The sequence below is a fragment of the Cannabis sativa genome, chromosome 6 (genome assembly GCF_029168945.1).
Source record: "Cannabis sativa cultivar Pink pepper isolate KNU-18-1 chromosome 6, ASM2916894v1, whole genome shotgun sequence".
NCBI lineage: Eukaryota > Viridiplantae > Streptophyta > Magnoliopsida > Rosales > Cannabaceae > Cannabis > Cannabis sativa.
Genome location: NC_083606.1, coordinates 59,629,923 through 59,702,011, shown reverse-complemented (window position 1 = coordinate 59,702,011; position 72,089 = coordinate 59,629,923). Strand labels below are relative to the sequence as shown.

General features: G+C 33.6%; 3 protein-coding genes and 2 long non-coding RNA genes across 10 annotated transcripts; 3 read left to right on the top strand and 2 right to left on the bottom strand.

Moving 5' to 3' along the window:
• Positions 1 to 19,449: 19,449 nt before the first annotated feature.
• On the bottom strand, positions 19,450 to 19,911 carry LOC115695172 (uncharacterized). The gene has a single exon (XM_030622263.1). The coding sequence runs from the start codon at positions 19,909 to 19,911 to the stop codon at positions 19,450 to 19,452; it is 462 nt and encodes a 153-aa protein (XP_030478123.1).
• A 2,866-nt stretch (positions 19,912 to 22,777) lies between these two features.
• LOC115695171 (uncharacterized) lies at positions 22,778 to 23,338 on the bottom strand. The gene has a single exon (XM_030622262.1). The coding sequence runs from the start codon at positions 23,336 to 23,338 to the stop codon at positions 22,778 to 22,780; it is 561 nt and encodes a 186-aa protein (XP_030478122.1).
• An 18,115-nt stretch (positions 23,339 to 41,453) lies between these two features.
• LOC115695976 (uncharacterized) lies at positions 41,454 to 42,231 on the top strand. Its single transcript, XR_004007596.2, has 3 exons — positions 41,454 to 41,662; positions 41,778 to 41,844; positions 42,185 to 42,231. It is a non-coding gene; the product is annotated as an uncharacterized LOC115695976 (long non-coding RNA).
• An 832-nt stretch (positions 42,232 to 43,063) lies between these two features.
• Positions 43,064 to 46,752, top strand: LOC115725238 (putative disease resistance protein RGA3). The gene is made up of 2 exons (XM_030654685.2): positions 43,064 to 46,359; positions 46,584 to 46,752. The coding sequence occupies exon 1, from the start codon at positions 43,372 to 43,374 to the stop codon at positions 46,315 to 46,317; it is 2,946 nt and encodes a 981-aa protein (XP_030510545.1). The 5' UTR covers positions 43,064 to 43,371; the 3' UTR covers positions 46,318 to 46,359; positions 46,584 to 46,752.
• Positions 46,753 to 62,753: 16,001 nt separating this feature from the next.
• LOC115725239 (uncharacterized) lies at positions 62,754 to 66,962 on the top strand. 6 transcript variants are annotated; one of them, XR_009688443.1, is made up of 6 exons: positions 62,754 to 63,259; positions 63,796 to 63,915; positions 64,107 to 64,214; positions 64,381 to 65,559; positions 65,726 to 66,057; positions 66,144 to 66,962. It is a non-coding gene; the product is annotated as an uncharacterized LOC115725239 (long non-coding RNA). The 6 variants fall into 6 exon arrangements; XR_004013359.2 differs by having other exon boundaries at positions 62,754 to 63,004; positions 63,087 to 63,259; positions 63,796 to 65,559; XR_004013358.2 differs by having other exon boundaries at positions 62,754 to 63,004; positions 63,796 to 65,559; positions 66,144 to 66,961.
• Positions 66,963 to 72,089: the final 5,127 nt, after the last annotated feature.

The following is a 72,089-nucleotide window of genomic DNA, read 5'->3' as shown; positions in this document are numbered from 1 at the left end:
AGGTATATGTTGAAGATTATAGTGATTGAACATTTTGTTAATTAGTAAAATGGGCTTATTAAATAGTAAAATATATATATAATAATTTGTTTTTAAGAAATTGGAGACGAGAAAAATACAACCATATATAAATAATTAAAATTACTCAAATAATAAAGCGGAGATAATCTTTGTCATCCTAAAGTTACTGGTGGACTAGGCTTCAAAAAGGTTCATGAATGGAATAAAGCGGTTATTGAAAAATATATTTGGGCCATCTCAAACAAAGAAGACAGCTTATGGATGAAATGGGTCTATTGTGTATACATCCCAAATGAAGATTGATGTCATTACAAGTCTCCTGACCAAGGGAGGAGTTGGTATTGAAGGAGGCTTGTAACACTGAAAGAACAATTCAAAGGGCTGATTGCAGGTCAGGTAAATACTATTCAACCTTACTGTGTTGCTAAAGGTTACAAGTTGTTGTGGCCGAGCCAAGATAAGGTGAACTGGAGCCAACAAGTTTGGGAGCGATTGAACACCCCCAAACACAGTTTTATAACCTGGATTGTAATCCAAAACAGGCTAAAAACCAGAGATCAATTTCTTCGAATGGGAATTTCAGGGGAAGATCACTGTGTGCTATGCTATCAATACAAAGAAACCTGCTATCACTTATTTTTTGAGTGTCCAGTTGATGCTGGCTGCTTACAAGCCATAAAAGAATGGCTGCAATGGCATGCTGCAGCTACTTCTCCGCCTAGGCTCATAAGGTGGATAGGGAGAGCTAAAATGAGCAAGTTCAAGAAGCAAGTTCTTGCTGCCTCCATTGCTGGTTTGGTGTATACATTGTGGAGAGCTCGCAACTCCAAAATCTGGGAAGAAACTCAAGTGGATATTGATCGATTAATTCAACAAGCCAAGCTGACTGTCAAGCAACGAATCACACTTTGCTGGCCGAAGAAGGTTAAAGACATGGATAAAGAGTGGTTCCAAAAGTTGTAAAAGTTACAAATAAAAGTTTAAAGTGAATCTGTAACATGTAATTACTCAACATGAGATTGATGTATAGTCAGATATGGGCCTTTATTAGGTGCCTTTAGATTGTAAATATGTTTGTGAGCAATACAACCATCCTGATTCATAAAAAAAAATTACTCAAATAATAAATATATTATTTTTATGAGTAATAATATTTCATATCATATGTGCACACAAATACTAAATTCTACGCTTGTTATTTTTTATTTTTGCAGATTTAAAATAAAACAATATTAGAAAAATATCAGAGGAAAAAGATAAGAAAATAATATAAAAGATCACATAAAAGGATAAGAGTGCAGACAGAGCATGCCTTGCACGTGACGAAGCCTGCCTTGAAGATGTGGGAAAAGGCCACACGAGCCATGGCCCAGCAAGGAGGGTGTCGCGGCCCGCCCCCATCCTGCAGCCAAAAACTTATCTTTTCTCAACGTGGGCTTGTTGGCTTCCTAATTCAAAGTTGAATACGATTTTCAGCATGTGCGTCTTTCTATCTTTTTAGTCCCTCAATGGCTATATAAAGAGTAAACTTCAGTTGATTTCGTCAAGCAATTCAGAATGAAATAAACAGCAGAATACGGAGTACAAATTTTAGAGATCAACTGCAATATTGGAGGCATTCTTCAAAGGGTTTTCAACATTCTTTTCTTCTCTATTTTCTTCTTTTTTCTTAAGTTAATATGTGTTATTTTGCTTCCATAAACATGAGTAGCTAAACACTTGATTAGGATTTAGATGGATATTATTTAACATTGTTTTATAGTTTTAATATGATTTATTTTCCCTCAGTTCCTATATATTCTATTTCATTCGTACTTAATTACTTTTAATTGTTTGAGCACCAATTAACTGTCTATGATTTTGATGTGAGATCTGAGAAGTGAGTATCAATTATGCTATAGTGAAATAGAACTGAATTTCGATATAAGACAATATTGTTTAGATAGCTTATAGGGTTTCTATGTTTAATGCCTGTTGCATGCATGTTTAATTTATCACGATAGTAGAAAATTTGCATGTAATTGAGGTTTATATATCTGAGATGAAGACTATAAATTACCTTAGCAAACCTGCTATTGCATAGAAATTGGTAATTGGAAGATAATCATATTAGGCCATAATCAATAGATATAATTGACATCGAAAGCCCTAACTTTTATTCACTGTTAATCTCCTTTATTAGTTTAATTGCTTTTCCTTTCACTGTTTTTATTGTTTTCTAGTTTTAATCTCCTCTTAATCTTTATAGCCAAATAGAAGTAAAGATTTAATTTTAAAGTAAACTACAATCCTTGTGGGTTCAACCTCACTCCTGGTGAGTTTATTACTTGTTACGACACGTACACTCGTGTGTGTAAATAACCACAACAGTTTGTCCTGTACCTCGAGTACCACTAAGTGTTATACCACAAACACTCTGTACGTACATGCAGTACTATAGTGTTGGTAACACCGTGTCGTACTCTATAAACATCGTACGCTGTACCAATACACTCATTATCGCTACCGTACTAGTGTTGGTAGTGTAAGAATCACAATAAGCATGCATATGTATCACACATACACATAATCGCATATATAACATTTTCTATGATATTCTTACCTCGTTTTCGAATTCAAGTGAGTGCGCCGAGCTGAACGGAAAACTTCGTGCTAGATGGATGCCCTAGTCACATTACAATTATAGGTAAACAACACGCCAAAATCTTAATCCGGAAAACTCAAACTTCCAACTAAGGGTTCTGGTATTGGTAACTTATATAACAATACCCTAAGTATGAAGGAATTAACCAACCAAGGCTCTGAAAATAACACGAATCAACGAATCTAACGATACGGGGAGCCTGCCCCCGATTCGATTAATCGGTTTTACAAAACCTGTCAAACCGGTTTGCACCAGGTTTCCCCAAACAGTTTGAATCCTACCCAAATCGTGTCAAAGTCAAGCCAAACTTTCCAGAACACCTATAACAACATCCAATAACAGTTCCCGGGAAATAACAACAAGAAAAATGTTCTAAAACAAAAAGTTCTATAGATGAACCAAACTTGAGTTTTTAAACTCAAACTTGTTCATCATCCACCCAAATCAACACAACCAGCTACAAGTAATCACTTTTAACTTAAAATAAATTTAAAAGCTGAACCATTATCATTTCTAACCCTAACAGCCACTAACTCTCAAAATTGCAAGATAAAACCCAATTAAAAGCTTAAATAACAAAAAAGTTAGAGTTCTAGGGTTTACCTTCACTAATTATTCCTTGCATCTTTGCGTAATTTTCAGAAAATACTAAGGATGAAGGTTGGTTCCTTCTGGTTTAGGGGAGTCGAGTATAAAGAGAGAAAGAGGAATAGATTTTCTTTTGTTTTTTTCCCTAATAAGTAATTTCTAATTGATGTAAAAGGATAAACCATTCTAATTACTATTAATGGCCAAGTACCATTCAAGGGACAAGCCACCTAATTCCATTAAATAATATTCCCAAAATGCCTTTGACCTCTTAAGTTAAGTAATTTTAAACCTAGGGGTAAAATGGTAAAAAGCCATAATCCCACTCAAATTCGATATTCTAAATATCTCAAATATTTATCCCACTAAGAAATAGGTTTTAGACTTACCCATGTGACTCTAACGGTCATCCATCACATTTTCCATCGTCGTCGAGCAAAAATTATAAAAATTGCAAATTCATATTTAACTTAAATAATACTCTTAGAGTTTAATAAAATCTCTGAAATAGAGAAACTATAACTCTAATACCCATTTCTAATAATGGCACCCAAATCATAATAAAATCATGCATAATTATAAAAATATCAATAATTAATGTGAATTGTCTTTACTAATACATATTCTATAATGCACTCATTACAATAATATATATTAAGTATTTGATAAATAAATTGTGTAACATATGATTTATTTAACCTAAAATTGTAACGTACACTTTGTAACATGTAGAAGAGTTACAAGTTTAATTGCTTTTGTAACTTTTTTTTGTTGATCACATTTTAGTGTTATAAAAGAGATGTTACACACAATTGATGATATTATTCAAAGTTATGAAATATAGTTGTTACAAACTATATTAATAATCAGTTATACGAGAGAAATTAGGTATTGCGTATTTGAATTCTAAGTGTGATCACCTAAACATTATAAAAGGAGGTTTTTGGAGCTCATTTGAGATGAACCAAATTTTATATCAAAAAAATACATTGTTAGAAAATCTTAAGGCTTGATAATTCCCAAAGCTATTTCCACGAGAGTTCCCTTTTTTTTTTTTTTGAAAGAACTCGGAAAGTTCATTAATAGAGATAATTGGGTATCACATAAGGGGACCCCTCCCTTTGAAAACAACTAGCCAAATGGCCATTAATTCTTACATCTTTTGCCAACCTATCCGCATAGTAATTGTCATCACGCTTGATATAAAGGAACTTACAAGAATCAAAGCTACTAACAAGGACCCAAACCTCCAGAGTTAGCGGCCTCAACTCCCAGTAGTGGGAAACTTCTTCTTTTCCAATGCTTGCACAAGTAGTAAGGCATCAGAAATAATGGCCACTAAGGACAGATTTGAATCAATTCCCAGCCTTAGTGCCCAACTGATCGCCTGCAACTCACCTTCCTCCAGAGAACTAGCAGAGATTCGCCTTGCTTTCCAGGACCACCTTCCAGAATCCCTATCCAGCAATCCCACTGAAATACCTGCAACTCCATCTTTCCGAGATGCATCTGTGATGCAGACAGTCTTAGTAGACTCCGAGATCTTCTTCCTCAGGTACGCTCCTTGTCCCCACGTCTTATTGTCCACCAAGTCAAATTCTAAGGAAGAAACAAATTCTTGATATCTAAGAATAATTCTGCTCCTAGCCGCCCCAATGTCAACAGGTTTAGCTTTGAACATGACTTCATTCCTCGATCTCCAAATTTCCTCAAACAGAACAAAATTCGTTTCTAACCTCAGAATGGGTATGAAGGAGAATATTGTTGGGTTTTATGCCCTAAATAAAACTCTATTTCAATGTAATCCAGATTATTCAATATCAATAAAGTAACAGAAGTATTTTCATTCATTTGTGTATGTTTTGGTTCACTTAATCAATTATTTGTCTGTTTGATTTATAAATTCATCCAAACCCCTTTGACATACTTGATCATGTTTATTGTGTTGTCAACACAGTGGAAAGTAAACATGACTATGTGAATAAAGGATTCCTAGATTTATCAAAACACTGGGTTTTACTGATATGACAATCTACCACAGAGTTTACTTGCATTTAGAGAAATGCTATGTTCTTTCCAGAACATTGGTTAAAGTAAAGCTCAGGTTGGATGCATGGAGTATGCATTGGAATGGACCGATATTGAACTTTGAAATAGATTTATAAAACTTATCGTAAATATCTATTCAATTCAATATCACTAAGTTGATCCAAAATCACATGATCGAAATCCTGATATGGTTAGGCTTAATCTCAAGAATGTTATTCATGTTCTTTGATTTGTTAGTTAAGCCTACTTTTGGGTTAGGGTGATACGTACATTTTGGGAACACGGTAGTGCGGTTGAGTGGGAGCGCTAACATAAATATGGAATCTATAGCTTCTATCTGGCGAATAGTAAGCAAAGGGTGATTTCCTTCGAGCTTAACCAAACGAGATAAATGATGGAGTACTCATTTCACTTAGTTGAAATATCATTTATACAGGGTTAAGTGTTTTAAGGATAAAATACATTGTAGGGTGTTACGGTAATTAAGTCCCTTTACAGTGTAAATCATCCATATAGAGGATCATTGATCACATTAGGATTATAACAATGGATAACTAATGATGTGTCTATATGGTAGAACATATAGAGCATTCTATATACTGAGAGTGCAATTCTAAGTTCTATGCGTGGATTCAACGAAGAATTAATAAGTCAGTGAATTTAAGTAGTAAATTCTAGATCTGCTTATTGGAAGCTCGGATATATAGACCCATGGTCCCCCCACTAGTTGAGATAATATTACTTGTAAGACTCATTTAATTGATTTTAATTAATCAATTATAATTCTCAAGTTAGACTCTGTCTATTTGAGAATTTATCACTTATTAAGGGCAAAACAGTAAATAGAGATTTTGAAGGGCATATATATTAATTAGGAAACTTTAATTAGTTTTATTATTAATAAAATAAATGACAATAAATTATTTGATAATTAATTTTAATTATTAAATAATTAGATTTGACATTTATGTGGTTGAACAAAGGAATTGGCAGTTTTTGACAAAACAGGAAAGTATCAATGTAGGAAAAGGAAAGTTGGAAAAGTGGCAAACTTTGTTTCCACAATGCCTAAGGCCGGCCACTAAGCTTCCCTTTTCTCATTGATTTTTCAATTTTTAAATGTCAATTAATTCAACCATAGCCCTAGGTGGTCTTCTATAAATAGAAGGCAAAGGCTTCAGTTTTTGAACACACATTATTCTGACAGAATTTTCTCACTCAAAAACTCTCTGAGCCGCCACCCTCTCTCTCTCTCTCTATTCCTTCACTGTTTCAAAATCTATAAGTGGTAGAGTAGTGCCCACACATATCAAGTAATACCTCAATCATAGTGAGGAAGGCTGTGCAGAATTCAGAAAGAACAAAGAAGGACTATCGGGCTCAGAGCTTGATTATACTCTGCTACAGAAAGGAATCAAGGGTTAGAGATCTGAGTGGGAGGAGACATATATTCCGCTGCATTTAATGTAAGATTTCTGATACTTTTATGTGTTTAATTTTCCATCGTTTTAGAAGTTCATATTTAGGTTGTTAAATCAACATACTTGTGAGTAGATCTAAGTTCCTGGTAAAATAACTTCCAACAACTGGCACCAGAGCCATGGTAATTGATTTTCTTGCAAGTAATTTGGACTTAAAACGATTTGTTTGTATTTTGGATGGAATCATGTTGCTTTGTGTGTCATATTGATGTTTGATTGTTGTTTGTGAATTCTGGGAAAAATAGTTACTTTCCTGTCTCTATAATTATTTTTGTTGGATAGTTTGGAAAATTCTAAGCAATTTACTTTTTTTACAGAACTCGATTTCGATTTAATTTGAATTAGTTATGAAGTTTTGAAAATTAGAAAAATTGGGATGATGAACACCCTCATCACGCGCGCGGAATGGCTTCATGCAGCCTTCCTGCACCGTGAATCCTCGGCGTGCATCACCTGGGCGCGCGCGGATGGGCATGCCTGACATGCCATCCGTATTGTTCATCCAATTTTTCAATTTTTTCGATTTTTCATGCTATTTCATGGAATTAACTTCCGATTTTTTGTGTAGTTTTGTATATTGATTTTTATTTTTCAAATTTCAAATCTAATTATCAGACATAAACTAATTTGATTTTTCAAAATTAATTTTAGATATTAGTGTAATTTGATTTTTGAAAAAGGGAAAAATCAAGTTTTGCTTACCTCTTTTATTATTTTCTTTAAACTTTAATTATTTTATTTTTTTTAAGGTCAAAATATTAATTTTTTTGGTAACTTGACCTTAATTAGAATAAGATCAAAATAATCATGATATTTTAAAAGAGGAAATAAGGTATTTTTGTTAATTTTTTTTTAAATTTTGTTATTCTCACTTAAATTACATTGTAAAACAAGAAAAGGGTATGTATATACCATTTTCTATTTTATTATTTAATTTATTAAATAACATGAAATTTAAAAGGAAAGTTAGCAATTTATTTTGAAATGATATTTAGGTTACTTAAAACCTAATTTTTCAAAATTGTAGGTTTAATTTTTTTCTTAAAAATATTTTTTTTAAACCGAATTTTTTTTTTCTTCGAAATACATATTTAAAAATTAAATAAATCCTACATCCAACTATCCAAATCTAACTTGTTGCAGGAGTATGTGTTTTAGATTGTTTGTAAGTTTTCTAAAACCTATTATTGCTTGATCTAAATTGCCATGGTTAACTTATTGAAATATCTAATGATCTGATTTTAACCAATGGTTCAATTGATGATAGATCAAGCAAATAATTTGTAACAGGTAATTTTTACAATCTTCTTTCATTTGTGTATGACCTAGTAACATGATAGGATCCATCCAAATGTGTGTGCTTGTGTGAGCCTATATGTTTAATTTCTGTTATAGATACATATAGGTTGTTGTTGCTAAATAAAATATCATAACCTGATAGATTTTATTTAGGCTCATTTAGTAGTGAGCCTATTCAATTAATAACAGTTGTTCATTTTAAGATTAAATTCCTCTCTTTTGGGCCTTGTGTGACAGTTGGGAGCCTTAGAAGTGGGTACGACATACTGGACCCAGCCCCCCCTCACATGAACAACCCCAATTGTGAAGGCCCATTTGCCTGATTTGGATAACTGTGCTAGGTTAATTATATTAGTTTGACCTAATAAAATTGATTAGCAACATAATTAATTTCATTCTTCCTTGAAATTAATTTAAGAAAAACATAGTTTGAAGAATAATATTCTAGAAAAACTATATGTATTTTTCTTGTGTTTAATTAAATATGGAATTATAACCATGTAAATTCTTTCTGAATCTTAATTTTATAGTTTCATTAAATATTCCTATTTAAGTTGAGATTTAGTTATATCTAACAAATCAACTTAGATTTGAATATCTTTTGAATTTCCTATTATAAATTAAGTTGAGGAATTTTAGGAATTGGTTATTAAGATTCTTTGGATATTTTTTAAGTTGATATTTTATAAATATGGGAACTTAAAATGGAATATCTTCTAAATTAAGTGGTTACTACTTAATTGGTAATATTTAATTAAGTCATTGATTGAAGAATATTTAAGTTGGATATTTAGATTTTTTTTCTAAACAACTTAAATAAGATATTTTTCAAAATTATTCCATTTTTGAAATTTGATTAAAGTTTTTTTACTTTAATTTGTAATATTTCATTATTGAGATATGGAATATAAATGATTAAACAAAATACATATTTTAAATAATGAGCTTTAATCAAGAGAAATTCGATCTCCATTGTTGGTTTTACATAGCTATTGTTTTAGTGAGTAATCCTCCCTAATGGAGGAACGTTCATTAGCAAGTTAGCACCGTTTAATCTCGAAAGATAAGTATTCTTATAAGTTTTTTATATGGTTTATGACCACCCTAATGGTGGCGACTGTATAAGACTTACAAGAGTATGAAACAATGGTAGAAGCGCATAAGATAGAATTGCCTTGACTCTCGCCTAAACGGGACAACGCTGAATTCCAATCTTGATCGAATAAAAGGTTGCTAGAATGTTTGACATTTTAGATGAATTGAGAACTCTATTCAATGGATGATGTTTTGACTCTCGCCTAAACGGGACACTGTATCAGTTCGTTGGAAACCTTGGAAAATAAATTATGTTAGATTTAGTATTTTTATAACATATGTGATTATTTGTTATTTTCTGAACTTGTGTATGAATTTATAGAACCAAAACCTTACTTCTGTTTATTGATATGTTGTAGTGCCTGTTGGAATTATTTTACCAGGATCTTAGATCTACTCACAAGTATGTTTATTAACACCCTAAATATGAACTTTCTAAAACGATGAAATAAACACGTATAAAGTTTAAGAAACCTTACATTGGGTGCAGCGGAATTAAATGACTCCTTCCGTTCAGATCTCTAACCCTTGTATCCTTTCTGTAGCAGAGTATTATCAAGATCTGAACCTGGATCTCTTTCTCTGAATCTTTGATGCTGAAACTCCTTTGTTGATGATCTTTCTTCACAATCTTCCTCACTATGATTGAGGTATTGCTTGCTCTGTGTGGGCACTACTCTAATCACTAAGGGAATTTCGAAATATGAAGGAAGAACAGAGAGAGAGGGTGGCGGCCAAGGTAGAGAGAGAAAGGCTCAGGTTTTCTGATTCAGAAGTGTAATTTTCCTGAAGCCTTCACTACCTATTTATAGCAATCCACTAGGGTTAGGTTTGAATTATTTGGCATTAAAATAATGAAAATATCAGTTTAAAATGCCTACAAAAGTGGCCGGCCATGGCTTATTGGGTTTGGGCCTTGCTTTTTGCAATTTTGTAATTTTAACACTTTTGTATCTGATTTTCTCAAAAATGCCAATTTTCTAATTCAACCATTTAAATGCCAATTCTAACTATTTAATAACTATAAATAATTATTAAATAATATTGTCATTTATCATATTTATTAATTGAACCATACAAAGTATCATAATTAATAAATATGCCCCTAACAACTCTTTCTTTACAATTTCGCCCTTACTTAGTGAAAATTTCACAAATAGACATAGTCTAATTTGAGAATTATAATTGATTAATCAAAACCAATTACATGAGTCTTACAAACAATATTATCTCAACTAGTGCGGGGACCATGGGTCTATATAACCGAACTTCCAATAAGTAGATCAAGAATTTAGCACTAAAATTCACTAACTTATTAATTCTTCGTTGAATCCACGCATAGAACTTAGAATTGCTCTCTCACTATATATAATGCTCTATATGTTCCACCATATAGACGCATCATAAGTTATCCATTGTTATAATCCTAATTTGATCAATGATCCTCTATATGAATGATCTACACTGTAAAGGGATTAGATTACCGTAACACCCTACTATGTATTTTATCCTTAAAACACTTGACCCCGTATAAATGATATTTTAGCTTATGTGAAATGAGTACTCCACCATTTATGTTCGTTTGGTCAAGCTCGAAGGAGATCATCCTTTGCTTACTATTCGCCAGATAGAAGCTATAGATTCCATGTTTATGCTAGCGCTCCCACTCAATTACACTACCGTGTTCCCTTAATGTACGTATAACCCTGACCGAAAAGTAGGCTTAACTAACAAATCAAAGAACACGAATAGCCTTTCAAGATTGAGCCAAATCATAACAGGATTAAGAACATTTGATCTAGGATCAACTTGGCGATATTGACTTGAATAGATTTTACGGGAAGTTTAATTAAATCTAAGTCAAAGTTCAATATCGGTCCCTTCCGATGCATACTCCATGCATCCAACCTGAGCTTCACTTTAACCAATGTTCAGGAAAGTACAAAGCATTTCTCCAAATGCAACTAAACTCTTGTTGTAGATTATCATATCAGTAAAACCCTGTGTTTGATAAATCTAGGAAACTTTATTCACATAGTCATGTTTACTTTCCAATGTGATGACAACACAATAAACAGGATCAAGTATGTGAAAAGGGTTTAAGATGAATTTATAAATCAAATAGACAAGCAATTGATAAAGTGAACCAAAACATACACAAATGAATGAAAAATACTTCTGTTTCTTTATTGATTTTGAATAAAATAGATTACATTGAAATGGAGTTTTATTTAGGGCATAAAACCTAACAGTGCCAATATGAATAACCCTCATCCTGATCCACTCCTAGTTAGTATCTTTGCAAAAGAACTCAATAGTGTGAAAATGCATCCTGGTAGTTGCATTAACTCGCACCTATTATTGATGACTCTGAAATTCCAAAAGGTAAATCTACTAGGAATTGATTTATCAAAGGAACAATGGGTACGACTCATACTTAATAGTCTTCCTCAGGAGTGTGATAGTTTTGTTCTATATTACTTATTGAACAATCCTCACTCCTCCGACATGGACAAACTCGAGGCTGAGTTGAGAGCCCATGAGCGGAATTTGATTGTAATGGGACCTCCTAGTATTGCAAACTTTAATCAGAGGAAGAAGATTAAGCATGAGGTCTCTAACAAAGCTGCTTCTTCAAGTACAATTATCAGACATCATGTTCTATGTGCGAATTGTAATGGAAAGGGACATAAAGAAGAACAATGTCCCAAGCTTCCAGACAATTCAAACGAAGGTGATGCTTTTGTCTTTGAATCATGTATTTTAGAGAATGAAAAATCCACCTGGATTGTTGATTCTAGATCTACTAACCATGTATGTTCTTCATTGCAGCTGCTTGAAACTTGGGAGAATCTTCACCCAGATGAGTTAAAGCTTAAAGTTGGAAATGGCGAGTTGGTATCAGTTAAAGCAAGAGGAACAGCCCGAATCAAGTTTCATTCAAAGAAATTTTAACTTTTAGAGAATGTTTTATATATTCCCAATTTTAGTAGAAACTTGATAAGTGTTTCATGTTTACAAACACAATTTTATATATTGAATTTTTCGAGTTCAAATTGTTCAATTTCTCGTAATAAATTTCATATATGTGTTGCTAACATGGAACAAGGGCTTTATGTTTTAAGACCTGATACTCAAATCTCACTAAGTACTGAACTTTTCAATGTAGCTAAACCTAGGACCCTTAAGAGAAAAGAGATTGATAATGATGATCAAACTTATCTATGGCATTTACGTTTAGGTCATATAGGCTTTGATAGACTCAATAGGCTAACCAAAGACGGTCCATTGAAAAATGTCGTCTTAGGAGAATTGCCAGTATGCGAGTCTTGCCTAGAAGGAAAAATGACCAAACGTTCTTTCTCTGCAAAGGGAGAGCGTGCCAAACAGCCCCTAGGGTTAGTGCATTCAGATGTTTGCGGACCTTTGAATGTAAAAGCCCGAGGTGGTTATGAGTATTTCGTCACTTTCATTGACGACTTCTCTAGATACAGTTTTCTTTACCTAATGCAAAAGAAATCTGAAACGTTTGAAAAGTTTCAGGAATTTCATGCTTTGGCTCAAAACCAATTAGGTAAAACATTAAAGATCTTGCGAACTGATAGGGGTGGAGAATATATGGATATGCAGTTCAAAGATCATTTAACTGAACTTGGAATTGAATCCCAATATACTGCCCCAAGCACTCCACAGCAAAATGGAGTTGCAGAAAGAAGAAATCGCACTCCCTTAGAAATGGTTAGGTCTATGCTGAGTTATTCAACTCTGTCTACGTCCTTCTGGGGATATGCTATTCAAATGGCAAACGACATTTTAAATGTTGTACCATCTAAAGTAGTCCCTAAGACACCCGTCGAACTATGGAATGGTCGTACACCTAGTTTACGCCATTATAGAATTTGGGAGTGCCCTGCTCATGTCTTGAGAAAGAAAGAAGGCAAACTGGAATCACGAACTGAAGTTTGCATGTTTGTCGGAAATTCTAAAGAGACTAGGGGTGGACTATTTTATAGTCACAAGGATAACAAAGTATTTGTTTCTACAAATGCTACTTTCCTTGAAGATAACTATATGAAAGACAACAAACCGAAAAGTGAAATTGTATTAGAGGAAATGCTTACAGATACTGTTCCTTCAAATGTGCCATCCTCTTCTACTCAAGAAGAGGAACATTCCACTCCCTCAGTTGTAGTAACTGAGAAAACTACTACCAAAGCTCTTGTTCGGAAGGTCACCGCTCCTCGTCGTAGTGGGAGGGTTTCTACAAAACCATCTCGTTATGGCTTGGATGGTGAAATCAATATGGTCGTTGGTGACGGTATTGATGATGACCCATTAACCTATAAACAGGCAATGGCAAGTCCACAACGGAAGCGATGGTCAGCCGGCATGGATTCAGAAATGGATTCCATGAAAAAGAACAAAGTCTGGGCATATGTAGATCCACCTGATGATTATCGTCCAATTGGATGTAAATTGGTCTACAAGAAGAAAAGAGGCGCTGGAGGCGAAGTCGAAACTTTCAAAGCTAGACTGGTCGCCAAGGGTTATACCCAAAGAGAAGGTGTGGACTATGAGGAAACTTTTAGTTCGGTTGCCATGCTCAAATCCATCCGAATTCTTCTCTCCATTGCTGCCGCTTTCGATTATGAAATTGGGCAAATGGATGTCAAGACAGCTTTTCTTAATGGGCTTCTTGAAGAAACCATCTATATGGAGCAACCAGAAGGTTATGTTCTTCCTGGGCAGGAGAATAAAGTTTGCAAATTAAATAGGTCCATTTATGGACTTAAGCAAGCTTCTCGCTCATGGAATAAAAGGTTTGATGAGATCATTAAAACCTACGGCTTGCATCAGAATGAAGATGAACCTTGTGTTTACCAACTCAAAGAAGACTAAGTAGTAGTATTCCTGGTCCTGTATGTTGATGACATTTTGATCATTGGCAACATTGTCAAGAAAATGACTCACATCAAGGAATGGCTTGACACTCAATTCGACATGAAAGACTTGGGTGAGGCATCCTATGTTCTCGGTATTCAGATTATCAAAAACTGGAAGAACAGATCCCTTGCTCTCTCTCGAACAACTTATGTTGACAAAGTTCTAGAGAGATTCTCCATGACTAATACCAATGGGGCAAATATGCTTTCTAGATATGGTATCCGTCTATCTAAGGAACAGTGTCCTACTGATCCTCAAAAGATAGAAGACATGGCAAAAGTTCCTTATGCTTCTGCAGTTGGAAGTCTAATGTATGCTATGCTATGCACTAGACATGACATCTGCTATGCAGTTGGAATCGTGAGCAGGTATCAGTTAAATCCAAGACAGGAACATTGGAATGTTGTTAAGTATATTCTGAAATACTTAAAGAGTACAAGAGATTATGTATTAGTCTACAAGGGTGGTGCTCTGAATCCCATAGGCTATACAGACTCAGATTTCCAGGCATATCTTGAAGACAGGAAATCTACATCTGGGATGGTGTTTACTCTTGGGGGTGGAGCAGTGGTTTGGAGAAGTGCAAAACAAACTGCGATTTCGGATTCTACCATGGAGGCAGAATACATAGCTGTGGCTGAAGCAGCTAAAGAGGTTGTCTGGCTTAGGAAGTTCTTCACCAGTCTTGGTGTAGTTCCTGGAATGGAAAAGCCTCTAGTCCTGCTTTGTGATAACAATGGAGCTATAGCCAACAGTAAGGAACCTCGGAGCCACAAAAGAAGTAAGCATATAGAAAGAAAATATCATATTATCAGAGAACATGTGGCAAGAGGGGATGTACTGGTGGAGAAAGTGGACACGCAGGACAACTTAGCTGATCCATTCACCAAAGTCTTGGCAATGACTGCATTTGAAAAGCACCGTCAGAATTTAGGGTTAATTGAAATGTACTGATTTGTTTTATATTAGTGCAAGTGGGAGTTTGTTGGGTTTTATGCGCTAAATAAAACTCTATTTCAATGTAATCCAGATTATTCAATATCAATAAAGTAACAGAAGTATTTTTCATTCATTTGTGTGTGTTTTGGTTCACTTAATCAATTGTTTGCCTATTTGATTTATAAATTCATCCAAACCCCTTTCACATACTTGATCATGTTTATTTTGTTGTCAACACAGTGGAAAGTAAACATGACTATGTGAATAAAGGATTCCTAGATTTATCAGAACACTGGGTTTTACTGATATGACAATCTACAACAAAGTTTACTTACATTTGGAGAAATGCTATGTTCTTTCCAGAACATTGGTTAAAGTAAAGCTCAGGTTGGATGCATGGAGTATGCATTGGAATGGACCGATATTGAACTTTGAAATAGATTTATAAAACTTACCGTAAATATCTATTCAATTCAATATCACTAAGTTGATCCTAGATCACATGATCGAAATCCTGATATGGTTAGGCTCAATCTCAAGAATGTTATTCGTGTTCTTTGATTTGTTAGTTAAGCCTACTTTTGGGTAAGGGTGATACGTACATTTCGGGAACACGGTAGTGCGGTTGAGTGGGAGCGCTAACATAAATATGGAATCTATAGCTTCTATCTGGCGAATAGTAAGCAAAGGGTGATTTCCTTCGAGCTTAACCAAACGAGATAAATGATGGAGTACTCATTTCACTTAGTTGAAATATCATTTATACAGGTTTACGTGTTTTAAGGATAAAATACATTGTAGGGTGTTACGGTAATTAAGTCCCTTTACAGTGTAAATCATCCATATAGAGGATCATTGATCACATTAGGATTATAACAATGGATAACTAATGATGTGTCTATATGGTGGAACATATAGACCATTCTATATACTAAGAGTGCAATTCTAAGTTCTATGCGTGGATTCAACGAAAAATTAATAAGTCAGTGAATTTAAGTAGTAAATTCTAGATCTGCTTATTGGAAGCTCGGATATATAGACCCATGGTCCCCCCACTAGTTGAGATAATATTACTTGTAAGGCTCATTTAATTGATTTTAATTAATCAATTATAATTCTCAAGTTAGACTGTGTCTATTTGAGAATTTATCACTTATTAAGGGCAAAACAGTAAATAGAGATTTTGAAGGGCATATTTATTAATTAGGAAACTTTAATTAGTTTTATTATTAATAAAATAAATGACAATTAAATATTTGATAATTAATTTTAATTATTAAATAATTAGATTTGACATTTATGTGGTTGAACAAAGGAATTGACAGTTTTTGACAAAACAGAAAACTATCAATGTAGGAAAAGGAAAGTTGGAAAAGTGGCAAGCTTTGTTTCCACAATGCCTAAGGCCGGCCACTAAGCTTCCCTTTTCTCATTGATTTTTCAATTTTTAAATGTCAATTAATTCAACCATAGCCCTAGGTGGTCTTCTATAAATAGAAGGCAAAGGCTTCAGTTTTTGAACACACATTATTCTGACAGAATTTTCTCACTCAAAAACTCTCTGAGCCGCCACCCTCTCTCTCTCTATTCCTTCACTGTTTCAAAATCTATAAGTGGTAGAGTAGTGCCCACACACATCAAGTAATACCTCAATCATAGTGAGGAAGGCTGTGTAGAATTCAGAAACAACAAAGAAGGACTATCGGGCTCAGATCTTGATTATACTCTGCTACAGAAAGGAATCAAGGGTTAGAGATGTGAGTGGGAGGAGACATATATTCTGCTGCATTCAATGTAAGATTTCTGATACTTTTATGTGTTTAATTTTCCATCGTTTTAGAAGTTCATATTTAGGTTGTTAAATCAACATACTTGTGAGTAGATCTAAGTTCCTGGTAAAATAACTTCCAACAAATATCACTAATGATTTCTTTTCTCCACCTTCCATCTTGAGAAGAAGTTCTTAGGGGAAACGGCCCACTGAACCACAAGGCCTTTGCAAAGGGGCATTCCCAAAAGAGACGTTCATGGGATTCCACTTCGGCCTCACACAGATGGCATCCCTTATCATGGATAAACACCAGCTTATCTTTTGTAGGTAGCCATCTAATAGTCACTCTCCAAATCATAGTCGAGAGCCGACAGTGGATCCTACTGTGCCAAATAGTCTTCCAAATCCTAGTGTGACGATCCATCGAAGGCTTCAAGCACTCCCAATATGCCTTCTTGATCGAAAATTCACCATCTCTAGCATTTTTCTAGACCAAACTATCTTGAGCAGGGGTAGGGAGTCTCCGAATCCCTCCTATCCTGTCCCCCAATGTTCTACCAAAGAGGTGATGGAGAGCCTCCATATTCCATTTATTTATTCCCCTGTAGGGAGAGATCAACCACACTCCTCAATCCAGGGTTTTGAGGCAAAACTGAGTTCATTAAGCTTTTGAATTCTTGATAGTTGAGCCATGGGATCCACGACTATTTCCACACATCTATGTTGTTCCCATTTCCATTTAGAGCCATGCTACCCGCCCGTAAGATTCCTCTAGTATATAGAATCCCTCTCCAAATTGGCGAGTCATTACTCCCTAGCTCCATGGCCCAAAAGGTCTTTTTCCTGCAATACTTCGCCAGTAAACACATGACCCATGGTCTATCTTGGTTACTAGCAACATGCCATACAAGTTTGGACAGTAAAGCTCTGTTAGCACCTTCAAGTGGCATATTTTTAACATGTTCCATGCTTATCTCATGTTCTCTAAGTCTTTCACCAACATGCACCCAATCACTAAAGCCTTCATTTATTAACTGGCCTCTAACAATCAGTGCTTTAAAAACTTTGCAACAAAAATAAAATACTTTATCTAACTCTTTTGAGTAAACAACAATCTCTATCATACTTCTCTCCATTTAATAAAACTCTAATATACAAATTAGCAGTGAATCGTCTAAAAAATTTACCTATAGGACTAGCCATAATAAAATAATCTTTTTTTAGATCTTTCATCACTAATAAATTAATCATTTTTGAATCAACTGCATCCCAATTTCTTGGATCAAATATATAAAGTAAATTTTGAAATGGGTATGTTTACTTTGCATTGTCATTACTATTATCCTCTAAAATATCATTTTCAAGTGAATTATTCAAATGATCATCATCACCATTTTCAGAATCAAAATTTTAATTTTTCATATTATCATTTTCAATCGGCACATCACCTCTATTTTCAACATTATCATTTTTAATAGGCATGTCACCTATTTTTTTCACATCATCATTTTCACTTTGATTCTCAATACTATCATTCTCAATAGGAACCGTGTTTTCAGAAATTTCAACATCAACAATATAATTATGATTTTCAAACGAAACTTGTGGTTCTTTTATAATAAATTTATCAAGTGCTCCTCTTTGAGATTGAGTTAACTCCTCAATTTTTTTTCTTTTTCTTACGCTTTTCATACCGAGACTCATGTTTTTTAGTTTTAGGAGACATAATGAAAAAAAAAAAATCAACAACAACAACGAATATAATGTTTCAAAGAATGATCAATAGAGTAAGAATTATTAAATTAGAAGAGCAAACATGGAACAAAATAACTTGGTATCTGTATTCGTTGCTAATTTTGTTTCAAAGTTTAAAGCTTCAAATTGAGAACGTTCACAATCGTCAATTGTCTAATGCTCATTTGAAATTAATTTTTTGATTTATGCAACGATATTTTTCTACAATAAGAAAACATACTACAAGTAGTGATTAACTAATTAATAACAATCAATAATTAATCTCAATTAAATAATTACAATTAAAAAAAAATATGATGGATTGACGACATTAAACAAGAGTGTAACAAATTACATATTTTTTTCTCTATTAAGTTTTTCATTATATAAATACTTAAATTTATATTTTTAAGAATAAAAAAATAAAAGAGAATAGAGATAATGACATGATGATGATAATAGATAAGAGTTGAAAGATAATAAAAATATAAAATTGAAAAATAATAAACAACATAGATAAAATCATACAAATTACAATTGAAGAAAGAGTAAAACATGAAATGCATACCTTAAATCTTTGATTGAATATTGAGTTGTTTGTTGATAAATTTTTCATTGGAGATTCCACTAGATGATACGATTCTCTAATTTTTATTTTTACTTACCAAAGTAGAAAAAATTAGAAAAAGATATGTTTTGAATTTTGAATTTTTGATGAAAAACTTAAACAATATATTGGTGAAAAAATTTAGTTGCTGGTTTCAAGAATAAATACTATTGATGGAAATTGAAAATGAGCTTAATATGGGAATCGGTTTTAGATGGAGTCAATCTCTCTCTATTCACTATTTTTTTTTTTTTTTGATTGAAAGTAGAGAATTTCATTAAATAGCCAAATCTGTAATTACAAAAGACTGAAGAGTAGTAGGACTAGTACTCTCAGTAAAACTACGATCAAACCAATAACAAGAGCCACGAGTCAAATAGTGTGTGGCCTTGTTAGCAGATCGTTTAACATGATAAACATTAACATTATTGAACGAAGATAATAAAAGTTTACACTCTTGCACAATATAACCAAAGATAGAAGGCATATCCACCAAACTGTGCAAGACTTGTATAGCAATAAGACAATCAGTCTCAATAATAATGTTTGAAAGATTAGAAGCTTTTATCCAACTTAAATCCTCTTTAATGCTCATCATTTCAGCCATCGATGCACTTAAAGAACCAGTCGAGTAAGTAGTAGTAGCCAAAATGATAGCACCATTTGAATCACGAATAATTAAACCAATCCCATATGCATTCTCGGCTTCAAAGGTTGCTCCATCCACAATCTTGATCATTCCTTCATTAGGTTTAGTCTAAAAATCCTTGCTGCCACCACAGTCAGAGTGAAAGTGCAACAGCTCAAAATGACATGTTTGAGCATATTTCCATTGACCAAGAACATTATGTGCAATAGACAAAACATTAGCAGTTGAGCGAGTACGATTGTTCCATAAAAGCTCATTGCGAGCTTTCCAAATGGACCAGCTGACCATTAAAATTTCTTCAACACCATCACCCTTGTGCCGTGACCAAACTTCAGTAAACCAGTCATGGAAGTCAGTTGCTGTCAATGGAGGTAAAGCTATAGCAGACACGTTCCAGCATGATTTGGAGAAGGAACACTCAATAAGAAGATAGTAAATAGTTTTAGCAGCTCCATTGCAGAATAGGAAGTGAAGATTGACCGAGACATGCTTGTTTTACAGTTGCACATGAGTCGCCAAACTACCCGACAAAGCTCTCCAAGCAAAGTGAAGGACTTTTGGGGGTATTTTTAACTTCCAAAAGTGATTCCACATTTCAGATGTCGCGTCCATGGACCAACTGCCTTTCACCACTTGAATGTGTTGGTAAGCGCTTTTTACTGAATAGATACCAGTTGCTTCCTTCCTCCAGTAGCAGGTATCACTATTAGTAAGCTTGCTAAGAGGAATACTCATTATATGCTGAATATCCCTTGAATTGAAAATATCATGGACAACATTAGCATCCCATTCTCTATTGTTAATCTTGATAAGCTGACAAACATTGCTATGTTGTAACATCGTGTGAGTAGAAGTGACATAAGGATTATCATCAGATGGGGGCAAAGGCATATTGAGAATGTTCGTATTTATACTCGAACGAATACAAATTCTAGCAACTGCCTTAACCAGGTCTTGGGAATCAAAAATACTTTTCCATATAAAGTTATGATTACCCCCAAGGAAAGCTGATAGAAAGTTTTCTCAAGGATAGTACCGAGCCTTATAAACACACCCACTAAGAAAGTTTTCATTTAAGAGAAGGTTCCATCCTTGCTTACCAAGAAGTGACAGGTTATAGTCATGAGGAGTACGAAAACCCATTCTGCCATCATCTTTATGTTTAGTAAGACACTTCCAACTCATCCAACTAATTGCACGGGTGTTATTAGAGGAAATGCTCCACCAGTACTTCAACATCATGCCTTCAAGTTTAGAACATGTCTCCAAGGGCAAAAGAAAAATAGACATTGTATAACTAGGAAGAGCTTGAGCAACAACTTTTAATAACACTTCATGGCCTGGTTTGGGCAAGAGTCTCCCTTCCCAACTCTGAATTTGTTTTCGCATTTTTTCCTCAAGAAAACCCAAGATTGCATTTTTGTTTCTTCTCATCGTGCATAGGAGACCCAAATAAGTACAATTTTCATCTGCAATCTCCATATGAAGCAAAGCCAAAATTCTAGCTTTGATCGTGTCTGTGGTATTGGCACTAAAGAATATAGAGGACTTACTTGTTGTGAAATTTTGCACACGCAAGTGCACGTATCGTTACAAGTAGTAATCTCACCGAGAGTGAGGTTGATCCCAAAGGATTGTAGTTAAGTATGTTAACATTAAACTTTTACTTCTATTTGATTAAATAAAAATTAAGAAAGGATTAAAACTAGAAAATAAAAAACAGTGAAAGAGTAAGCAATTAAACTAATAAGAAAATTAACAGTTAATAAAAACTAGGGCTTCGACTTCAATTATTTCTATTGAATATGGCCTAATATGATTATCTCCCTATTATCAAACTCTATGCAATAGCAGGTTTACTAAGGTAATTTATAGTCTTCTCAGATATATAAATCTCAATCACATGCAAACTTTCTACTCTTGTGATAAATTTAACATGCAAAAGGCATTAAATACAGAAACCCTATAAGCTATCTAAACCATAGGTACTCTCATCCTATATCGAAATTCAGTTCTGTTTCACTATAGCATAATTGACACTCACTTTTCAGATCTCGCATCAAAATCATAGACAGTTAATTGGTGATCAGACAATTAAAAGTAGTTAAGCACGAATAAAATAGAATACATAGAAATTGGGGGGAAAATAAATCATATTAATCCCATATATCAAATAATATCCATCTAACTCTAATTAAGTGTTTACCTACTCATGTTTATGAAAGCAAAATTACACATATTAACTTTAAGAAAAGAGAAGAAAATAGAGAAGAAAAGAATGCTGAAAACTATCTGAAGAATGCCTCCAATATTGCAGTTGATCTCTGAAATTCGTATATGTATTCTCAATGTATTTCCCTCTGAATTGCTTCCCCCAAAACTATTGAAGTCCACTTCTTTTATAGCCAAAAAATGATAAAATAAAATAAAATTCGCTGAAGAAAAAAATCTATTCTCCTTAGGATTAGAAAACCTATTGTGCTTAGGATTAGAAGAGGATGTGAGTTTTCTACTACATCGGCTGATAGTATTTTGGCCATAACTCTCTTGATATTGCTCACCATTGGACGATTCAAGATGTTCAAGAAAGATAAAAGAGAGATATAGAACTTTCATGTTTTGACTTTTTCCAAAATCTAATCAGAACATTGTCAAATTCAAGCTTGAAGTTTCAGCTTTATTTTCTTGCACAATTTTCTCTATTTTAAATATCATCTTTTTGTGAGATATTTTTATCTTTTTTCCCATCTTTTTCCTCTGATATTTTTCAAATCTTTTTTTATTTTAAATCTGCAAAAATAAAAGATAAAAAGCGTAAAAATACTGCAAACACGATTAAAACTCAATTAAAAATATACTAAACTTAATCTAAAATTAATACTAAAAATAACCAACATTACTAAAATTGAATTGCTTCCCCAAAGCCATCTCAAACAATTGAAGAAGTCTCATCACATTAGACGCCTCCCTTAGCATGACAGTAGATATAGCTATCATCGACAAATAGCATATGTGAAATAATAAGAGCCCTATTAGCCATTTTACAACCTTTTAGATGACTGAGTCTCTCAAATTGTTTCAACAAAGATGAGAATCCTTCTGCACAAATTAGAACTAGATACGGAGACAAGGGATCCCCTTGGCGGATACCTCGTTGTGGAATAATTGCCTTCAGACTTTTACCACCATGAACCACATTGTACTCCACAGTTATAACAGTGAGAAAAACCAAATCTACAAATCGACTAGCAAAGCCCATACGAAGCAACATGGCTCGAAGAAAGCCCCAGTCAAGTTTCAATGCCATATACCCATTTTTACCTTTTCTCTTGCATTTGAGATGTTGCATGACCTCAAAAGAAATCATGATAATATCAGAGATAAGGCGACCAGAGATAAAGGCTGATTGATTCTCAGAGATAATATGGGGAAGCACCATCTTTAGCCTATTTGCAAGCACTTTAGAGATCACTTTATAAAAGCACATTACAAAGTGAAATTGGGCGGAGTCACTCATCGTAGTGGGTTGTTTCTTCTTAGGGATTAGCATAATATTAGTATGATTTAAACCAAAAGGAATGGAGCAATGATCAAAGAAATTCTTCACCGGTTGATAACATCCTGCCCAACAATCGACCAATATTTTTGGTAGAAACTCAGTGCATTCTGTCTGGTCTTAGAGACTTGTCTGTATGCATCTTAAAAAAAAAAAAAAAAAAAAAAAAAAAAAGCTTTCTTAACTTCTTCATCAGTAATCGGACAAAGAAGTGATTCATTTTTAGCATAAGTAATTGAAGGTTCCATTCCCATAACAATCTCATTACAATTAGAGTTCAAAGAAAAAAAAAAACAAATTCTAGAAATAATTCACAATGACAGCAGCAAGACCTGGTCCCAATCAACCAAAGTACCTGAGTTATCTTGAAGGCTTTGTATTGTGTTATGTTTCTTACATGCAGTCGCCTTGGCATGAAAGAACTTGTTATTTTGGTCACTCTCGCGAAGCCAAAGTTATTTAGACCTTTGATGCCAAAGGACTTCACGTTGATTCAAAATTTCACTTAACTTCTTCTCTGCCTCACGAAACTTTTGAATTGAATCTAGATCATGACCTTTCTTCCACTATCTTATTTCTTTTTTACATTTAGAAATTCGTTTCTAGAAATTACCCATATAATCACGACCCCAAGTTGTTAGATTCTCGCCACAATAACTAATTTTTTCCATGATATTACAGTCAGCATGGAGCACCCAACTATCCCTTACCACCTGAAGCATAAAGGCTCACGCAACCAGGCATTTTTGAACCTAAATTGACGAACTATAACAAAGAAATTTTGGACAGTAGGCGGAATCAATAACGGGCAGTGGTTTGAGGCCGAAATTTTGAGATTAATTAATTGAGCAGGACCAACAATGGCTTACCAAGGCTCGGTCAAGATGAACTTCGATTCAATTTGATGAACCTCGACCTCTCTCCCATCAACAAGATAGTAGTCGATGCGTGTTTAGTTAAAGCCATTGACTAATGCTTAAGGGTAGTTGTTACCGCCTCGCTTATCCGCCTGACTAGTAACGTTATTCAAATCCCCTATAATACACTAAGGGAGTGTTGATGTTTGTTTCAGAGTTCAAATAAGGTTCCATGTTTCGTGGTGTAAACCTCTGTTGGGCTCACCATAAAGGCCCGTAAGTCTCCATGGCATTGAACCAGCCTCAGTAATTTGAATGTCAAAGAAATTAAATGAAAAGTTCAGCAAGTGGACTTCAACACTATTATTCTAAAGCATGGCAATACCCCCACTATGACCCCTTGCATCCACAAAGTAGAGGCCTTCAAAGCCCAACTTCACACGTAGCCTTTCCAAAACATCACCATGACTTAGAGTTTCACAAAGAAATAATAAATTGGGTTTCTTTTAGATCACAAGATTCACAAGGAATTGAAAAACCCATAGGTTCCCAAGTCAACATTAATTCTAGCTTAGTATACTCATTGTAAACGGTGGGCCTGGATAACAACACCCACCAAAGACTCGTTTAGTGAGCCCACCACATAGTTATTTCCATGCACAACAAAAATACTACCATCTTCTTCTATAATTTCAGAATTAAGCCCACAAGAAATAGATGGGCTTAAATCAGACTGAGCCACAACAGGAGGCCCAATAGCAGTCCCAAGTTTAGTACGGCACGGTTTAGAATTAACAGTCAAATTCTCCTCTAATTCCTCCTCCAAAGCGTCCACGTGGATAGTTTCCTCTAAGTTGAAATACTTTCCACCAATATTTCTCATAATTTCCTCAGTCCCCATAACTCCCTTTGACTTACTATTATTAGCCATTTGTAAATTTGATGCACCACGATTTCCTCCACTTAACTCCTCATTCATAGTGCGCTGGTTGATAGTAATTGGTTTGTTCACACTACCGGTTAGCTGACCAGATTGTAGCAATTCATCTTCATCACAATTTCTCAACCACTAGGCTCTGATGAGATTATTTCTAGAGTGTGGTTGGGCTCTCATCCATGTCCCATAAGGCTAGACGATTTGATTTGGGGGTGTATCGTAGCGTTTTGGACAGAATTTCTCAAAGTGGCCGAGAATCCCACATATAAAGCAAAATGTAGGAAGAAACTCATATTTGAATATAGCCCAGAAACCTTCCTCCCCTGTGGTGCGTCTTAACCTCATTCTACGCTTCAATGGAACATGTATATCAAGAGCTACCCGTACTCACAGGTATTCATGCTAAATACCTCAGAAATTCTTAGGATCGGACTCGACAAACGTATTAATGTAGTTACCAACCCCCTGAATAACATGTTCAAATTTGAATCAGTATTGAAGGCCATGTACTTGAACCCAGATGTCAAGAGTGTTAATAGTAACCAACAGTGCATCATCCCTTTGCTTTAGTTGTGCAAAGACGAACTGAATACGATTAAAAGTCCACGGACTTCCTTCTATAACACGTTCCAGATCAAGTTCATGATAAAACTGGAACAAGAACTAATGTGGTTCCAACTGCTTTACATACATACCTGTGCCCGGTTACCATAGGGATGCCATCATATGTCGCATTACGTCAAAATTGATAGCCTTGGCAGTAAGGAATCACCCAACAATACACAAGCGAATATCAGCAACTTGTGCATAAGTATCCTCAAAGTTGAACATAGAAACAATATCATCTTCCCCTTCTATTTTTATATTAGCACATAGTTCCTCTAGATCATTGATAGTATAGCTACTGGACGCCATAATCAATAGATACAAAACACTAAGAAGAAAAAAAATTAAAGAAAACCTCTCACCATGTCAGAAAAGACTACAAAATCTCTCTATTCACTATTTAATTATTAAATATTATGGAAAAAAAATTAAAATGCATTAAATAAGGAAAAGAAATCAAGGAAAAACATGTTTTTCTTTTTTAATTTGGCATGACACATTAGTAGAAGATTGGGTTAAAAAAAACTCTGAAAAGTCATATTAGGCCTTTTTAATTTTTGAGCCCTGTGCATTAATACTTCTTGCACAGGTAAATGGTCGCCTCTGGGTCCTTGTATTACATTCCAATAAAGTTGTAATAATGTCTTGAATTTTGTTTTATTGTAATAAAATCTCTAACAAATAGTGCTAAAATAAAAAAATTATAATAATGAAAGAATTAAGTAGAGAAGATGTAACGCCCTAAATAATTAGGCACGCTACACAAGATACTTACGAAATCCTAATCCCCTAATTGGGATTACTAATAAGATTAGCGCTAAAATTAAACTTTAATTATAAACAGAATTAAAATAAAACTTGTTACAATCTAAAAGTTACAGAAGTTGGGATCCCAAAAATATTTACAAAATATTATTACAAGTCCTTTTCTTTTAGCCGACCTAAGCGGCAAAACAGGGTCTCAAAAATACAACACTGGTAGACCCCCAACCCACTTGTTCTGATATGGCTCGGACATGTACATTCTTCGTCCAACTCCTGCACTCATGGCTGATCAGGAATAGTCTTACCCTTTCCTGCACAGTAGAGAAACCATGAGCCAAGCCCAGCAAGACAATATAAAACATATCAACAATATGCTCATCATATAATACAAACAACAATGTCATTTAGATCTGTTTGTGTGACACAGACCTGGATGTTGCGCTCACATGCCTATTTATGTTTACGTGGCGTAAACCTACGTGTTGTTCTCACACGTCTATTTACAATAAGGCCTTAGAATGGTTCTTCTTGGTTCTGATTACCGAGTCCAACCTGATTATGCCTTAATCGCATAATCCTAAAATCTCAATATAATCATACACTTAGCATGGCATAGCTTTTCTTTAACTCATATCACTAGGGTAATAACCCTAGGCTATTAACCGCTCATATTAGGGTAATAACCCTAATCCCGGTTACAATTACTCACATATATCAATCTCAATATAAGCGTCACCGCGCATACTCTACGTGCTAACTACTATCTTACCTGTTATCCCGCAAAGGCAGAGATTCCAAATCCCCGGGTGCTCCTGACCAGGTGCTGGTAATCCTCGCCACACAATCCGGGATTTTCACAAATAGGGTTAACCCCTGATTTTACATTCATAAAATATATTCACGGCATTTAAAATACAGATAATTACATAGAGCTCAAAACGAGCTTTCCAACAATATAAAAGCCTCCCAAAACGGAGTCCCGAGTCAAAAGTTATGGCCAAAACAAAATTCAGTATTTCCCGATGTACTCCAACCGGAATTCCGGTTGGAGCAGCCCTGAACCAACTGGAATTCCGGTTGTCTGGGCAGAGAACACGAAATCTTTAAGCCCCCAAAACTTACTCAAATCCTTCCTAAACACCACCAAACTTTCCAGAGCATCATTATATGACATAATAAACATATTCAATAGCTCAAACACAATAATTTCACTAAAAATCAAAAAGTGCCATTAAAGCTCCAAGCTTGAGTTCCATGAACTCAAGCTTGCTTTACACAACCAAAATCAGAGCTTACAATCAGATTTAAACTCAATGAAATCTTAAAAAATGCCTTTGAAGTTACCAAAAATAAAACCTACAATTCAACCAAAATCATGCTTTAACCCACAACATGTCAAGTTCTAAAACTTGAGCTTTATTCCCAATTTACTCAATCCATTTCTAGCAACAAAATACCATAGAAAACACATGGTTAAAGCTAGAAAACATTCTCAATACTTCATCTAAAGCTCAACAACATAGCCCATAACCAAATCATGCATAAACTCACTTACAACAACTCAAAATTCAAACACATGCAATCAAAGCATCACAACCCTTTTTCCATTCTCATCCAACAACAAAAATCAGCAACAATAACAAGAATTAAACCTTTAGAAACTACCTCAAATACTAGCAAGGCAAGCACAATCAAACTCCAAGTCTTAAGCTCCAAAACAAGCGAATTCCAAGCCAAAGCCAAACACTTTTCTTCAATTCAAAAATTGAAACATCAAGAAGGTTTAGAGAGAGAGAGGGGGGTCGGTGGTGTGCTATAAAACCAGAAAATTGGTTTTCTCATTTGTAAAAATTCCCTTTTGTTGATAATTAATCAAATGGTAAAAAGACCAAAATGCCCCTAGGGCTTAAATATAACATAAGCGTGACACAAGGGTAATATTGTCATTTCATGCATAAATAAATTCCAATTAATTTCTGATTATCACTAATAAATAAAAATGCCAAATATCTCAATCCAATTTACATTTCGGGCCTGAACCCAGTTCGGCCCGAAATACCCGGCTGTGACTATACCGCGCCAACCTGTCAGAACACACCTGAAAAGACAACACATGCATAATATATAACAATATAGTTCTATTAAGCACGTAATGAAATTAATTTCATCATTTTACCCTTCTCGGGTCATAATAACTAAAATGCCCCTAGCTCACCAACGGGGTCTTAACATATAATTAATCAAACTAATTCTCATATATTAAACTATATAATAATATAATTCCTCAATTATTCATAATTATCTAATTACGATTTTGCTAATCCATTTCATAACTCTAGGGTATTACAATTAGGGAAAAAAAACAGAAAAATACAAAAAAGGAAAAAAAATACAAAAATACTATGGGTCGGCCCATTAAACATTTATACAGTCCACATACAAATATTTACAAAAATACCACATGCACTAAGCCTTCAGCTGTACAGAGCGAACGATGAAGATGAATATACCTCGATCGTTTCAAAACCGCAAAACAACCAAAATGAAACCAAAACGAGGCAAATACAATCATTAATTCTGGCGAAATCAACTGGAAAAGAAGACCTGCAATGATCTAAACAGAAAATGACGAAAAAAAATCAAAAAAACTGTGAAGAAACTGAAATTACACATTTATTTTCTGTTTTATTCGATCAAAACAACTCCCCCTAATATCGAAATCCAGATTCATAAAATGTAGATTTGTAACAAACAGATCTGGAGTTCCCACCAAATCCAAAACAATGTATGATGTGAAAAATTTAAAAAAAAAACCTCATGAATAATACATCTACGTTAGATACAGTTGCATTTTGATTGATTGCCGGTTTCCAATATAAATATATTTTCTTAAAAACACAATAAGAAGAGCAAATTTGAATTAAGGTACAATCAGTTACGTATAAGTCTGTTTATTTTTTGTTTTGGTTGCTTTATAGTTGCATTATCGTTTTATTATAGTTTATATATTATGCAAAAATTTAATTTGACGGGGAACGAGAAATAGCAGTTATACATGGTAAGTTTTGTGCAAATAGTTGCATATTAGTTTTATAATGAAATAACATATGCAAGTAGCAAAGCTATAATCAAAATACAAACAACTGTATACAAACTAAAATACAGGAAAAACTCTTTGAACATCAACATCCATGATAAATCTCATTGTTACCCATTGATGATATAAAAATGGACAGGAAAAAACTAGACAAAAAACATATTAAAAAAATACATACACGAGGTGTTTACACTATTAAAAAACTATGAAAAAACTATTACAAAATGAGAAATAATCAAATGAAGAAACTGAAATGAAAAACAATAAAACATCTCGAAAAACATAACAGATAAAAAAACAACAAAATAAAACAAAAATTAAGACTAAACAGACGAAAATGAAAAACTCATAAAAAGAACAAATAAATTAAATTAAAAAAATAGAAGCCCTAAAAAACCAAACAAAACTAAAAGAAATGTTAAAATGAAAAACCTAAAATAGTAAAATCGATAAACACAAAACACACTAATGTCAAATACGAAAAAAATTTCAAAAAAGGGGGAAACGAAAAAGAAACAGAAAACAAACCTGAGATCGAAGACCAGCTCCATCTTAATCATTTTTTGAGCATCATCTTGATGAATTTTTTCCTGGGCAGCAACCTTTGATTTTTTTTAGGAGGAGCTCGCTCACGTTTCGACAACTTAGGAACAAAATCGGAGTCATCGTCTTATTCCTATTAGCTACAAATTTCAACCCTATTTTAGAACTTTTCTTTGGCACAGGGGAAGGAGAAGAGTTCAGCTATGGAGGTTTTATTTTTTTAAAAAAAAAAAAAACTGAAAAGAAATTGAAAATAATAAAAAAAAAAGAAGAAGAAGCGAAAAAGAGATAAGGGAATGATGTAAGGTGTGATTGATATAAGTCATCAATCAATGACGTGTGTGGCTGCATGGATTGTGTGTGCAAGTGGTAAAAGTGTAATAAAATAAAGTTAATCAGTATAAATGTTGGTTTAACCGTGTGAAGATATATATGTAATAAAGTGTGTATTTTGTATTTTTGGTGTAAAAATTTCTTACAATTACCCCCTCCTTATAGAAATTTCGTCCCAAAATTTACCTGAATAACTCCGGAGATTTCTGTTGCATATCCGTCTCGAGTTCCCAAGTTGCTTCTTCCACTAAACTGTTCCTCCACAGTACTTTCACCAGTGCAACTGTCTTGCTTCTCAAGACTTTCTCTCTTCTATCGAGTATCTGCACTGGTTGTTCCTCATATGACAAGTCTGACTGGAGTTCCAATGCTTCATAGCTCAGGATATGGGACGAGTCTGAGACATACTTTCGAAGCATAGAAACGTGGAACACATCATGTACAGCTGCCAGCGCTGGGGGCATAGCCAACCTGTACGCTACTTGCCCTATCCTCTCAAGGATTTCAAAAGGTCCAATGAACCTCGGGCTAAGCTTCCCTTTCTTCCCAAAGCGTTTAATGCTCTTCATCAAAGATATTCGAACAAATACCATGTCCCCGACCTGGAAATCTATATCCCGACGCTTTGGATCAGCATAACTCTTCTGTCTACTCTGAGCCTTGAGCATTCGCGCTCTAATCTTATCAACTGCCTCACGTGTTCTATGAACAGCCTCGGGGCCTAAGAACTTCCTTTCACCCACTTCATCCCAGTGAATAGGTGATCTGCATTTTCTTCCATATAAAAGCACATAAGGGGCCATCCCGATTGTTGCCTGATAGCTCTTGTTATAAGAGAACTTGATCAAGGGAAGGTACTTTACCCATGATCCCTCAAAGTCAAGCACACATGCTCGTAGCATGTCCTCTAAAATTTGGATCGTCCTCTCGGATTGCCCATCCGTCTAACGATGAAATGTCGTGCTGAACTTTAACTAAGTACCCATAGCTCGATGCAGACTCTCCCAGAATCTTTATGTAAACTTCGGATCTCTATCCGAAACAATGGACTTTGGGACACCATGAAGACGAATAATTCTCTGGCATATAACTCAGCATACTGGTCAATGGAGAAATTCTTCCGAACATGTAGGAAGTGCTCTGACTTTGTAAACCTGTCCACTATGACCCACACAGAGTCAAACTGTCCCGTGGTTCTAGGCAAACCTACCACGAAGTCCATAGCAATATCTTCCCATTTCCACTCTGGTATATTCAGTGGTTGTAGCAACCCTGCAGGTCGCTGATGTTCAGCTTTCACTTGTTGACACGTAAGGCACTTTGCAACATACGCATCAATATCATTCTTCATGCCTGGCCACCAGAACATGGCCTTCAGGTCTTGATACATCTTCGCTGACCCTGGATGAACTGAATAAGGAGTCGTATGAGACTCATCCATGATCTCTTTCTTGATGTTCTCATCCATGGGCACACAAACTCGATTCCCGAATCTTAACATTCCCGTTTCATCCACTGAGAAATCACTAGCCTTCCCAGCCGAAACCCTAGCTCGGGTTTTTATCAATTCTGAATCTTGCTTTTGTGCTTCTTTTATTCTCTCTAAAAGAGTGGATTGCAGAGTAATATTAGCCAATTGCCCCACAACCAACTCAATCTTAGCTCGAGTCATTTCACTAGCTAACTGTTGGGAGATTTGCTTCACAGTATTGAACTGACTCTAACCCTTTCTACTTAAGGCATCAACAACCACGTTGGCCTTACCAGGGTGATAAAGGATCTCACAATCATAATCCTTCACCAACTCTAGCCAACTCCTCTGTCTCATATTCAAGTCTTTCTGGGTAAAGAAGTATTTCAGACTCTTGTGATCAGTGTATATCTCACATTTCTCGCCATATAGGTAATGCTGCCAAATCTTTAGCGCAAAGACCACTGCTGTGAGTTCTAGATCGTGAGTAGGGTACCTCTGCTCGTACTCCTTTAACTGCCAAGAAGCATAAGCTATTACCTTTCAGCCTACATAAGCACACAACCGAGACCCTGTCTCGAGGCATCACAATAAACCACAAACTTTTCCTTATCAGAAGGAAGAGTTAGCACTGGAGCGGTAATCAAGCGCTGCTTTAACTCCAGAAAACTTTTCTCACACCGATCAGTCCAAAAAAACTCTAGGTTCTTTCGAGTCCGTTCCGTTAAGGGTACATCAATCTTTGAAAAACCCTCAACGAACTAACGGTAATACCCAGCTAAACCCAGAAAACTTCTAACCTCAGTAGCCCATTTTGGTGTTGGCCAATCCCGAACAGCTTCAATTTTGGCCGGATCCACCATGATCCCATCTTTATCCACTATGTGCCCCAAAAATGAGACACGAGATAACCAGGATTCACACTTTTTGAATTTAGCATAGAGCTTGTGATCCCGTAACCTTTGAAAAATTGCTCTGAGATGCAACTCATGCTCTTCTTCTGACTCAGAGTACACCAAAATGTCGTCAATAAATACAATCACACACCTATCCAGGTAGTCTTTAAACACCTGATTCATCAAATCCATGAATGTCGTCGGGGCATTAGTGAGTCCAAACGACATCACAAGAAATTCATAGTGTCCATACCGAGTACGGAACGCAGTTTCGGGATATCTTCCTCTCGAATTCTCAGCTGATGATAGCCTGAGCGAAGATCGATCTTGGAAAAGACCGTCTTCCCCTTCAATTGATCAAACAGATCATCAATTTGAGGTAAAGGATACTTGTTCTTGATGGTAAGCTTGTTCAACTCCCGGTAATCAATACACATTCGTAGGGTTCCATCTTTCTTCTTCACAAACAAAACTGGAGCACCCCAAGGTGAGTAGCTCGATCTGATGAATCCCAGATTCAGCAACTCTTGCAATTATATCTTCAATTCCTTCAACTCAGCTGGAGCCATTCGGTACAGTGCCTTAGATACTAGATCCACTCCCGAAACCAATTCAATAACAAATTCAATTTCCCGGGTATGTGGCAATCCCGATAAATCTTCTAGAAAGACATCAAGGAACTCGCATACCAATCTCGTATTCTCAGGCCCTGATGTCACAGGTTGGCTGGTATCCAATGTAGTGACTATGAATCCCAGACAACCTTTGCTCATCAAGTCCTTAGCTTTCAACAATGTTATTCTTGGTATGCGTGCCCCCTGAACCTTACCCACGAATACCGCTGGATTAGCACTATCGGGCTCAAACACTACCATCTTCCGCTTACAATCAATCGTAGCTCCATACTTAGATAGAAAATTCATTCCCAGGATTGTGTCAAAATCAGAAAATTGTAATTCAATTAGATTGGCGGTCAACTCACAACCGTTAATCCAAAAGGACAAAGACCGAATCCACCTAGTGGATACAATAAGGTCTCCCGAGGGTAACAGGGTTCCAAACCCTGAAGCATGAATATCACATGGCTTAAGGAAACTTTCAATAATTCTACTTGACCATAAGAGTGAGTAGCTCCCGAATCAAACAACACAGTATAAGAACAGCAATTAATAGACAACTGACCTGTCACAACAGACGGACTAGCATCCGCGTCAGACTGAGTCATGGTAAAAAGTCACCTCGGGTTCTGAGTAGTATTCTTCTTAGGCTCCTCTTTCTTAGCCTGAGGACAATCTCTGATAAAGTTGCCCACCATACCACACTGGAAACATGTCTTGGCCCGACACTCACCCGGATGGTGTTTCTTGCATTTTGGGCACTCGGGATATGATCGGAATGAGGACCCACGGCCCTGGCGGCCACCTCTGTTTCCCTGAAACTTTCTGTTACCCCCTGATGCTCCGAAAGCCTCAGCCTTCCGTTTGTGATCAGGGTTGCCACTGTCGGCCCCCTTACTAACATTACCACTAGCAGGAGGGTTCGATACCGTGACTGCATCCTTTACAGTCTGCTCTTTTGTAACATGTTGCTCAGCCTCCTCAGCAATCAAGGCTAGCTCTTGTACAAAGTGTCATGTGAAGTGGTAATCTTCAAGTCCCGATTGATTGTGGCATTCAATCCTCTCACATATTTCTGTTTCTTGGTGAAATCTGTGGGCACCAGATCACCAGCAAACTTAGATAGCCGATCAAACTCCAGGGTGTATTCGGCCACTGACATTTTCCCCTGAGTAAGCTTCACAAAGTCCTCCAAGTGTGAAGTTCTCACAGCAATATTGTAAAACTTTTCTTCAAAAAGATTCTTAAATTCCTCCGAGGTCATTACACTGACATCCCGGGTTTGGCCCACGATATCCCACCAGACGTGGGCATGATCTTGTAACATAAAGGTTGCACAGTTCACTCTTTCAATTCCCATCACCCCCATATTATCGAGGATACGGGTGATTGTGCTCATCCACTGCTCGACCTTAATTATGTCAATACCTCCCAGAAAAGTCGGAGGTTGCAGCTTCATAAACCGCTCGAACACAGAGTCCTGGTGCGGCATAATATACCCTTGGTTACCCACCGCTGGCACAGGTGCTGGTGGTAACCCTTGATCAACTGGGGCAGCCTGTTGCCTTAAACGTTGAAACTCTTCTTCTTGACGAAGTATAACACTCCGCATTTCTTGAAACATCTGCTGCTAGTCAGCAGGAGGATTAGCATTACCAGCCCCCGCATTGTTGGAATTATTTTTACCAGGATCTTAGATCTACTCACAAGTATGTTGATTTAACAACCTAAATATGAACTTCTAAAACGATGGAAAATTAAACACATAAAAGTAAGAGAAATCTTACATTGGGTGCAGCGGAATATATGTCTCCTCCCACTCAGATCTCTAACCCTTGATTCCTTTCTGTCGCAGAGTATAATCAAGATCTGAGCCCGATAGTCCTTCTTTGTTGTCTCTGAATTCTACACAGCCTTCCTCACTATGATTAAGGTATTACTTGATGTGTGTGGGCACTACTCTATCACTTAGAGAATTTCGAAAACAGAGAAGGTAGAGAGAGAGAGAGTGGCGGCTTGAGAGAGTTTTTGTGTGAGAGAAAATTCTGCCAAAAGTGTTACAAAAACTGAAGTCTTTACCTTCTATTTATAGAAGACCACCTAGGGCTATGGTTGAATTAATTGGCATTTAAAAATTGAAAAATCAATGTGAAAAGGGAAGCAAGGTGGTCGGCCTAGGCATTGTGGAAACAAGGCTTGCCACTTTTCCAACTTTCCTTTTCCTACATTGCTAGTTTCCTGTTTTGTCAAAAACTGCAAATTCCTTTGTTCAACCACATAAATGTCAAATCTAATTATTTAATAATTAAAATTAATTATCAAATAATATATTGTCATTTATTTATTAATAATAAAACTAATTAAAGTTTCGTAATTAATAAATATGCCCTTCAAAATCTCTATTTACTGTTTTGCCCTTAATAAGTGATAAATTCTCAAATAGACACAGTCTAACTTGAGAATTATAATTGATTAATTAAAATCAATTAAATGAGTCTTACAAGTAATATTGTCTCAACTAGTGGGGGGACCATGGGTCTATATATCTGAGCTTCCAATAAGCAGATCAAGAATTTACTTCTTAAATTCACTGACTTATTAATTCTTCGTTGAATCCACGCATAGAACTTAGAATTGCACTCTCAGTTATATAGAATGCTCTATATGTTCCACCATATAGACACATCATTAGTTATCCATTGTTATAATCCTAATTTGATCAATGATCCTTTATATGGATGATTTACATTGTAAAGGGACTTAATTACCGTAACACCCTACAATGTATTTTATCCTTAAAACACTTAACCCTGTATAAATGATATTTCAGCTAAGTGAAATGAGTACTCCACCATTTATTTCGTTAGGTTAAGCTCGAAGGAAATCATCCTTTGATTACTATTCGCCAGATAGAAGCTATAGATTCCATGTTTATGTTAGCACTCCCACTCAATTGCACTACCGTGTTCCCAAAATGTACGTATCACCCTGACCCAAAAGTAGGCTTAACTAACAAATCAAAGAACACGAATAATACTCTTAAGATTGAACCTAACCATATCAGGATTTAGATCTTTTGATCTAGAATCAACTTAGTGATATTGAATTGAATAGATATTACGGTAAGTTTTATAAATCTATTTCAAAGTTCAATATCGGTTCATTCCAATGCATACTCCATGCATCCAACCTGAGCTTTACTTTAACCAATGTTCTGGAAAGAACATAGGATTTCTCCAAATGCAAGTAAACTCTGTTGTAGATTGTCATATTAGTAAAACCCAGTGTTCTGATAAGTCTAGGAATCCTTTATTCACATAGTCATGTTTACTTTCCACTGTGTTGACAACACAATAAACATGATCAAGTATGTGAAAAGGGTTTGAATGAATTTATAAATCAAATAGACAAACAATTGATAAGGTGAACCAAAACATACACAAATGAATGAAAAATACTTCTGTTACTTTATTGATATTGAATAATTTGGATTACATTGAAATAGAGTTTTATTTAGGGCTTAAAACCCAACACGCATTATCCTCCAGATTCTGCGGAGGTGGAGGCGGTGCCGGTGGATCGGTTCGGGTAGCCCCGGGCTCTACTTGCTCGCCCTGTGGTCTAGATGATTGCGGAGGGTCCATTACTAGTACCCCTATAATCAACAACCCCAGCGAGTTAAGCACCAATACCACACTTACGCACTTATTGCCTTAAGCCCTAACTCATCTATTTACCTCATAAAATATACACATAAACAAATAGCATTTAAAGCATGGCATCACATAACACATAAACAATCTAGATGCTTGCATACTGCCTAAAATGGAAAGCAGTAAACTGATGATCACACAAACAGTAAAGTATTTAATCTCAATACTTACTGTACCATGAGTCGAGCATGTCTCTGACGATGAATGTACATGTTCGACCGGTCTACAGGAAGTTTAAAAACCTTGGCGCTCTGATACCAAATTGTAACGCCCTAAATAATTAGGCACGCTACCCAAGATACTTACAAAATCCTAATCCCCTTATTGGGATTACTAATAAGATTAGCGCTGAAATTAAACTTTAATTATAAACGAAATTAAAATAAAACTTGTAATAATTTAAACTTTACAATCTAAAAGTTACAGAAGTTGGGATCTCAAAAATATTTACAAAATATTATTACAAGTTCTTTTCTTTTAGCCGACCTAAGCGGCAAAATAGGGTCTCAAAAATACAACACTAGTAGACCCCAACCCACTTGGTCTAATATGTCTCGAACATGTACATTCTTCGCCCAGCTCCTGCACTCATGACCGATCAGCAATAGTCTTACCCTTTCCTGCACAGTAGAGCACCCGTGAGCCAAGCCCAACAAGACAGTATAAAATATATCAACAATTTGCTCATCATATAATACAAACAACAATGCCATTTAGATTTGTCTGTGTGACACAGACCTGCATGTTGCGCTCACATGCCTATTTATGTTTACGTGGCGTAAACCTACGTGTTGCTCTCACACGTCTATTTACAATAACGCCTTAGAATGGTTCTTCTTGGTTCTGATTACCAAGTCCAACCTGATTATGCCTTAATCGCATAATCCTTAAATCTCAATATAATCATACACTTAGCATGGCATAGCTTTTCTTTAACTCATATCACTAGGGTAATAACCCTAGGCTATTAACCGCTCATATTAGGGTAATAACCCTAATCCCGGTTACAATTACTCACATATATCAATCTCAATATAAGCGTCACCGCGCATACTCTACGTGCTAACTACTATCTTACCTGTTATCCCGCAAAGGCAGAGATTCCAAATCCCCGGGTGCTCCTGACCAGGTGCTGGTAATCCTCGCCACACAATCCGGGATTTTCACAAATAGGGTTAACCCCTGATTTTACATTCATAAAATATATTCACGGCATTTAAAATACAGATAATTACATAGAGCTCAAAATGAGCTTTCCAACAATATAAAAGCCTCCCAAAACGGAGTCCCGAGTCAAAAGTTATGGCCAAAACAAAATTCAGTATTTCCCGATGTACTCCAACCGGAATTCCGGTTGGAGCAGCCCTGAACCAACCGGAATTCCGGTTGTCTGGGCAGAGAACACGAAATCTTTAAGCCCCCAAAACTTACTCAAATCCTTCCTAAACACCACCAAACTTTCCAGAGCATCATTATATGACATAATAAACATATTCAATAGCTCAAACACAATAATTTCACTAAAAATCAAAAAGTGCCATTAAAGCTCCAAGCTTGAGTTCCATGAACTCAAGCTTGCTTTACACAACCAAAATTAGAGCTTACAATCAGATTTAAACTCAATGAAATCTTAAAAAATGCCTTTGAAGTTACCAAAAATAAAACCTACAATTCAACCGAAATCATGCTTTAACCCACAACATGTCAAGTTCTAAAACTTGAGCTTTATTCCCAATTTACTCAATCCATTTCTAGCAACAAAATACCATAGAAAACACATGGTTAAAGCTAGAAAATATTCTCAATACTTCATCTAAAGCTCAACAACATAGCCCATAACCAAATCATGCATAAACTCACTTACAACAACTCAAAATTCAAACACATGCAATCAAAGCATCACAACCCTTTTTCCATTCTCATCCAACAACAAAAATCAGCAACAATAACAAGAATTAAACCTTTAGAAACTACCTCAAATACTAGCAAGGCAAGCACAATCAAACTCCAAGTCTTAAGCTCCAAAACAAGCGAATTCCAAGCCAAAGCCAAACACTTTTCTTCAATTCAAAAATTGAAACATCAAGAAGGTTTAGAGAGAGAGACGGGGGTCGGTGGTGTGCTATAAAACCAGAAAATTGGTTTTCTCATTTGTAAAACTTCCCTTTTGTTGATAATTAATCAAATGGTCAAAAGACCAAAATGCCCCTAGGGCTTAAATATAACATAAGCATGACACAAGTGTAATATTGTCATTTCATGTATAAATAAATTCCAATTAATTTCAGATTATCACTAATAAATAAAAATGCCAAATATCTCAATCCAATTTACATTTCGGGCCCGAACCCAGTTCGGCCCGAAATACCCGGTTGTGACTATACTGCGCCAACCTGTCAGAACACACCTGAAAAGGCAACACATGCATACTATATAATAATATAGTTCTATTAAACACGTAATTAAATTAATTTCATCATGTTACCCTTCTCAGGTCATAATTACTAAAATGCCTCTGACTCACCAACGGGGTCTTAACATATAATTAATCAAATAAATTTTCATATATTGAACTATATAATTATACAATTCCTCAATTATTCATAATTATCTAATTAGGGTTTTGCTAATCCATTTCATAAATCTGGGGTATTACAGAAGAAATAGTACTATCTAAAAAAATTATGTTATCGACTCATATCTCTTTTATATAAATATATAAATTTATATACTGAGATTATTAATTTTTTAAACAATAAAATCAACTCTTCATATTTATTTTTCTAGAGTCTTGATACTAACTTTCATACAATTCAATGCACGTTCCTACATATAGAAATATATCTTTCTATTAAAGTTAGTTTGGTCTTCTACATGTATACTAAGCCAAATTAATTTATAAGTAAAGATGAGAGCGCATACATAATTCTGCTAACATATAATATTATTAGGTGTGAATTTTTATTTTTTTGAGCGTTTATATATTACAATTATATTTTATTTGGACTCGAACCCAAGACCTCTAACACACATTCACCTATAGTCACTTGAGCTAGCCACTTAGCTCAAGTGGTTTTATTAGGTGTGAACTTAAGATAGACAGTTTGTCGACAAGATAAAAATTAGACAGATTATGCCGGGGTACCTATTTTTCTTTAGAGTGAAAAAACAAACACTAATACCACATCAACAACCACGTAGCACTATCATATATTACATATACCTATGAATTTGGCACTACGATATATTTTATATACCTACGAATTTAGCACTGCATAGCGGTCAAAAACTGAGTGTATCTCGAAAAGTAAAGTTCCACTACTAATGTTATAAAGTGATATACATAATCATATCAATATCAATGATCAATCACATTATGATCAATCACATTATATTATATGTAACATTAATAAAGTTCCACTACTAATGTTATAAAGTGATATACATAATCATATCAATATCAATGATCAATCACATTATGATCAATCACATTATATTATATATATATAGAGAATGATGTTAAAATATTTTTTTTTTATTTAATATTCGTTATAGTTAAAATATTATTTCTATAAATTTTTAAAAAATTTTAAATAAATTACAATACTAAAAATAGAGTTTCTATTATAATCTACTATGATTGTTTAAAAAATTTTAAATTTATTTCTTGCATTATAAACCATTCAAAATTTTTAAAAAATATAATATATTATAACTATAACGAACATAATTAAAAAAAAAAAAAAGTACTACAAGAAATATTCCGGCATGTATTTATGGCATCCGAATTGACTGAAAAATTGTAATAAGAGATTGACGGTAAAACTCTCCTTATATACATACATATCAATAATCAATCACATTATATTATACATTAATAAAATATCTTTATATATTAAAAGTGTCTATCTAACGGCATTTCTTGATTTAACAGAATATACCTTAAAAATAAAAGAATATTCTGTTAAATTTAACGATGTTAATATTAAACCCAAAAAATTAAACAATCATTTTTAAAATTAAAAAAAAAATCATATCTCTCTAACAAACTGTAAAATATTTGAGATTTTACAAATAATTCCCCCGTTAACCCTAAGAAAAAGAAAAATATAGCCAATCAATAAATCTTCTTACCCTAAACTATCAAAAACTAATCACATCGTTCTGATCCTAATTTCTCTCTCAATAACAATATTTTTCGTCTCTCAGCCCTCTCTACGTTTTCCCTTTTAGCGCTCCGGTGGGGGAAAGAGTAGCTTTGGTTGCTCTACGGTCAGTTATGGTCTGAGTTCGGCAAGCAGTGGAGAGGTCTGGTCCAACAGCGGAAGAGGTTCGTGTTGTGGCTGTTTCCAAAACCAAGCCCCTTTCTCTCATCCGTTAGGTCTATGACTCCGGCCATAGATGCTTTGGTGAAAACAACGTTCAGGAGATTCTCAAGAAAGCTCCTCAGGTTTCCCTCTACAAATATATATTTAACATTTTCAATTTTTTTTTTATTTTTAACATGTTGGGCTTTGTATGAACAAAAATACTTTTTTTGATCTTTTTGTTTTGTTTTTGAACAGCTTCCTGATGACATAGAATGGCATTTTATTGGACATTTACAGAGCAACAAAGTGAAATCTCTTCTGGGTTTGTTCAGTTTTTCTTCAAATCATAATATAAACTTTAATTGATTTAACAGTTGGAATGTTAACCTTATAATTAAAGTGAAGCTATGATTTGAACGATCATTTAAATGGTAAAAATGTTGGGTTTGATTATTCCAAATCTTAAATATTTTATGTACTTTTGGACAGTTTGTAATTTGTAACTCTAAAATAAAAGCATTGTTGTTATAGAGCAGAAAGGTTTAATTTTGAGGATATAATGCTTAAAAAATTGTAATACAGATCTTATATTTGCTTTTTTATTTTTCTTTTAGTACATTAGGGTATGATTTTGAGGCCATAGATTTATTAATTTTTTGCAGCTGGAGTTCCTAATATAAGCATGGTTGAGGGTGTGCACGGTGAGAAGTCCCTATTGGGCATTTACATAGTAATTGCTCTAATTCCTTAATCTCTAAATATTTTAAGGTTTAACAAGAATGTTAGTTTCAAGAAAGAAAGAGAGAAAAATTAGTGCCATTGAAGTGCATCTTTTTGCCATAACATAAAGTGCAACTCAGCACCTGGAACTTTGAGTTTGAAGAAATATTAAATATATAGGTAAGTACGAACCATTCTCCTTTCTCCTCTTCTTAAAGCCCCAAAATAACTAAAATAATATCCCACCAAACTCCACTTAAAATTACCTTTTATATTATTATATAAATATAAATTTAATTAGAATCAAGGGTCTCGTGGATATTAGTAAATAATTTACAATGTTATTATTAATGAGAGTCTCGTGGGTGTGTGAGTGTGTGGGAGATGTATAGCGGGATGGGTTGAAATCCTCATTATAACATATGAATAACATTGTGTATATTATAGGTTTATATACACAATTATGACATTCTTAACAATTAGTTATATAAAACATATCGTTTATAAAATAATTTACAATTACTTTCTAAATTCTTAAACAAAAACTACTAGAACTTATATAAAACTAATATCGTGGCTCGCCACGTAACTCTCATCTAGTAGAAATAAAAATGGAATGGGAATGAGAATATGAAAATTGAAATAGAAATAAAAATAAAAATAGAATTGAGTAAAATTTAAAACACCTATTAAGAAATTGATAAAAAAAATTATTAAATTTTTCTTATAATTTTTCTTATCTTGCACTAGATTAATCTTTTCAAAATAGAAAAATCATTTCTACAAAAATAATAAAAAAAAGTTATTCCATTAAAAAATTATTCTATTGAATGATATTGTAATATGTTAAAACGCAATTAAAAAAAATGGTTTCTTTTCTCCATTTCATTACATTAAAGCCACCTTATGTATATGCCTTTCCGTCCAAAAAGATTAGCTAATTAAAATATATACATTCACGCGTTCTTATTAAATTAGCATATATTATTATTAAAGAAATCAAATATACAATTGAAATAGATCACCATGTATATATATGATAAGAAGTTGTGTATAACTTGCATATTACTTTTCTATCAATTTCTTCTCCTGTTCTCCAACTATACTTTCAGGCGAAAAGATTTTGACCATGGCTGATGCTTTCACCTCTGCACTTGTTGATCACTTTGTTTCGAGTGCCCTAGCAAAGATTGATAAAAATGTGGGATTAGTTCAGAATGTGAAGAAAGATGTGAAAAAGCTCAAAAAAAGTCTGAAATACATTCAAGATTTATTGGTGGATGCTGGGACAAGACAGCTCGACTCTCAATGGCTGAAACAGTGGCTAAGTGACCTCGAAGACATATCATTCGACATGGATGATGTGTTGGATGAGTGGAACTCTGCCATTCTCAAGTCTGAAATCGAGAGATTTGATCAAGAAGGAAAGGGTACTTGTGAAGATGGTGATGATAGTAGTGATCATGTTTGTGCAAAGAAGGTATGTTTTCCAGTACTGCCCTCTTCTTGGTTATGTTTCAAAAAAGTTAATCAAGTAATTAGGCACTGTGATTTTGCTAAAAGAATTAAGAAATTGACCAATGAGCTAGATATTATTAAAAACGATGGCCATGATCATGGCATAGTCATTGGAGCTATTGGAATGTATTCTCAACAACAATACAATCCTAGTTCTATTGTCAAATCAAGAATCACTACTATTTCTTTGGTTGAAGAAACTGAAATACATGGTAGAGATGATGATAAGGAAATTTTAGTGAGTAAGTTGTTATGTGATAGTCCTCAAAAGAGTAGTAAAGGGATTGATATAATCCCTATTGTAGGAATGGGGGGACTTGGTAAAACCACTCTTGCCCAACTAGTTTATAATGATGATAGTGTTAAGGCTCACTTTGATAAGCGAATTTGGGTGTGTGTCTCAGATCCTTTTGATCAAAAAAGAGTTGCTAAAGCAATTGTTGATGGGTTAGGAGGAAATGCTCAAAATTATGATGAGCTAGAGAGTTTAGTTCAATGCATTAGTAACTCTATCAAAGGGATAAAGTTCCTTCTTGTCTTAGATGATGTATGGACTGAGGAGAAATCAAAGTGGGAACAATTAAAGCAACCACTTATGCAGGGTGGTGTGGGTAGTAGGATATTAGTGACAACAAGAAAAGATGAGGTCACTATAATGATGAGGGCAATTACTAGCAAGATTACACTTAAAAAATTGTCTGATGAGCAATGTTGGTTCATCATTAGACAACTAGTATTTGTAGAGGGAGAAGAAAATGAGATCAAATTATTAGAAGAAATTGGAAGAAAAATTGCTAGTAAGTGTAAGGGCTTACCTCTTGTTGCAAAGGTTTTAGGAGGTCTCATGTACTATAGAAAGAGTTTGAGTCAGTGGAATGATATCTTGCAAAACAAATTGTGGGATTCAAAGGTTGTCGAGGAAGAGATATTTGCTCCACTGTTGTTAAGTTATTATGACTTGTCTCCTTTGGAAAAGTGTTGTTTCTCTTACTGTTCGCTCTTTCCAAAAGACTATATATTTGAAAGAGATATGTTGATCGAAATGTGGATGTCACAAGGTTATGTTGGTGATTCAAGAACAGGTCAAGAGTGTTTCGAGAGCTTAGTCATGCGATCATTTTTTGATGATTATATTCAAGAATTTAATGCATTTGGTGTTTTTGATCCAAGACATTATTACCAAATGCATGATATAGTGCATGATTTTACCCAATTTTTAGCCAAAAGTAAAACTATTGTCATTGAATGCGACATTAATACCAAATTGAAGTCTTTGGAGCACAAAATCTGTCATTTGAATTTGCTAAATGTAAAATCAAATTCCTCATACAAAGTTCTCACTTTGAAGGAAATCAAAAGGGAAATTCAAAGAAAATTGCGTACACTTCTCATTTCCACAGAGGAAATTGAGGTAGTACTTGATTTTGATTTCCTTTTCTCTAATCTAAGAGGTCTTCGAGTGCTAAGTCTACCAGCTCTTGGTGTGACCAATCTGCCCCAACATATTGCCACTTTGATACATTTGAGATATCTTGATCTTTCAAACAATTCCAATTTGAGAGAATTGCCTGAATCATTGTGTGATTTATGTAACCTACAAACTTTAAAAGTTGATAATTGTTATAATCTTCAAAAGCTACCAGAAGGAATTGGAAAGGTAGTAAAGTTGAGATGTTTTTATAACTACGGTTGCTCTGAGTTAAAAGGGTTACCAAAAGGGTTTGGAAAACTGATCAGTCTTCAAAAGATACATATGATTCCCATACCCAAAGAAAACAAAGAAGCATATTTCCCATTTGGGGATTTGAAGAATCCAAACGTCTATGATCATTTTCAAGGGTTTCTTCGTATTAAAAGGTGTGTGAATTTAGCCAATGTGGGTGAAGCTGAAAAGTTAAGCCTTGGAAAGATGAAAGAGCTTGAAGAGCTGAGTCTGAACTTTAGAGTATTTGATGGAAGTAGTGTTGTTGAAGAGGAAGCAAAGCCACAAAATGAAGGTATGATACTTGAAGCCCTAAAACCACATCCAAACTTGAACCTTTTAACAATCAGTCAGTACCATGGAGTTAAATTCCCAAGTTGGATTACTTCATTGATCAACTTGAAATGTCTTACTCTTGTGGGGTTCGATAATTGTGAAACTCTACCTCCTTTAGGGAAATTGCCATGTTTGGAATCACTTCAGTTATCCATAATGACAAGTGTGAAATATGTTGGCATTGAGTTTTGGGGAATAACTCGTGAAGAAGAAAACTCATTCCCGAAGTTGAAGAGCCTTTGGTTTAATTACTTTTCCCAATGGAAAAAATGGGAAGGGAGTGAAGAAGCAGCATTAGCAGCGAGAAGTTCAAAAGTTATGCCGTGTCTACGTTCGCTACGAATTACGTATTGTCGTAATTTGGAAGGACTTCCTGGGTTTCTGCGAATGACGCCATTGGAGGAGTTGAGAATTGGTGACTGTGGCATCCTAGAACAATGTTGCTTAAATGAATGGCTTCACATCCCAAATATTGAAATTAACTACTGTCGTGTACAAAAGGATGGCATAAGGATTTAGTGAACACTCCACCATTATAGAAATTCAAAGTCACATCCAGAGGTGTGTATGTAACTATTTAATGATTTTTTTTTTTTTTTTTTTTTTTTGTAATGAACTATTTAATAATCTTTTGTTAAAAAATATTTTAAAAAAAAAAAGTTTACAAATCATCTAATCTTTCTAATATTTTTAAAGGGTTTCTAATAATATGACGTTCTCTCAATATATATATTTGAACAATATTGGACCAAACAATTTATATAATATAATTTACCATTTTGCAGGGAATTATAAGGGAAGCAATGGAGTGTCCTCATCATCAAAGTATTATTTCATGCATTGTTCATTGAGCTTAATAAAAATGTTGAAGAAGGTAAAATTCTTCGTGCTAGAATTGTTCCTAACTGTATATGTATACAAATTTAGTGAAAATGTGCTTTTTAATTTTTTTTATTCAATTGTATCTATGCTCATGGTGTGTGATCATAATCTGTTAGAAACTAGTAGCTGCAGAAAATAAAAGGAACGAAGTTACCGAAATAGAATCTGGGTTGAGTCGCAGACTATGTCGCTCTCTTTAAGACGTTCGCGGCACTGCCCAAATTTGTGCAAGCAGACTATCAGTCTCGTCGTCCCCAGGATAAAACAGCCCAGTCGAACACACTGTATCGGAACTCTATTGCACGATAGAGAACCGTCGAAATTGAACACCCAAAACCGACTACTACTCGAAGCAAAAATATAAATATAGTGTGTATATATCGTATAATTTTTCAGAATGAAAAGTTGTGTTTTTCTCCCACTGTTCAATCGCATTATATAGGCAATGCGCTGATAGTAGTAACGGGAAGAAATACGTTACTGGAGGAACGTTGAACATGGGATCGTGTAAACGATGCAAAAAATCAGGAAGATGCTATAAATCAGGAAGCATCTCTGTTTACTAATTAATCAAACACGTTTTTATTTAAAAAAAAAAAAACTGTTTTAATTAATTAAATAAATAATAATTTAAGAAATAAATTTTCTCCAAAAAATAAGGTGACACCACACCCGCCAGCACGGTCGGTCGGACGGACGGCGGCGGCACCGCGCGCGCGTGTGGTGGTCCGGTGTGTGAGTCCTCACCCATGCGCACAAAACTGGGTACCCCTTGGGGCCCAAACCCATATCTCAAACTTGCACTAGTTATACACTTCAAATGAAGTGTTTCTATCCCATGTGGGACTCCTACTCACACAGATCATTTTTTAACATTTCACAAAGTTCCAACAATCCCCCACTTGAAATTTTTAAAAATTATCTATTCGAGCAGTATTCTAAGCAATAAGATTGAGCATAAACAAAGGTATCTTTCGATTTGAACATTTGCGTTGTGAATACAACTTAGAATATACTAGAGTGACTCGTAGTCTTGAACTCTATCTCTAACGATGTACCACGCACAACCTTTCTTGGGTGTAATCCAAAAGCCCGTACTTTAATGGCCATGCACGTCTATCCCAGTGTAGTGAACGCTCTAGAAATTTGCCCAAATTTCATAGGAAGCGGCCCCACTTCCACCTTCACGTAGGTGAGTCTATCAAGAGTACTCTTGTAGCTCGGTACTCCACTCTACATAGAGTATAGATCTCATTAAGAGTTTCTATTATCTCAACCTTCTATCGCTTCAGGATTTCATGCTTTACATAGCATGATCTCATCCTTATCACATCATAACTTGTTATTACCCATTGAACCTATTTCTTGGGATCTCCAGTCTTATAGGTCGGGTTACCATTATGAGTGACTCATTTATTCTAAGGGCAATAGTCCCATACCTTTTGAGGTTTTAAGAACTTTCTCTCTAGCTAGTCCTTTCGTCAAAGGATCGGCTAAGTTTTCATCAGTGCGTACATGATCCACTCTTACTGCTCCAATAGAGAGGAACTCTCTAACAGTACTATGTTTACGACGTATTTGTCATCTCTTACCGTTGTAATAACGGTTCTAAATTTTTGCAATAGCCGCGGTACTATCGCAGTGGATCAACACAGCTAGTATTGGTCTTTCCCATAAAAGGATCTCAGCTAGCAGGCTTCTCAACCAACCTGCTTCTTCACTAGCAGTTTCTAGTGCTATCATTTCAGACTCCATGGTGGACTGTGCCAAAATAGTTTGTTTCTTTGATTTCCAAGAAACAGCTCCACCAGCTATACTAAAAATATAGCCACTAGTTGCTTTGGAGTCATCTGATAAAGTATTCCGATCGGCATCCTTTGTATCCTTCTAGGACAGCTGGAAACTTCTGATAATGTAATCCAAGATTCATGGTTCTTTTAAGGTATATCATGACCCTCTCAATAGCATGCCAATGCTCTATACTAGGTCTACTGGTAAACCTGCATAACAGTCCCACGACATAGGCAATGTCGGGTCTAGTACAGTCAGTAGCATATCGGAGGCTGTCAATTATGCTAGCATACTCTGACTGTCTTACTCCATCTCCAGTGTTCTTGAATAATTTTACACTTGGGTCATATGGGGTACAAGCAGGTTTACAGTTAAAGTAATTATATTTCTTTAGAATCTTCTCAATGTAGTGAGATTGATCTAGAGAAATTCCCTTATCAGACCTAGTAATCTTTATTCCAAGGATTACACTCGCTTCTCCGAGGTCTTTCATATCAAAGTTGGAACACAACATTGATTTTACAGTGTTAACAGCATGAATGTTAGAGCCAAAAATGAGCAAGTCATCAACATATAGACATATGATTGTGCATATGTCGTTTTCAGATTTGTAATAGATGCACTTGTCACTTTCGTTCACTTTAAAGCCATTTGAAATGACTAAAGTGTCGAATTTTTCATGCCACTGTTTAGGCGCCTGCTTTAGACCGTACAGAGATTTATCCAACATGCAAACCTTATATTCCTGGCCAGGGATCACGAACCCTTCAGGTTGATCCATGTAGATTTCCTCTTCTAAGTCACCATTGAGGAATGCAGTCTTCACATCCATTTGGTGCACAACTAAGTTGTGTATGGCAGCTAAAGAAATTGAAACTCTAATGGATGTTATCCTAGTGACTGGTGAAAATGTGTCAAAGAATTATACATTCTCTCTCTGTCTAAAACCCTCGGCTACCAAACGAGCATTGTATTTGTCAACAGTTCCATCGGGTTTCAATTTCTTTTTCAGAATCCACTTACAACCTATAGTCTTATAGCCAGGGGTAATTTTACAGCACGCCAGGTTTTTTTGGTCACAAGAGAGTCCATTTCATCATCTACGGCCTGTTGCCAAAGATCTGCATCTAAAGAAGTCAAAGCTTCTTGGAGGTTAGCAGGATCCTCTTCTAAGGTATAAGCACAGAAATCAGAACCAAAGTCTTTAGCTAACCTTGCTCTCTTACTTCTTCTAGGTTCAGTTTCTAAATCCTTAGTTTGTTCATTACTCCTAATTACTGGAAGATTGCTAGTTGATGCGCCCCCACTATTTCTCAATTTAAATAGAAATCTATCTTCGAAAAAATCAGCGTCATTAGGTTCCACTATCACATGCGCATTAAGATCATAGAACCTATAGGCTTTGCTATTAACAGCATACCCTAAAAATACACATTTATAGGCTTTACTTGCTAGCTTAATTCTCTTAGGATCAGGAATACGAACATAAGCTAAACAACCCCAAGTTCTAAAATAGGAAATATTTGGTTGTCTATTTTTAAAAATCTCATAGGGAGAAATCTTGCTTTTAGATTTAGGTACTCTATTAAGCACATAGCAGACAGTTAAGAGAATTTCTCCCCACCAATGAGAAGCAGCACCAGAATTAAGTAAGATGGCAACAATAGATTCAATAAAGGTTCTATTCTTTCTTTCAGCTTTACCATTCATTTTAGGTGAATACGGTGCAGTTTTATCATGTATAATTCCATGTGAGTTATAAAAATCAATAAAAGCAGTAGAATCATATTCAGTGCCTCTATCACTACGTAGCTTCTTAATTTTTCTACTAAGTTGATTCTCAATTTCAGCCACAAATAACTTAAACATATCAAGAGCTTCACTTTTATTTCTCATTAAATACACATAGGTAAAATCAGAACAATCATCAATAAAAGTGATAAAGTATCGTTTTCCATTTCTAGTTAAAACACCATCTAATTCACAAATATCCGAATGAATTAAATCTAGAGGCTCACTTTCTCTAGTTACAGATTTATGTGGTGTTTTTGTGATCTTAGCCTGACTACAAAAGTCACATTTTTCAAAATCATTCAAAGATAATTTAGGGATTAAATCTAAACTACTCATATTTTTAATTATCCGTTTGTTAACGCGACAGAGTCTAGCATGCCAAGTATTAAAAGAACACAACAAGTAAACAGAAACATTCACTTTATTAACTTCAACATTCAATTTAAACATGCCTTCAGTAGCATACCCTTTCCCCACAAAAATCCCATTCTTAGTTAAAGTAAATAAATCAGCCCCTATAGTCTGTGTGAACCCCGCTTTGTTGAGGAGATAGCCCGAGACCAGATTCTTTCTCATCTCTGGAGTATGCATGACTTCTTTGAGAATCATAGTTTTTCCAGAGGTAAACTTTAATTCCACATCACCAGTACCAGCAACAATAGTAGTGTGAGAGTCGCCTAACAACACTTCCTTATCCTCGATTGCAGTTGTGTATGCTTTGAACATCGCACGATGAAAGCAGACATGGCAAGAAGCACCAGTGTCTACCCACCACCCTTCCGATCCACCAATCAAGTTGATCTCAGAAATCATAGCTGTATAAGGCAGCTCTTCAGTCAGGTTAGCCTGCGGAGCAGAGCTAGACCTGTTCCGACACTTGCGTGCCATATGACCCGGTTTGTTACAGAGAAAGCACAAAAACGGTGTCGGGTCATTCTTATTAGGGGGTTGCTGCTGTTTGTTTTGGTTCCTTGGAAACCAATTCTTATTATTATTCCAAGAATTATTTTTTTTCCTAGTGGGTTTCAGAATCGCACTGGATTTCGTAGTGTTGTTGTTTGACACAACAAGTACTTCTTCTTTCTGGTCCTGTTTACGAGCCTCCTCCTCAATGCGAAGGCGAGTGATCAGACTTTCCAAAGAAAATTCTTTTGTTTTGTGCCTGAGAATACTTTTAAAATCTTTCCAACCAGGAGGCAATTTGTCAATAATAACAGCAATTTGGAATTGTTCATCTAAAGACATACCTTCAGAAATTATTTCGTGAGAAATTTTTTGAAGTTCATGAGACTGAGCCTCCACTGACTTATCGTCAGTCATGTGGAATTTGAGGTAGCAGCTGACAGCGTACTTCTTAGTTCCAGCCTCCTCGGTGTCGTATTTCTTTTGAAGTGCGTCCCAGATTTCCTTGGCAGTTTTGTCAGAATTATAGCAATCATATAAATCGTCAGATAAACCATTGAGAATATAATTTTTGCACAGAAAATCATTCTCGATCCAGCTTGTTAAATCAACAGTTTGCTTCTGCTTTTCATCATCCTTTGCAGTATCAGAAACAACAGGTTTATCAGTCGTCAGAACATAAGCAACATTTTTCGTAGTGAGGAAAAATAACATTTTCTGTTTCCATCTTTTAAAATGGTTTCCCTCAAAACGAAAAGGTTTGTTTATATCAATAACACCAGAATTCTCATCGGCAGTCATGGCAGTTGTTAGAAATTATTTTACCAGGATCTTAGATCTACTCACAAGTATGTTGATTAACACCCTAAATATGAACTTTCTAAAACGATGAAATAAACACACAAAGTTTAGGAAACCTTACATTGGGTGCAGCGGAATAATATGACTCCTTCCGTTCAGATATCTATCCCTTGATTCCTTTCTGTTGCAGAGCATTATCAATATCTGAACCTGGATCTCTTTCTCTGAATCTTTGATGCTGAAACTCCTTCTTGCTGAAAGTCTTTCTTCACGATCTTCCTCACTATGATTGAGGTATCACTTGCTGTGTGTGGGCACTACTCATACACTAAGGATTTAGAAATTCAAGAGGAAGAGAGAGAGATTGGGTTCGGCCAAAGATAGGGAGAGAGAAGGCTCAGGTTTTTCTCTGAAGGAAAAATAGAAAATTTAAGTGTAATTTTCCTGAAGCCTTAACTATCTATTTATAGCATTCCACTAGGGTTAGGTTTGAATTATTTGGCATTAAAATAATAAAAATATCAGAGGGAAAAACCCTACAAAAGTGGTCGGCCCTACATAGTGGATTTGGGCCTCACTTTTTGCAATTTTGCAGTTTTATCTTTTCTGCATCTGATTTTCTCAAAAACGCCAATTTTCTAATTCAACCATTTAAATGCCAATTCTAACTATTTAATAACTATAAATAATTATTAAATAATATTGTCATTTATCATATTTATTAATTGAACCATACAAAGTATCATAATTAACAAATATACCCCTAAAACTCTTTCTTTACAATTTCGCCCTTACTTAGTGAAAATTTCACAAATAGACATAGTCTAAATTGAGAATTATAATTGATTAATCAAAACCAATTACATGAGTCTTACAAGCAATATTATCTCAACTAGTGCGGGGACCATGGGTCTATATAACCGAGCTTCCAATAAGTAGATTAAGAATTTAGCACTAAAATTCACTAACTTATTAATTCTTCGTTGAATCCACACATAGAATTTAGAATTGCACTCTCAGTATATAGAATGCTCTATATGTTCCACCATATAGACACATCATTAGTTATCCATTGTTATAATCCTAATTTGATCACTGATCCTCTATATGAATGATCTACACTGTAAAGGGATTAAATTACCGTTACACCCTACAATGTATTTATTCCTTAAAACACTTGACCCCGTATAAATGATATTTCAGCTTATGTTAAATGAGTACTCCACCATTTATGTTCGTTTGGTCAAGCTCGAAGGAGATCATCCTTTGCTTACTATTCGCCAGATAGAAGCTATAGATTCCATGTTTATGCTAGCGCTCCCACTCAATTGCACTACCGTGTTCCCAAAATGTACGTATCACCCTGACCTAAAAGTAGGCTTAACTAACAAATCAAAGAACACGAATAGCCTTTCAAGATTGAGCCTAATCATAATAGGATTAAGAACATTTGATCTAGGATCAACTAGGTGATATTGACTTGAATAGATATTACGGTAAGTTTAATAAATCTAAGTCAAAGTTCAATATCGGTCCCTTCTGATGCATACTCCATGCATCCAACCTGAGCTTTACTTTAACCAATGCTCTGCAAAGAACATAGCATTTCTCCAAATGCAAGTAAACTCTGTTGTAGATTATCATATCAGTAAAACCCTATGTCTGATAAATCTAGGAAACTTTATTCACATAGTCATGTTTACTTTCCAATGTGTTGATAGCACAATAAATAGGATCAAGTATGTGAAAAGGGTTTCAGATGAATTTATACATTATGTACATATAATCATGAAATAAATCATGTGAACCATGCAACATTAAATGTTATTTACGATCTATATTAATAAGTAAATCTGATTATATTGAAATGAGTTTTATTTAGGGTATAAAACCCAACAGAAACTAAACGTGTTAAAATTGTTAGAAACTAGTTGTTGTAGAAAATAAAAGGGACGAAGTTACTGAAATAGAATCTGGGTTGAGTCGCGGACTATGTCGCTCTCTTTAAGACGTTCGCGGTACTGCTCAGATTTGTGCAAGCAGACTATCAGCCTCGTCGTCCCCAGGATAAAACAGCCCAGCTGAACACACTGTATCGGAACTCTATTGCACGATAGAGAACCGTCGAAATTGAACACCCAAAACCGACTACTGCTCGAAGCAAAAAATATAAATATAGTGTGTATATATCGTATAATTTTTCAGAATGAAAAGTTGTGTTTTTCTCCCACTATTCAGTCGCATTATATAGGCAATGCGCTGATAGTAGTAACGGGAAGAAATACATTACTGGAGGAACGTTGGAACATGGGATCGTGTAAACGATGCAAAAAATCAGGAAGCATCTCTGTTTACTAATTAATCAAACACGTTTTTAATTCTGCCCGCCAGCTCGGCACGGTCGGTCGGACGGCGGCGGCGGTGCGCGCGTGTGGTGGTCCGGTGTGTGAGTCCTCACCCATGCGCACAAAACTGGGTACCCCTTGGGGCCCAAACCCATATCTCAAACTTGCACTAGTTATACACTTCAAATGAAGTGTTTCTATCTCATGTGGGACTCCTACTCACACACATCATTTTTTAACATTTCACAAAGTTCCAACATAATCATTACAAAATTTCATTACTACATTTTTGGTACAAGTTTGCTTTTATTGTAAAGCACCATAGAAAATGTGTAATCTTTCTTGTATGTGAACATATAATTATTTATTTTTGTAATCAATAGGTAGTGTCATTATTCTGAACTTCAATCTGAGTATGCATTCAGTTTAATTTTCAAATTATAGAGATTAGTTTACTCATAAAAACTACTTTACAAATATCCCATATAATTACAGAACACATATAAAGATTATTTGACATGAAAAGTTTTCCAGGTAGTTAACTGTATTAATCTGTCTTTATGGTAGCTTATGTAGATCAATTTCAACATACCTGTTTGCTAGTATGTAAAGTTTCTAAAACAATAATGATAAAATTTTTATCTCTAATCTATGTCAACCCCAATAAGAACTGCAGGGTTTTTCTAAAAAAAATATCTTTGTTTCTCTATGTTCTGCTCTGCCTCACTTTTTTGGTACAACTTCAGCTGTGTTGTTTTTCACTGTGTTGAATCAATTTGTTAAATATATGAACATGTATGAGGAATGCCACGGCTGTGCAATGCTGAGTTGGCACTCTCTTGAATGTAGGCTCACAGCTCAACCATATTACTGTTGATTGCAATTATTCTGTTGTTTAAGTCTTCTTATTTAATTCTCTGGTTTAGATTTCGTTGCTGCAACAAACTGGTATCAAAACTAGGTTCTTGGTTCGATCAATATGGTAACTACTACGCTCGAAGTTGATTGACTTGATTAAAATACTGACTTCAGCTTGTGGAAGAAGCGAACGAAAAGAGGTTGCCATGGCACGAGAAAGGCAAAAAAGACAAAGCTGAAATCATGGAGAGAGTGATTGCATATAGAACAATTGTTTCGATTGTAGAAAGTACTAAGGTTTCAAAAGAATTGTCCTAGCTACCTTCACTAGGAGCTGAAGTAAATTATTATGATGAGAAATGACTATGTTTTTCCTTTTAGAAGTGAAATATATTGAACTAAATTTTCATGATTTTAGAATCTGGGGTCAACACTAACTGTTATGGTTACAGGGTAAAACAAATTGTAATCTGGGAAATTTATTGTGGCCCACATATGATGGGAGTAGACATGTTGGAGATCAATTTGGACAAGAGAATTCCTCTAGTTATGCTATCATAATAAAAATTCTTGATCCTCATATTACAAACTAAGGATAAGAGCATATCATCAGATAAAGTTGAGATATGGTATCAGTCTATGAAGAAAGCTAAAAGCAGAATCCTTATAAGAAATGGATTTGGTTAGAAAGTGAACTGTTGAGTTGGCTTTGCTAGAACTGAATCAATGAAACTACTATTACAAATCTCAACTCTAAGGTCGTCCACCAGAATATGTCACCACCAAAACAATGTTGCAGTCCTTTGAGCATCTTGACTGCAGCTCAGCAATTCGAAGCAAATGGGTGTTTCCAATTAAGGTCAATCTAAAATCCTGTCGTGTTGTTAAGGGCTACACCAATGGACTGGACTATACTAATACATTTTTTGTTGTTACAAAATTGACCTCTGTTTGCTTATTTATTTCGACGGCAGCTACTTATGATTGGCTTTTGCATCAACTAGATATTAAGAATGTATATAGCAACATTTTGGGTTTGTTGCTCGGGGGCGGGGGGGGGGGGGGGGACAAGGCGCGTTTTTTCATTTTTGAAAATCTTTATATGGTTTGAAACAAAAGTCTCTCAGTCTGGTTTGGAAAATTTAGTAAGTTGTTGAAACAATTGATTTGAAGAAAAGCATATCTAACCAGTCTATGTTCTACAAACAATCAGAAGTTGGTATCCATCTATTAGTATGTATGTCGATGACATTGTTATAACTAGAAGTTATACTATGAATCTCATCTTTTAAGTCTTTCATTCATACTTAGTTTCATACAAAAGACTTGGAGGTGATAAAGTATTTCCTGGTTGAAGTTAGAAAGAGTAAAAATTGAATCTTCCTATCTTAGAGAAGATATGTTTAATCTATTAACTGAGACAGAAGATTTGGGGGCGAAACCTTGTAATGCCCCGATGAATCTTAGTATACACCTTACAAGAGATCGGAAACTATTTGAAAATCATGAGGGATATCAAAAGTTGGTTTGTAAGCTGAATTATCTTATAGTGACTCCTCCTGATATTGCATATCCAATTAGTGTAGTTAGTCAATTTATGTCATCTCCAATAGTTCTTCGTTGGCAGCATTAGAGAAAATTTGTGTTACTTAAAAGGAGCACATGGACAAGGCATTGTCTATACAAATCATGATCACTTTGATATTGAATATTTCTGAGATGCAGATTGGAAAAGTTTCAAAGTGGATAAAAGATCTACTTAGATTAATGTATCATGGTTGGAGGAAATTTGGTTTCATGGAAGAAGAAACATGTTGAATCACGATCAAGTGCATAATCAGAATATAGGAGCTATAGCACAACTTGTGTGTGAAATCATGTGAACTTACCAAATCTTACCTGGAGTAGGACTTAAAACTTCAACTCCAACAAAAATGCAATGTGACAACCGAATCATTCAATCCAATCCAATCCAATATTTCAGGAGCAACTAATCTCAATGAGATTGATTGTCATTTTTTTTGAGAGAAAATTCAACAAAGTTAATTTTGACAAGATATGTGAAGACTAGTGAACAACTAAGAGGCATCTTTATGAAAGCTTTCAATGGGGTTTATTTAACAAATTGGGCATGATTGATATCTATGCTCCAACTTAAGGGAGAGTGTCAGGTGTATATTATACTATTGCATAACCTTCCAATTCTTCTTAGTATCCTATATATATTATTGCATTCCCTTCCAAATACTACCCTTAATACAAAAACTCATATACCCTTTTGTTTGTTATGCTCTCTCTCACCCTATTAATTTTAGGGCCTAAAATTACTAGCCACCTAAATTTCACCTTATCCTCGAGGTGGAAAATATTAGTACAAATTTGTCCTTGGTAGAAGACTAGCCAGCAAAATTGTGTTTTGAGAGCTCCGTGATGCACAAATGGATGGCAAACCAATTGTAGAAGTTGTTATCGTTTGCCCTCTATCAAAAACGAAGCATTGGAACCACACTAGAATAGCATTGTTTCCCACAGTTGAAGACCTCCAGTGAAACTGGAAATAGAATAGAGACGCCTGTTGGAAACTAATTAAACAGTATCTTATTATTTTTCATGTAAACAATTATTTAACGTAAATTATTTCTTATAGCATGAAAAACTGCAAACTAAACTCTAACCCTTGACTCTTATTTGTAGCAGAGTATAGTCAAGTACTGAACTAAAATCTTCAATTAATCATGAACACAAACTTTTCTTCACGGTCTTACATTGTGTTCAAAGTACCATGTTGAATAGTGTCGGTAATTCCCTCATTACACAAAATTTGAAAATTCTAGAGAGAGAGATGGCAGCTAAGACTAAATTTTGGAAGAGCTTTTGATTGTTTTTTCAAGTTTATAGAAGCTTTCCAATGCCTTGTATTTATGCCAAAGGGTGATTCAAGAAATAGAAAATAAAATTATTTTTCTTACAATTAATTATTTAAATAAATTGAGCAATTTCTTGTTGTCCAAGGATGGCATAGCTGAAATAAGCTATGTGGATTAGGCTTTGAATTCTATTATGAAATTACACTTACTATGGGATTTTAAAAGTTTTTATGATAAATATGGCACATTTAAGTTTGACCAATTTATATGGTATTTTTTTGTTTTTAGGTCTTTCTATGGTATTTGATATGTCATATATCTGTAATTAGGTTTTCAAATTTTATATTTAATATTTTTATTTGTTTAGGAAGTTTTATTTATCATTGATGCCGGAAAACATATTCGGAGTTTGCTGTCGGTGCCGGAAAAGTCGCCGGAGTAGCAGTCGGTGCCGGAAAAGTCGTCGGAGTTGCTGTCGGCGCTGGAAAATCTGTCGGAATTGGCATTGTCGCCGAAAAAATTACTGAAAAAATCACCAAGAAACCAGTTTCTAAGAAACCGGTTTCTTGGTGATTTTTCCGTTGACAATGCCAATTCTGACGACTATTCTGACGCTAGCAGCTACTCCGGCAACTTTTCCAGCACCGACAGCAAACTTCAGAAAAGTCATTAGAATTGGCATAGTCGCCGGAAAAGTCAACGACTTTTCTGGCGTTGGTAGCAACTCTGACGACTAATACACCGGCAGCTACTCTGGTGACTTTTTCAGTACCGACAGTATACTTTAGGAAATTCGTCGGAATTGGCATTGTCGCCGGAAAAATTACCGAAAAAATCACCAAGAAACTGATTTTTTTTCGTCATCAAAAAACCAATTTCTTGATGAAGAAACCAGTTTCTTGGTAACTTTTTTTGTATTTTTTTTCTCTATTTGGTTAATTGATGAAACTGGTTTCAATTATTTTCAATGTATATCATTTTTGTTTCTTGATGAAAAAACTACTTTCTTGGTGATTTTGCTGGCGACAATGCCAATTCTGACGACTTTTTTGACGCCGGCAATAACTCCGGTGATTTTTCCGACAACGACAACTACTCCGGTCATTTTTCCGGCACCGACATCAAACTCCAGAATAGTCATCGGACTTGCCATTGTCACCGGTAAAATTACTGAAAAAATCACCAAGAAACCAGTTTCTTCATCAAGAAACTGGTTTCTTGGTGACTTTTCCAGCGACAATGCTAATTCTGACGACTTTTTCAGTGCCAGCAGCAACTCCGGCGACTTTTCTGGCACCGGCGGCTACTCCGACGACTTTTCTGGTGCCGGCAGTAAACTCCAGTGACTTTTCCGGCACGAGTGACAACTTCGGCGATCACTATAGTTTTATTTATTTTATTTTTTAAAAGAAATAAATATGAAGGGAATTTTAATATTTTTTATGGTAATTTAATTAAGTTTTTATTTTTATAAATTTTAAATTCAGATTTCTTTTTAATGTTTTATATGGTTTTTTTTCTAAAAAAAACCATATTTTTAGTTTGATTGGTTAGATAATGCCATATTTAGTGGCATTTACTTTTTATGCCATATTTATCATAACTTTAATAATTTTTCCCATATTTTTGAAAATAGCCCAATTTTATTTTTCACTTGTTCAAAGTCCATTGGGCTGAAAGTGTATTTTTTTTTTTTATTTTTACCATAACTAATTTATTTCTTACATTTACATACTAGTTTTAATGTAATAATCATCAAATTATCAAATAAAAATACAATTTAAATATTTTTATTATCTTGACAACAAAATGCCATGACTAATAAAATATCATTTTATTTATTTATCTTCTTTTTTATCTCTATTTTTATTAAGGGTGTAAAAACTCATAATTGAGAAAATTAATAATGTGAATCCTAATTAATTCATAATAAATCAATTATTGAGACTTACTACTTGGTATTTATCCCAGATAGTGCGAGGATGATGGACCCATGAAATCTAGATTTCCAATAAGATATATTTGAAATTTAACAAATAAATTTCCTATGACTCCACTATAGACTCAACATTACAATTATAGTTTCATAGAACGCTCTATATACATAATATAAATACACTATTAGCTATACATTGTTTCTATCAAAATAATCAGTGATCGTCTGTAGATGGATTACACTGAGTAGGAACTAAAATTACTATTTTATCCTTTTAATGTATTTTATCCTTATAACATTTAATTAATATAAATGATATTTCAGTAAACTAATTATCATTATTAAAATGAGTGCTCTATTATTTATCCATTAATAAGTTCAAAGGAAACTATCATTTTACTTCTAACAAATAGAAGTTATAGATGTCTAAATCTATGACTAACACTCTCAGTCAATTATACTACTCCGAGTTTTCAAAATGCAAGTATTGGCTAGAGAGTAGGGTAAGCTTGTAACGAATAAATCAAAGAACTCAAAATACCTTAAAGCTTATTCATCTCAAGATTCAAATCTAATTGATCTATGATAAACTAAGTAATATTGCCTTAAAATAGTTATAACGGTAAGATTCTATTTTTCAATATCGGTCTCGTCTCGATGGAAACTCTAGACATCCAATTTCAAGTTTATTTTACTTAATGTCTTGGAAAAGACATGCTACTTACCCAAGTATAAATAAACCTTATTGTTGATTGTCACGTCAATGTAAATCTAATGCACTGATAAATCATGAGACTAAAAATATTTAAAGCACATAATCATAATTATTTTCACCTTTGATGATGTCATTACAATTATGAATAGCTATAAGTTTTGAATTTAATAAAATTTAAGTATTAAACATATAATCATGTAAAAAAAAACATGTGAACCAAGCATTTGACTAAGTCAAAAAAAATTATACTCTCTTATTAAAAAATAATAAGATTATATAAAATACATTTTATTTAGGGTATAAAACCCAACAAAGTCTTGAGTACCTTTTTGTACAGTGATTTACCAAGACCAGCCACAATAAGTCCCAAATAGATAGAAGCACATAACCAACTACATAGTAGGAAAAGGATAAGGTAATTTCACTATCATATTGCCATCTATGGAGATATTAGAAGTTAGGTGACTCTATTAGAAATTCAATTTGCACATGAGATTTCACTTAAACGATCATCCATTTATGCTTAAGTCTTTTGACCACTTCTATGCACATCCTCGCAGTAGTTAACTTTGGTTTTGTCATAATCTGTTGTTAATCATAGCCAATTTCCTTCCTTTCTAAACCATGCAACCCAAGAAGAAGAAGAAATAAGAAAGAATTTTCATGTGACTTTGAGAATGATTTGGATTTAAGCAAATGAGTAATTAGAGTGCCCACTCTATTTTTGTGATGTTGGGCCATGGAGCAAACAACCAATTCTTCTTTTATCAAATCCAGTATGGATTGTTAGTCGTTATCAATTAAATTCAAGTTTGGAACACTAAATAGTTGTAAGGCACATTCTCAAGTATCTTCGGAGAGTGAGAGATCTCATGTTTGTGTATTCCGAAGAAATGTTGAATCCTACTGGATATACTAGTTTTGGTTTTTCAATCAGACAAATATAGACGAAAGTAGACATTGTATCCACTCTTGGTGGTAGAGTTGTAGTCTAGAGAAGTCACTACAAGAAAATACATTTTCAGCGACTAGATTTTTTGTGACCAAATCAACTTAGTCACTAATAGTTAGATTTTGTGACTAATTTTTAGTCGCAAATAATTTTAGTCATGAGACTATGTTTATTTAGAACCAAAAAAATCAATGACCAATTTTTTAGTCACTGTTTGTTATATTTAGTGACTAAAATAGTATTTAGTCACTAAAACTGTGGCGCCAAATTATAATAGTGGCGAGACTAATAATTTTTGGTGACTAAAATTATTTAGTCATTAAAAATTTAAAATTTGTGACGAAATAGTTAGTCAGTAAAAGTTAATGATCTTTTACAACTAAAATATTAGTCTTAAAATAATTTATTTTTACAATTATTAATAATTTATATGTACCAAGTAATTATTTAGTTTCCTTAAAACATAAGATTAATTATTACTATATTAAATATATATTAACTACTAATTTAATCCTTAAAAAATGTGATTAACATATATTATATTTTTTAAAAAATATATATATAGTTATTGAATTATGAGTGGCAAATATATAGTTAAAAAAATTATTTTTACTAACAAAATATCTTAACAAATAGTGAATTTTGCTTCTAAAATTTTGTTGCAAAATAAATTAATTTGATTTATGATTTTTTGTAGCAGTGAGTACTACAATAAATTTTTATTTATTATTATATTTATTTGGATGTACTTTTTTTTTATTTTTATTAATAATTTTTAATAATAAAGTTTTTTAAGTAGTGAAACAAAATTAATAATAAAATTTAGTTAAAATGAGTTGGCAATGGCATTGAATTATGTTTATCTATTACATTTGTTCATATATGTATGAACAATATGTAAATATTATTTTTTTTCTAGATATATTAATATTAGTTTGATATATTATTTTTAATATAATAAAAATTTAACGTGTTGATATTTTTATTAAAATATTAAATAATATACAAAAATAATAAATAATATAATTATTTTTTAGAGAAATATAATTATTCATTACTAAAAATAAACTTGATATACAATATTTATTTCTTTTGATTTTAGGCGGTAAATTCTAAAATTTTCTCTCTATATTTTCAATTCCCCACCTTAATTAGCACTTATTCAGTTGAGCCTTCATTCGCATATTAGCACTCTCGATCATCTTCTTCTCCAAATGAACTTCTCTATCAGCTTTCTCTCACAACCTTAGCTCACTCTGACTCACCCTATCCTCACCCGACAGACTAAACCCAACCCTAACCTCTGCTTCACACCCAACGACGACGGTGGCCCTCGAGAGGTTCCGTAATATGCGCCTCACTGTATGTTGATTTACTTTTCATTATGCACCAAACTAACTACTTCTTCTAGTATTAAGAATGATTTCTTACTACTTTTTTTTAGGTGAATTCTTTTTTCCACTGGAATTTGTTTGCTATAAAAATGACCAGTCTAAAATCCATCGAAACCCCTTCGTTATTATGTCTATTTGTGCAACTTATTTGCTCTAATTGGTTGCATTAATCAAGAACGCCTCCTCTCTTCTCGCCCTCACTCTCTGTCATCTTCTCATCTATGTAAGTTAGTTGTGAGGGTTAAGATTTTATGTTTTTTCCAAGTTAAGGTTATCTCTATAGGATATAACTCTGTGGTTTATATCTTGCTTGATTTCTAGTTCACATCTGGTGAATATTGTATGAAAATTCATTTGTTTTCACATAATTTAATATTTCAAAATGCCTAATGCATACAAAGCGTTTGAGAAAATGTCTCAGAGTCTTTGTTAATCTTTTCCTCTGTTTGTAATTATTATTTCAAATCTAGATATTCATCTATTTAAAATTTGTTCTCTTTCTATAGTAATAATATGGTCACTTCGTATTGTTCAGGTAAGAAATGATTCATTGTTTCTCTATGCTTTCTTTTTCTATATGTTCACAAAATTAATGTATCCAAACTTATGCAAAGAAAACAAAAACAGTTTTCTCTCCCTCTGTCTGTATATAGTTTAAATTTGGGTGTATAATTTATGGCATGGCTCGATATAAATTTAAACAGTTTTCAGATAAATGTGTATAATGAATTGATTATGAGCTTTTCCAAGTTGAAACAGATGGAAAAGTGGGTGCAGGGAACTTCAGAAGCTCATTCTATGGAAACCTAATGTGTACTCATCAATTTGCAGCAGGAAAAAATATTCAGTTATGGAAACTCTGTTGTGGTGGCCTCAGTGGTTAAAAAATTCACCCTCTTATAGTTGAAACATCATTGTATTTTATGAATCTTGGGCGTGCTTTAGTTTGTTAATTATAAAATATTTTAATCGGTTGTGCTATGTATTATTTTGTATACTTATGGCCTATTTTGGGAGATATAGTTAATTTTTCAGAGCAACTTTTTTGGTGTTCATTTCATGTTTGGCAGCTTGGAAGGAAGAAGACCAACACCAGTGAGACTCATTTGAACTCAGGTAGCGGGATTAACCACTCTGGGTTAAAAAGGCGTCAGAAAGTTCTTTCAGTAGTATTTCTGGTACGTTGTTATATTCTTTCTTTCTGCAACATGTTTTTTCAGTGTTAGCATAAATATTTTTTCTTGTAGTGCAAGCTGCATGATTGGTATTTTTTCCTTTAATTAGATATTGAGGATTTTCACTGGGCTGTGAGGCCACTGGCAATTGCTTTTGGTTTGTTTGCAGCCATGAAATTTAGCTTATTTCTTGGATGAGGTGTGAGCTTAAAACTGAGGAAGGAGCGGAAAAAGCCGACTAGATCCAATGATAGTCATCAGGATGGCCAATCTTCCAGCACTGCAGCTTGGCTTCTACCTCCAGTTGCAAATATTCTCTTCAAAGAAGGCGTTACTCTAGCTACGGCCAGGTAATTACCAAAGATTTCAACCATTTGGCATTGACTTCAAGGTAATGTATTTAGTTATATATGTTGTAATGCCAAAAGTATAAGAAAATGTTAGCGTGTATATAATTAACTTTCACTGTTTATAATCGTACATTTGCAAATACGCATTATACATATGTATATGATGTGTTACAATTGCAAAGTTGATTCACCTGGCATTGTATATATAAAAAAAGAACATTTTCTTTTAGATCAGCTGTTGTTTATTACATCAAATTAGGTTTGGTTTTGGCTAGGCAATTTGTTAAGTAAAATTTTTACTTAACAAGTATAATATTTAAGTATTACCCTTTTAGTTAAAAAAATTCTTCTAATCATTTTAAGTATTTAAAAAAAAATTCAATTACTAGGGACTCAAATATTTTTATGTCATGAGTAAGTTCCCATTTTGTCGGTTTTCAACTTTTCTTAGTTCAAATGACAAGGAATCTATCACTATTGAACCCATAAATTCTGGGATTTTGAACGGAAGGAATTGGTTTTCGATTCCATTACCGCACAGAACGATTCAAAATCCATTTTACTTCTTGGGATCCCCTGTTGTTAGGCAGGGTTATTTGTGTCCCTATTTTTCTATTTTTGTCTATGATATATATTATTGAAATTGTGTTACAAGAACTATTATTGCAGCTTATATTGCTTGTTAATCTAACTACAATGAGTTCAGATTATGATTGCGAGTAGGCATTTGAGAGTAATATTGACATGGAATGGAAATTAATCAATTTTTTGGATTTTATGTTTCAAAAAATTAGTTTCAAGGGGCTGGCCTTTTGATTTACTGTTAATTTCTAAATTTCTTCATGGTATAGATACAATTGTTCCAGACAATGACTTGAAAGTAGGTGATGTTTGTGCCTTTGTTATGACAAAGAACATTGGAATAATCTTATTCGAAGTGATTATTTTTCATAACAATGGAGTAGCAAACTCCCCTATGGCTATGCTATCAATTCCAGGTAAAGAAGAACTCTGTTCTGTAGTAATATACTGTCTTGATCATTCCCTACTTCACCCTAAACATCACATATAACAATCTAGGTGAGAATTATTATAATGCTCTTAGACAATATAATTGAATGCAAACATGGCTACAAAGTTGACTTATACTACTGTTATTTTCAGCTGCAAATAAGAGAAGTTCAACTACACCATCCAAGCCAAAGATAACCCCTTGTGCGGAAATTGAACCATCTTTTACTAGTGATTATGATAAAGCCAACATGATTTCAGAGGACCTAATTGCACAGAAAATAATAGATGAACCTTCAGTTAACTAGTCTGATAAAGTGTGTGGAGAATCTCTTGTACATAAAAAATTTATAAGAAATCAGGAGTTGAGTAGAAAAGGAAAGGCTGAAGCTTTCTAAAGAGCTAAAGATTTTAAATCTGAAGACCCCTTTTTTATTGTTCCCATGCAACCATCATTTGTTGGATCCAAATCTAAGTATTGTATTGTAATTAATAAGTTTCTCAATTACAAGTCTATCTCTTCAAATATGTTTCTCATATTGATTTTACTTTGTTTTCATCTTATGTCTAGGGTATGCCATCTCCCTTTGCAAAAAAGTACCTTTTCGGGATCAGTAGTACACCTCAACATGTGATCCTTACGGTTAAGAATGTGATTTTACTTCAATGTATATGTTTAATTTATTGATTTTTCAGGTGAGATTTTATAGTACTGTTATATTATGTTTAACTTCTCTCACTGCTGTAGATTCCTCTCTGTTGCAAGATAATGCAGAGTGGAACTTTCATAATAGCTAAATTGTAGTGGCAACTATGTATTGCTGCTGATTTTAATAATTTTCTTATAATTCTTTTACTGATCATGCCTACAGATGCTCAGAGGATACTTTAAGAGTTTGAGGGGTGTGTGCTTCTAGCTTCTGAGTTTGGAGCCAGATTAGGATAGAGGCTTCACATTCTTTTTTATGTTTGTTTGCCTAATTTAGTGTTAGTTTTTTTTTTTGTTCATTTAGTTGGGTTTGTATTGGGGTAACTTTTTTTCTGTTTTTCATGTTGACAACTCTGATTCATTGAGTTTGTTGTTGTAGTTCATAGACAATACAATTCAAGCAAGGATTATGTAATTGAATTTTTTATGATTGCCATTGTAATTTTTATGTATTGAATAAATGTGTTCAATATTATTTAAATATAGCTTTTTGAATAATTTTTTTTATTATATAATTTAAATAAATATATTTAAAATTAAAAAAATAATAATTAGTTTTTATGACTAAATATTAGTCACTGAATAATTAATTTATGTAATTTTTTATTTATTATTGCCAACTAAATTATTTAGTCACAAAATATTAGCTTTTTCGTGACTAAATTTTAGTTGTTAAAGTTTACTTTTTTGGTTGTTGAAAGTGCATATTGGTATTTATGTGATCAATATTAGAATATTTTATTTATGGAAATTATTTTCTAATTAAGGAAATGATTTTCTATTTAACGAAATAAATAAATAATTGATTTTCTGTTAAATGAATATTTTATATTCATTGAATCTGGACAAAATCAATTATGTAATATTCTATATATGGTCAGATTTCTATATTCATTACCTGATTTGATTTCCTGAATTAATTGTCAAAATATTCTGACAATTAATGTGGCGCAGATATTGATGGAGTATCTCACCTATAAATATAGGGTCTCGGTCCCCGAGCTCCTCACTCATTCTGTTCATAACAGCAAATTCCATCTAAAGAGAGTTGAGAGAGCGAGGAAGCCCGATTACCCATGGTAGTCAATTTCCTTTGCAAATCAAAGCTTATGTGGGTTTGAAGCTCAAGATTCAATGGCTGGAGGTATTTCGATCCTTAAGTTATATAGTGTATATGTTTGATTAATTCCGCACTTAATACTTAAACATATACATTTCAGTTTATATATATAAATGTCTAACAGTTGGTATCAGAGCGGTTTTTATCTCTGCCTTGATTTTAGTTTGAGTTTCATATATATATATATACTCGTATATACAGTGTTTATATATATATTTAATTCAGTGTTGATATATATATTTATTTTCGTTTGTGTATATATTTATATATTCATATTCATTCAATCACAATTATATATATGCATATATATTTTCATACATATATACTTGTTTATTCATTCAGTTCATATATATATATATATTCATATATATATATATTTTTTCTTCATTTCATTACGTATATATGTTGTATATATATATATATTATTTATATATCTAAATGCTATATACAAATATATACATATATACATTTCATGTTTATATATATACATACAGTATTTTTATTTTTCTGTATATATATTTATATATATATATTGTATATGTATTAATACATTCATATATTAATATAGATTGTTCTAAGCATGAAAATCCACTTTGAAAAAACAAAGAAATCTCAAAATTATTTTTCAGAAAATTTTGGTGATTTTTAAAGTCTTTGTTTTATGTATTTTCGATGCATAAAATCTATATGAATGTCTTAATTTTGCATTTAGATTCATTTGGAATTGATTTCATGATTTTTGGAAGTTTAAGGAAATTTTATTATGTCGTTTATGGCAGTGTATTTTTCAAAAAAAAAAAAAAAAAAAAAAAGGGAAAAAATTTCGATTTTTTTTTATATATTTTTTATTTATTTGGAAATATAAATTATTCTCCTATTGTTAATTTAGTCAATAAATTACATTCATTAATTTCCATTTTTAATTTAATACATATATTTAGAATTAATATGTTATTTAGTATAAACTGAAAATGGAAATTTGTTTTAATATGGTAATTAATTACATGATTTATTTAGGCATGTAATAATTGTGCAATTTGTATAATTGTGCATTTAATTATTTATTACCAAATTTATGTAATTTATTGTTTAAATTAATAAAATTTGAAAAATCTGCCATTAAGTATAGTCTTTAATTTTGCATTTAATTCATTCCATATAATTAATTGTACTAATTTGTATAATTACCTTATTTATACAAATTAATTATTAGTATAAATATTTAAGATATTATATGGTCATAAATGCATAATTAATTATATATTATGGAATTAAGCATTTAATTTATTATCATACAATAATTGTATTAATTTGTATTTATTTGGCAAATTTATGTTTAATGCAATTAATTTAGATTTGTATGATTTAAATGCTATACATAAATTCCTTTTATAGTGCTAGATATATTTAGAAATATTCAAACATTAAGATAGGTTGAATATTTTATATAGCACATTAAGTTTCATAAAACTTCATAAAATATTCATAAAACTTCCTAAAATGAATAAAATATGAATAAAATGTAAGTAATTTTGTGGTTTGACATAAGAAAACATGAATTTGGGACAAATGCTCATATCTAGAACGGTTTTTAATGATCTTCGGACGACCACACTAGGAGCATTAATCTCAGTGATTGTCTACTATGTTAATAACAAAATTACTTTTAGGTAGAGCCCAATACCTAATGTCAAAGTGAAAATATAATTTTATATAATTAGGGAGTAGCCACAGCATCCTTATTTGTATAAAATTATATATTAATTAAAATTTACCTTAATGGACATAACTTGTAATTAATTATATAGGTATAATAATTTTACCCCACGGGGATTTTATTATATTTGTATAATTAATTAGGATAATATGTTAAATTAAATTCTCTTAATTTACCCCACAGGGAGTTATGGGGATTTAATTTAATAGTGTTATCACAAATTTAATTAAAGATAGATAATAAACCTTCATTTTCCAAAACTAATTGTTTAATTAAATCTATCATAAAGTTCATCTAATTTTATTAAATTTAAAATTTAGCCCACAGGCAATTTTGGATTTAGTAAAATTTTAATCTTCAGTTTATACTTTGGTGTCTAGTGAACCACATAATTTTAAATAATTAGGGAGTAGCCACAGCATCCTTAATTATATAAAATTATATATATTAAGTGGATTAAGATCACATAATGGACATGAATTATGTGAACATAATAATCTTACCCTACGGGGATTTTATTATATTCACATGATTAATATGTTAAATTAAATTCTCTTAATTTATCCCACGGGAAATTATGTAGATTTAATTTAATAATTTTATCATAAAGTATAAAATTTTGAAACATTTATAAATAATTAAGTGTTTCATACCTTTCATTAAGATAGAAATATTAAACTTTAAGTTTTTCATAAATTGTGTAAATCTATCATAATCTACATCTAAATCTAATCTTATTAAATTAAAAATTTAGCCCACGTGGCAATTTTTGTTTAATAAGATTTCATATTTAAGCATGTTTATTCATTGGTAAAAACATGATTCATTTAAACCTCAAAACTATATATGTAATTTTATTACATCACTATTCATAAATTTCTTCCATACTAGTAGAAAATTTCTTCCATAACAGTAGAAATTTTCAAAATTTATTACGATAATTTCATCTAGCATATACAGTTTTTACTGTATAATTAAGAAAAATAAATCACACTTTATTATCACCAATAAATTTTAATTTATTGTGTATGAATTCATTCTAATATAGTTAATGTGATTATTAACACATAGTGGATTATTTTAGATTGTTATTCCACATTCATAATTTCTTGCAAGGTTTACAAATAAACCTAAGAAAGTCGAATCGTGAGCAAATCTTATCCACGTACAAGATAACTTCTCACATTTAGAAGTTTAAGGAACAAGCAATATAGTAGTGACTTTGTTTTAAAATTGGCAAAGATCTTTATGTTCCAAGATTCTATTGAAACTTGATTTAGACACATTTAGAGGTCTTTACTACAAATGATGTCACTCATAAAGAAATGCAAGTTCAATCTGACAATAAGAAATGTGTTATTAATAAGAATTCTTCTACATTATAGCACCAAAAATTATGGAACATATCTCCATAAATAGAATAAATGTTAGTAAATGGTGGGGATCTTCATTACACTTGATTTTACTAACTTTATTTAGAACTTGTGTGAATTTCATCAAGAATATGTATTCCAACAAGTCAAAATCGGTGCATACTAGAATTCTATCATATTAGAAATCATACAAGTGAATTAATTTTGAAGACATGGACTCAAATTTTGCATCTCTTTTTTAACGATTACTCACATAAATAATTTTTCTACAAAAGTATGGATTTATATGTTTCAAAGACATTTAAATCTTAAGTAGAGAAATGGTGCATTTTGCATATTAAGATAGTGAGATCAAATATAAAATGGAGAATACTACATCAAAATTCGTGAGTATGGATAAACTCCCGAGTGTATTTGTAAAGTTTCTTTAAAAGCATGGGTTCATTGCCCGATACATATGCTTGGTACACCCAAATTATAGTGTGTAACAGATTTAAGAAACTAAGCATTTTTTGGACATGGGGTGGAGCCTACATAGCAAACTCCAATCTTTCCTAAATCTTTGTCTATTGATACTTAACAATGGGGTGTACATATCGAATCGTGTTCTAACCAAAGTTGTTTCTCAAACATATTTTGAGTTGTGATAAGGTTGAAAACCGACTTGATGACATGTACACATTTTATAAATACCCATATATAGTTAGAGTACAATTGTCAAAGAAAAGATTTGGGCCCTAAACCATAAATGAGCATATTTCATTTGAAAAGCTATAAGGTTTAAGGGTTACATATTTTATTATCCATCTCACAACACTAGAATTGTGGAATTAAGAATTGACTTGATCAGTGGGAGTGATCAATCTAGGAACCTAGTTTCGAGAAAGATCATTCATATTTTCTCAAACTTCCACCTCAAGTGTTAGATTAATTATGATTCACAACATCCCTTAAGATTAATGGTTATTGAGAATTCATAACTAATCATTAATAATATACAAGTCATTGGTAAAATTCTAATAAGTTATGTTATTTAGTAATTGCTTACAATTTCTAAAATAACATGTTATTGAACCATTTGCTCTTTTAAGAGTTTGTTGGTCCATCCTTAAGATGACTTATTAGAACGAGTAAGATCAATGTTTTCTAGTGATTACATTTTGTACAATAAGAGTTCAACTACAATATTAATTTGAGACACAAATTAAATTATAGAATGATAAAGAATTGAAGTTGTAGTACAATATGCCATGAATGAAGAAATGAATATCTTAAATAGCAATAAAGTTTATCTTTAGTAAAGTTGTCTAATGGGGTGGAGAACATTAATTAAGCATAGGTTTTTTCACCAATAATATTCATTAGGCAACATTGAGAAACATAAAGATATAAAAGAATATTCATTGCTAAGAAGTTCATTTTGAACTAAGAATCAATAACAAATGAGATTTACATTCTCACTTGTTTTTATAAAAGATTCTATTATAGACCTTGGCATTTGTTGCTTGTTTTAATTCATTAATCAATTCCAAACAGTGAACTAGAGAAGAAGGTATACAGCTGCCATAAAGATTTTTCTCTAATAGTGGTGAACATAT

Excerpts from the sequence above, each read along its gene's own strand:
- LOC115695172 (XM_030622263.1), bottom strand. The coding sequence starts at position 19,911 with ATGATCAAGATTGTGGATGGAGCAACCTTTGAAGCCGAGAATGCATAT.
- LOC115695171 (XM_030622262.1), bottom strand. The coding sequence starts at position 23,338 with ATGAGTGACTCCGCCCAATTTCACTTTGTAATGTGCTTTTATAAAGTG.
- LOC115725238 (XM_030654685.2), top strand. The coding sequence starts at position 43,372 with ATGGCTGATGCTTTCACCTCTGCACTTGTTGATCACTTTGTTTCGAGT.